Source organism: Colias philodice, chromosome 9 (assembly GCF_061535455.1).
Source record: "Colias philodice isolate Cphi_HAF_F1 chromosome 9, ilColPhil1 Martin Lab GWU primary, whole genome shotgun sequence".
Classification (NCBI taxonomy): domain Eukaryota; kingdom Metazoa; phylum Arthropoda; class Insecta; order Lepidoptera; family Pieridae; genus Colias; species Colias philodice.
The window spans coordinates 7,951,172-8,023,260 of NC_143094.1; the positions used below are offsets into that span (position 1 = coordinate 7,951,172).

Genomic DNA, 72,089 nt, shown 5'->3' on the forward strand with positions numbered 1-72,089 from the left:
AAAATACTTGGATTTTTTATTAATCTTATTAAGTAGATATACTTACCTACTTTTTATAATGTCCATAAAATATATTCAAAAATAATTTATATGGTTGAATAATCTTTGTATGCACTTAATTAATAGATTAAAGTAATAATAATGATTAATGCGTTTACGTAAATCGTTGAATAACTTTCTTGAGTTGAGTTCTTTACCAACTGATGAAACTTTCTTTTCAGTTAAAATGCATTTTAAATTGATACAGACAAATTGAGAGACAAATTGAGGATTTAGATAGTTTTCCTCTCCTTTATCCTATTCCTGAATTACCTAGGTATATTTTGCTGAGATATTGTACGAGTTTCGGCTGCTATTCCATTTTATAAATGAAGATAAAACAGAGTAGTAAAACTTCATAGCGTGTAGAAATAAGTTGATTACATTAGTAAGATATTAAAATGATATGCAAATTAATGAAGTAAATTTATCCAGTAGAGACGTAATATTACGTGTTGGTAATCATAATATTGAATACATACCTATGTGTTCGTGTCGGCGACCGAGGCACTAAATTATTTGTATACAAAATTATAATTGCAAAACGAATTGCTTCACGAAGTGTCTTATAAATTTTCAGTGCGCTACTTGCATATGGGGACGGGGCTTCAGGGGCTAGATTTCTCTTATTATTTTTCTTTCTTTATAAATCTGGAAGTTATTTCGAACATAGATTATTGCTTGATAGGTATAATATAATAATGTTCATACTTCATAGGTTCAAATTTTGATCGTTAATTTTGAATTCGACTAAGTTGAATATTCATACTAAGTAATAAATTCATTTTAATGTTGCTAATTATTCATGACAATAATTATTGTGTACGTTATTTTTTCGGTAATTCAACCATTATCCTTCAGATAATAAAGGATGTTGCATAATGAAATTGCTTAGCGAGAAATCGCACGAATGATGTTTGGTAATGATAGCATAATTTATCCCAATTTAAAATATGCATAAGTAGGCACTTTATAACTAAGCGTAACTAACATAAACTTCATAATAAGTATATATTTTGACAAAAAAATGCTAACTATACTTACTGAAATTTTGTTGTGACACTCAGTAATAAATTTTCCATCAGTTACCTTAACAAATATATTTTTATTTCTACCAACAGAAATTGGAAGATCTCGAAGAGAAACTCAAGCAAAGCCAATTCAAAAAATACTTGGCACAAAGTACATGTCCGTCTCAGTATGAAAGCGTAGTTGAACGACCGTATTCCGTTGAACGGGATGTTTATCCTAATACATCTTGTACTGTAGACTTTAACTCTGTCACGGATAGTCCAAAATCCTACATTCCTTCCCAGAAACCTTTAAAACAAAGCACTCTTCAAGTAATGTATTGCGATGGGAAAACGTCTAAAGCTAATGAAAAGAAAGGTCATTTTAACATCACGAAGAAGAGAAAACTGTACAACGAAAAGGACTTTTTGAATACTTAATGTAGTTACGATTGAAGTGGATATTTTCATAATTACATATTTATTATTTGTACAATAATCTTACTAGATGTAAGCAATTTGTTTTCAGTGGATAATTGGTTGTTCAATAAATTGCACGTTCAGAGTAATATCTTAGCGGTTGTTTCCTTTACTTTCACTTCCGTTGTGCATGTTTATTGCTGCATTTATTTGTCTTTGTTCGGTAATTGTTAGACATGGCTGTCCTTACATAAAATCTTCTGTGCTCAACTCTCAACCGCACCCAATTTAAAGCAAGAATGTTGCATACCTACCCATTCCTACCTTCATTTTATTTGAAATATTGAAATTTTTAATGAAAGTTAATGTTGTTTACTATACCTATTCTTTATCGAAAAAAAGTTCATTCTTTCATTTTTCCCCTAAAAATATCTAAACAGTTAACGTGATGAATATGTCATTGGAAAAACTAAATAAATAAATTTTAAAATAAATAACTACTTAAGTGGTTATGCAAGATACATTTTCATTTTTATCTTCAGATATAAATTATTGTTAATGTTGTGGGCAATTGAAATACATTATCTGTGGTTTTTATCTTATGGTTGACTGTTTCTCAAATTAAAATGCAATCCATAATAGGAATTAGATAACTCTAGTATTTTATTAAAAACATTACCAACATCTATGATATCTCTATTTTTTAGCTGATTAAAGTCATCGATTAGAGCATTATATTCTGCTTCTTTTCAGATTTTTCAATCAATTCACCGAGAATTTTACTTATAAAATCTACATATAAAAATAAATAAAATTGGAGCGTCTGTCTGTAATTTTGTAATAACAGTTTTTTTACTAAATGCATGTATTATCTACAAGTACCTACATATATAAATTTTATAGCTAATGTAATAAGGAGTAACTTAGGCTACTTTTATAAATCCGCGTGGACGAAGTCGCAGGCACAGGTTGCTAATCATAAAACTAATTACATAGTAGTAACTAGTAAGGAAGTAGAAAAGCTAACTGGAGAGCTGTTAAATAATTTAAGAATTATTACGATATTGCAGTCAAGAGAGAGTTTGACTATAAAATTATAATGCAACTACCTACCGTACAATCCGCAAGGAACATTTTCATAGCTGTATTCAAATATCCCACGATAAATAATTTTAGGAACGTTCATGCTTGAGAAATACTATTTTCTATACGTAGATATTTGTAAATCGAATTCCAAAATGATATGCAGCCATTGAGATAATATTACTGCGTATGGAGGAGACACCACGAACAAAATCTGTGCGCCATTTTTTTGCTCTAACTAAGTTTTAAAAATTATTATCTAGTTAGGTACTTACCGATGAAAGTTATTCCTTTGCACTTTTCCGTATTATTTGTATTATTTGTGCAATATCGTAACACACACGAAGGCATATTTGATGCGTTTCACTTTAAAACCATTAAAAAAAACCGCTCAACATACGTCACATGACGTATGTTGAGTGGAACATAAGTGATGTAGGCGGTGTCGACTCCATATGTATATCTCAATGTATGCAGCGTTTTATTTAAAATGTTAACGATATTCTAGATTTAGATATTTATTTTTCAAAAGTGATATATTTTATAGTAGTTAACTAATGAAACACAGACGCTTAATACAATAACAATTTATTTATATTATGGTAATGGTTTTCTTCATTATACCTTTTGAATTTAAAGTAGGTAAACATTTAAAAAAGTTATAAGTATTTATTTATACAGCGGGTTCATCTTTGGCAGTTGCCTTAATCTAATTAAATAAATTTGTATGTAAATGTAATATTAAAATTATTCATATAAAATATTACATATACATATTATAGCGTATTACTTACAAGATAATATTATACACTTACAGAAAACCTTATAACAAAGGGTAAAAAGAATTAACATAGCGCAATTACCACGTAATTACATTAAAATATATTAAACACCTATGTCCTATACCTAGTGCATGTTTTAAACTGTTTAGGAATATATAGAACAAGACCAGTAGCGGTAACAATAAATATCCAATAACTCATAACTGGTCTTGAAAACATCTTCTTATCTAAATAAGTAAATAATAAAGTACTTATTTTATCGTTTGATCCCAGATGTGAACTTCTTTAGTGATTTCGTATAAGTCTGTCGAGAGAATTCCAGCTGCATGAATAGTCGATTTGTAAGTGTCCATACCTCGATAGATGGAAATTGGTCGGTGCTGCTTTGGGCATTGGATGCGCCCAATCTTCATAATCTTGTGGAAGGCTCTCGTACATATAGTGTTCATATGCATCTGCCATTCTGTTTAAAAAATAAATATAAATGTTAAGATATTTGTTTTTTAAATTACTTACTGCTTATGATATAGGTAGGTAGTAAAATATTAATTACAGAACTCTTTTTTATTTCTGAAATAAAATACGATCTTAAATTATTTACGTATCTACTTACTTACATAATAAATTAATAATTTACATAATTAACATGTAATTATATTCTATCTTCATCTGCATAGAAATAAATCTTATAATAAAAAGTTATTCCTTGTTAACTTTAAGAATTATTACAAGAATGTAAACAATTTACATATCAGAAAATAGATCATCCAATTGTGTAATGTAGGTGAAATATACAACATAGCTCGCAAGTTTCAAGCTTTATTTCTTGTTTCACCTACATACCTCATTGTAATTATAGCAGATACTTGTAATTGTTATGATCTCTCGACCATGTCAATGCATGATAGTACGAATTAGATAACCATCGAGCAACTTCCTTGCGACTTTGCTGTAAATCGCGAGCATTATGATCGTGTTATGAATGTAAGTACATGGCCATGTGACTTTCTAAACCTCCTCGAAAATTCTTACGTATTCGACATCTATGTGTAAATAGGTTTAGAGATACGTAGGTTCCAAAAATATTTTTTTTTAAATTAACGCTTTACTCCAAACACAACTCCAACACTTTTGTTTTTAATGATCTATGATTTCAATGAATTTGAATTTTACAAAATAATTTGGTACATAGGTAGGTTTCATTAGCGTTATTAGAATAATATATGAAATACATAATAGTTACACAGTAGCTATAGGTTTATTTATCAACCGGGGAACCTATAGTAATTAGTAGGAAGGTATAAGGTAGAGTTTCCTGACTCCCATTATTTTCACACACTACCAAGTACCAACACGCGAAAAAAGTTATTCTCTTGCTTATTTTTTAAATTAAGAAAGCAGCAGAAGGACTTACTATTTTTGTTCAAGTTCAAATCCGGCGTTATCGATGATATTGATTAAGGAAAAGATTAAAGACAATCAATAAGGTATGCGTGAGGTGTTATTGGTCATTCGAAATTCGGACCTAGCCTGAATATAATAATTTTATGAATATACAATTCAAAAACGAATATTTTTTAGAGTAGAGACATTACTTGTTCTATCATAAGTACCTACTTACGTCATTATTGATATGTATCATGTTCATCCAAGTAAATAATCTCACGACCTCAAAGTGAACCTTTATTACAAGAACTGATGCAATAGCCATTGCCTAGGTCAATGCTAGGAACAAGTTTCTCTGCATTAACAAGAAACTAGCTGAATTCTCACAGATGCAACTTTCATTTGTAGTAAACAAAAACTCACGTACGTTCACACGATGGATACAAGGCGTCATTAAATAGCAAATTCAACTGCATATAGTATAAGACCTATAACACAGCACGTTTTTGCCTTATAATGTTTTCCGCGGAACTTAAGTACCTAAGTACAGTTTTGTTGTGGGAATGGATTTGCTTATAATTTTGTTGAAATTAATTTGTAGAAATGCGTTTACAGATTAGTCTACATTTCATTCAAGGTATTAGTATAAATCATAGAACTACGAAAGGTAGTTAGGTAGGTACAATGTAAAAATGCTTGCGTGATTTGTTGCAACTGCATTATCTTTGCAAGCATTTTGTGACGCGTATCCAATTATGACTTATTTCATTAACAATAGAACTGTAAGGAAAATTCGCTTTCTGTTTGTAAAGTCGACGCCAATTACGAAGGCGTAAATTAATTATGATTTGCTCAGGTCTAGGTACTCATAAAAATGTTTCTGTTAATCTTCAAGACCATAATATGAGCTAAGCTATCTAGTTAATTAATGAACCAAAAACAAAATTAAAATGAAGTAGGTAGTTAGGTACCTACTTACTTACAATTTATTTGATGCGAAAAATGATTTATATAACGTCTATTTTCAAGGTCAATGTAAATATTTATAATGATATTATATTCGAATATACCTACTTATTTTAGAAGAATAAATATGAATTTTCTACAATCCATTTGTGAAATGCTACAGCCGACAGCGAGCATGATTATCTACCTACTTGGATCGCCCGGTGGACGATCTTCTCATCCTAACGACTATCATTTGTATTTCAATGCACATATCGCATTGAAACCTACACTCGACAAAATATTTGTATTATATTGTGATAACAACAAAAATTGTGGTGGGAACATAGGTGAGACTCTACTCAGTATGGTAAGTGTTTTTGTTCATGACCCTCAAGAAAATTAATAACTTATAGGACCCAATTAAGTAATTATAAACTACAGGAATATATTCCTTCAAAATTTTATAACTTTTTGATTTTTATATTTAAATATCTGCTACATACTTACGTAAATCAGTCGTGAATTGGATTTCAGGTGCATGGCTGCTAAACAGTGGTTCTTTATTAATTGTTTCTCAAGCGACGACAAAAAAATTAGAAAACTGAGTTACTTTTACTGGCTAATTATTTAGCTGTCCCGGCAAACTTTGTTCTGCCTCAGGGTACGTTCAGATGACAAGCGTTCAACGCGCGTTGAACGCTTATCATCTGAACGTACCCTAAACACTTAGGTTATGAAAAATATGTTAGCCGATTTTCAGAACTACCCGATTCTCAGAATTTTATAGGAATATACTTAACAAAGAAGAAGATAATATTTACTGATGTAGTTATACATATTATATTTTAGGATATTGAAGTGATCATAAATGGGTTTTCATGTAGACTTTCCATTGATAGGTACGCATAATAATTATGCGTACCTATATGCGTAAAACTAAATATTATGTAGTGCAATTATTATAATTATTATAATAATTGCACTACATATTTAGTTTCATAATAGCATCATAATAAAATTTAAGACCACTTTCTAATGCCTTAAGATGATGAAATATATCGATTTCATTTTTAACGTGATCAATTATTATTGTAGGTACACATTATTTAAATATAGTAGTAACATGCAACCATGTGTAGCAGCATAGTGCATACTCTATAAGATCTTACGAATGGGTACTTTAAATATGTATGTCGTAAATATACGCCTTGCTTACCTGGATTGTCTTCTATTCTTGTTATAGCTATTTACTGGTACATAATCTGGATGATGCGTAATGGAAACTCGAGGTCTCTGGAGAGGCACGTATCCGGGCGGAGGTATTGGCATGGGACCATAAATACTCTCATATATCATGGGATGAGGGGCGTACATAGGTTCACCCATGTACATAGACCGCCTTCTCTCACCTGCAACGTTATTTCTTTTTACAGTTTAAACTTATAGGTACGCACCTGTGAAAGCACTGAACACGCGTATTGTTTATGTACCATAGTTGGTACATAAACAATGCTGAACGTCCTGTCACCACCCGTCCTGACTTAACATTTTGATTAAAAATAGCAGATTTTATTAAAAAATGATAAATTTGAAAAAATTTAGGTGGAATCTGCAACATAGACAGCTCTGCTATTATAGCTAATATTATAGCAACGTAGGTATGTTTTAAGTAGGTACTTATTAGCTAATCAAATAAAAAATATTTTTTTAAAGACAGCTATTCAAATTATTTAAGCAAACATTACTGAACGAATATTTTATTTGGGGTACCTACATACGATATTTACATTGTCTTATAATAGATAAGAATAATTGTTTTTTGAACATTCTAGGACGCAGTTATTATTAATGTATGAGGTAATTACATTTTATTTAGGCTTGCTTTCAATATAGGTACTTATCTATATAAAAACATACATATAATTAAATTATGCATAGCTACAAAGAGATTTTTTTTTCATAAACTTACCCACGGGTCTATGAGCATAAATCGGTAAGTCATGATGGTCGGGAATCATAGATCTGGATGTCTTTCGATTATAGATTGAATGGTCGGGAGTTATTACTTCTTCTGGTATAATCCTTTTAGGTGGTGGTAACTTTTCCTCTGACGAATCATAATTTTTTGTTGGTACATAGTAAAAACTAGCACTAACTGGCTCCCCAGCTATGGAATTGAATTGATCCTGACTAGAATCTATCGATTCTTCGTTCATTCTTGAAAAAGCATCGTTATCCCAGGGATCAAGATACATTCTGTTATTGGGCGCGGAACGCTCGTCTTCTTCACTGTCGAAATCCACTGCGGTCCAATATGGACTACTGGTGTGTCCAGGCATATTAATTAATCACTTACACAATCATATACTTGCTAAATTACCCTTGAGAACACAACTGAATGTTCTATCACCATTCACGACCTAACCACACATGGTCTTGAGAGTTTGTTTGTCTTCGCTCTTTATTATTCTGAACACGATGCGCACGGACCTCGACAGCTACGATCCGTTTGTAATAATGTACTCTATGGCTACGATACGATTCAATTTGCCTCGGATTTGTTATGTTACAATCGCGTGCACACACTACGGCACTTACTTTTAAAATAAGCAAGCAACGTGTGCTTGGTTCTCACTCCTCAAGTGCATGCTCATTGCACACTAATGCTATACAATCGTTTGAATTTGTAATAGTATAACTACTCATTATGTTGCATTACAATTTTCATTTTCACTTTAGGCGGTGGGTGGATAATCAAGAAATGCTTCCATTATATTATGTTTTTGGCACTATTTGTGATCGTGTTAATTATTACCCTTGATAGGTATTAAAATTAGTTCAATTTAGGTTCTCCTATCAAAGAGTACCTAATGAAACAGGTATTTGTTAAATATCTACTGATAAGGTGGTATCATGGGTGGCTTAGCAACATGAGTCGCCAGAATAAGAAGAAGGACGGGGGTTCGAATCTCTCCAGTCTCCAATTATTATTTGTGAGCTCAAATTTATTCGTGTATTTATAAATTTCATTTAATGCTATATAAAAACCCACAGTACTCAAATAAGAACATATTTTTAATATTAAGGTAAATTATCAAATTACATTATCCCAAGACCCAAACCCAATTATATCTAGAAGAACTCAGAAGGCACAATCTGTTTTTTTATCATCACAAAAAAAAATAATTTGGAAAATCCAAAAGTGCACGCCTCATAATTTTTTTTTAATAAATATTTATTAATTATTATTTTTGTTTATTTAATAACAATTAAACCACATCGAATCAGACCCTGAAATGAAAGGGTTCTATTCCTGAGCATACTCAAGCGTAAGAGAAAAAAAAAGACTCGATTAGTAAAGTATTTCGGTCGCTATCGTGTTAACAAGAAAAAGGATCCGCACATACAGACACACGGACGTCCAAGACAGAACTTTTTTTAAAACTGTTTTTTAACTAGTTTAAATAACAAAAATGACATCAAAAATATCATGAACGTTAAAAATAGTGTTTTTTCTTAATATGTGTGTGTATGTATTATCTTACAAGTGCAATGTATGATACATAAAGACATTTTAAGTTTGAAAAATCAGATGTTTTGCGCGAAGTGACAGTAGTACCCACCTCAACACTTCGCTTATGAGGCGTGCAAAAAACAATCGGGTAGGGTAGGTAGGTACCTACTAGGCTACTAGCAAAGTAGTAAGCACACATAGAATTTTCAAACAAATACTTACATTACACATCCTTTATACTAGACTAGATATGACTAAGTAATAAACAGTCTTTTGTGGGACACCTGCTTATGTATAAAAGCGTAAGGTCACATCATGAAGTCTTAAAGCCGCTGAACATAATAAAAGATGAAATTTGGTAGGTAGTTTGTTTGGTACCTAGTGGTAGACGCGCGCATCAGATCAGCAATTTTTTCAATAGAGCTGTATCAAAAATGTGTCTAGTCTGTTACTGTAACAGTTTGTATGAATGTCATTCATTTTTTTGTGTTACAATCACAGATTTGGTTACAATCTTGAAATTTAACACCGAGGTAAAAATAGTCAGTCCCAAGGACGGATTTCAATTATTTATTTTACAATTTTATCTACTTTTGGGGTTCCGAACCTCAAAAAGAAAGTAAGTCTGTCCTTTTTTTCAGGAACGCGTAGACTTGGCGTGGTTTCAAGCTGAAATTATTGTTGAATGAATGAATGTCCCTTGAAGTCTATGGGCGTTAAAGGGTTTCCGCAAGTACATACCTATAAGGAAATTATGAATATTAAAGGTTTTATACCTCAGTTTTCAGGTAAAAATTATGGTATTACTTTTTTTACATAATAAACACACAGTCTCATACACCTACATAGCTGTTTTTACTAAATATATAAATTAATGCATGCACATGAGAAAATTAAAACTTAGGGGCTGTCAAGAGACACCCGGATGCAATGGAACGAAGTTTTAAGTTAGAGAGAGACCGACAGAGAAGCACGTGCACGCCGCGCCGCACGGCTTAAAACCTTCATAAAACTATAGAAAAAAGTGTCGTTACAACTTTTCATCTTAATTTTTTCAGTTTAGCCCCCTTTCGCAACACGCACTATGGAACTTCCTTCCAAAAACACTATATGTGTAGACATTTTGTTATTTTAGTCTATGATGCTTTTAGAACCTATTATTAAAATGTGTTCGGTTTTTGTTTAATGTTTAATAATTAGATTAATTTTAAATTCTGGAAACGTTCTAAAATATTATGTGCCTAAAGCAAGGCCTTAAAGTGAGGCCTATGCCTATATAGTCTATTGTCTAATAATGACACATGTCAAATACATATGACAATTGACAAATTCGCGCCAGAAATATCTACAAAATCAACAAAATGTCACTTTTTGTTATTCTGATTTCTCAATGTTACACGTTATTTTAAAAGAATTTCGTCTTATTTAGTGACTCGAAAAGACAACGATAATCTTAAATGTTCTTTCAAATACAAACCGAATACATATTAAAGTGTTTGTGTTAGATTTAAATTGGTAAGATTGCTTTTCATACGGTTGGTATATATGCGATAGACGCCAATGTCGTGGTAGTTTCTTTTTTCAATCATGTATTTATACAATTTCTCTAAGTTATGTTGTATTCAATAATTGTCTTCTTTGAAATAAAAGTATATATTGAAAATTTGTATACTTACATAGTATTAATTATTGATTTCAGCCATGCCAGAAGAACAGTGTTCAGTCGATCTTGAGAGTATATTGGATAATTTAGATGATTTCACATTCAATACTACACATTACAATGAAATTCAAAAAGTTTTACAAACAGATAAGCCAATAAAATGTTCAGACGCCGAAAAATTGGTTTCAATATGTCTTCAAGATATAAATGAAGATAATAAAAAATATGGTATTAACAGTTTAAATATATTATCATTTCTTCTAAATAAAATTAAGGTAATGTTCCACTTATTCAATAAAATAGCTTATTCACAGTATTATGTAGCAGTTGAATGTAAACAATGATATTTCTTATTACAGAAAGAAAAATTATCAACTACTGTAAATTTTGTTCCATCAGCACAAGGAATTCTGAGCACCCTCAAAACAGTTTCATTTCTACAAAACATAGAGTCATTCAGATTACTATGCTTTGAAATTTTAATGATATATCCAGATGAAACATTGATATCATTAGCTGTCCAATATCCTAATGAAATTTATGAAATAGTTGAAATATACTGTAATTGTCGAGCACCAACTGAAGTTATTTTACAGGTAAGTTTATCTTTTACATATTATGTATAATATGAAGTTTTTTTATGATAATTCTGGACACCATTAAATTTATTACGTATATTAACTTGCATTGTTGCTTACATGCTTCAGTGTTGCAAACTGTAAGGTATATGAATCCTAGTAAAAAATTCTGTTATTTTGATGAGGCTTCGTTCGGGGCACATCCCGTCAAATAAGTTTAAATTTCTGTTAAAGCTAAGTACATCTCCTAATTGCCAAGAATGTGATGTCATTGATGATGTTACACATATTTTGACGGAATGTGTTCGGAATGAGGCCTTACGATCTCAATTAATGTACAATATTAATATAGATAGTGATTTAAATCTGGGATGGTGTAACAGCATCTTGGCTTTTCCTCTTTCTCGAGAAGCAAAGATGCTGATAAAACTATATTTGGGTGGTAGTAGTTAATTTTTATTATGTATGCTAATATCGTGTTATTTGCTTTTACGGGGGTGACATTGTCAACTGTTGACAAAACCCCTTTTAAATAAAGTAAGAATAAGAAAAAAAAAAATGAATCCTAGTATGAATGAAGTACTAATATTATGAATGCAAAAGTTTGTGAGGATGGATGTGTATGTTTGTTACTCTTTCACGCGAATACTACTGAACTGATTTCAGGCGGAAACCTAGTTATGTTTAATTTAAATACTTATTTCGCATGTTTGAAAAAACTAATTTGTTTGTTTACAGCCAACATTTTTTATTTTACGACTATTGCAAATTATGCCACACAGTGTAAAAGTGGAGTTTGTCAAAAATGGAATTACCACTTGGTTTTCAAGCCTTATTCCAACAATTTTTAATTCATCAACAATATACATTAATATTGTGCAAAATTCATTGCTATGTTTGGAGCTATTGACAGAGAATCTTCTCCATTTTGATTATGTTGATAATTCAAAATGGCTTGTCATACTGGAATGTATATATGATCCAAATAAGTAAGTTGTGATTTTGTAATTAATGTCACTTAAAACAAATATCAAAGAAAATACAGGTTTAAATCCCGCCTCGTGATCAAATTTTTTTTGTATTTAAAAATTATTGCAAAGAAAAAGTTTTATGCACTATTTAGTAAACTTGTTAATCAAACAGTTTTTAGAAACTAAAATGTAAACAATGCTGTGTCATATTTGTTAATGACCACTACAATATTTATCTCTGTTCCAAATTTCATTCAGTACCCAATGCTGGAATGCTAATTTACATTCTTTTACAAATTTCCACATTAATTAGAAATTATTTCATTTCTAACCTACAGAATAACACATGTTTGAATTGCAGATATCCGTTGGTAATGAAACGCCTGCTTGAAGATGGGTCTGATCACTGGCATAGACTATGGATGGTATGTGTAAAGCTGCTGAAAAGTCAAATCACAAAAAACATAAATTCAGTTGCTTGTCCCATCAACTCCATGTTACCAGTGGTTGAAATGGCATTTAAAATGGATGTTAAAAACAGATGTCGCGCTTTTAAGTGCTGGAATGTCTTAATTGACAATTTTTCCACAGAGACTAATGAAGTATACATGAATAAAAGAGTGAAATTGCTCTTAATACCACTCATGTCTAATAACGCTAAAGTCGAAGAAACTGCACTCGCAAAGTTTGACACATGGTGGCATTTCATAGTCAAGTTTCACACGAAAATGACAAAGTTTTCTGATACAGTTTTACTGCCGTTTATACAATTTTGTTTTGGAAAACCAGTTGTATCAAATAAACCTGCAATCATTCCTGGATTATTCACTGAAGAAACAAAGAAGTTGAGTCTTCAATGTTTTGCGAATATATTTGCACATTACAACTGCACAGGTTGTGTGGATACGCCAAAATTGGAAAGTAAATTAGTAACAACCACACACTTGGTAACAAATTGGAAGCATTGGATAAATGCTCTCAGTGTGGTGATTAAAATTGGATCTGATAGTGGTGATAAGATATTAATAAAGCAAGTAAAGTGTGCTTGGAAGTCATTTGTTGCTACAGTTGGTGAACTGCCCGAGAATAATATCAGGAGAGATCTTTTTATTGAGCTTCTCGCCATGATACAGAAATCTTTACAGGTAGAACAATTTCTTTGGAAGTGAATGAATATGAATTTATTTTTAATTTGCATTTTTAATATATTTATATATTTCTTTTAGGATTGCCAAGCAGAGACCTCGGAAATTGTAATAAATGTTTTATTACCAGCCTTATTTGAAGAAGATGAAAATATCAAACCACTTCTGAAAATAAAATCAGAGCATGAAGCTACAATTTTAAAAATCTTTTCAATATTAACTGATCAATCGAACAACAACTTTTATTCAAGGTATGAAATACTTATATTAGATAATAAATTTGGATATTTTCATTGAGGTATTACTATAGAGAGGCCACCACGATCAAAATCTGTGTAACAAGCGCGGCGGCGGCGCCGGCCGGCTAGTAAGTAGACACTTTGTAGATATTCTGCTTTTTATTACTTATAAATTAAAACCAATCAATGTAACAAATAAATATTGTTTATTTTATTTAAAAAAATTGAATAAAATTATCAATTAAAATCAATCAATGTAACAAAAAAAAATGGCTTGAGACGATTGACTCTAACTCGTGTTAGAAATAGTTTAGTAGAGATGCCCTCTCTAGTATGTAGTACATGGTAACTCAATGGATATTTTAATTATTACTATGTATAATCTTAGATGATATTGATATATAACTTGAGGAAATACATAATTACTTTGGCTAATAATATGACAAAATATTATTAATAAAAATTTCAATGTTCTTTTTCGGCTGTTTCATAGCATTCCAGAACAAGCAAGGTTATTAAATAGTAGGTTTAATGCAGTATATAATTTACTAGCTTTCCGCCCGCGGCTTCGCCCGCTTTGTCTAAAACCTAATAAATTATATACTAAAACCTTCCTCTTAAATCACTCTATCTATTAAAAAAACCGCATCAAAATCCGTTGCATAGTTTTATAAATTTAAGCATACATAGGGACAGAGAAAGCGACTTTGTTTTATACTATGTAGTGAAGTTGTATTGCTTTAATTTTCAGGTGTAATGTTGAAGAAACATTTACAAGCATAAGGTCATGTACAGATTATTTGATTCAAGCATCACATAAGACATCTACATTTATATTGGAAAGCATTATCAAAGATTTGCCAACTACAGAAAGTAGTCTTATTTTGTGGACAGCTATAGTGGAGTCCACACTGAAGTTTGAATTCACTAGTTGTCCTAGAGTTTTAATTAACATGGTTTTATGGCCTTTAAAGATGAATTTACATTCAAATGTAAGTTTTGGTTATTATTTTTATATACTTAAGTACATGATTTTCATTTTATCAAAATAATATATTATATTTGATATTTTTAGTAGTTAATTAACTTATTTATGTTTTAGGTAAATAAATATATCTTAACATGGCAAGCAATATATGACTTTGTTAGTACCAATGTAACATCTCCACATGTAAATGATGTTATTATACTATTTTATACTTCAAATAAAGGTACTTATACAATATTTAGCTTGACTGCTATTTTGACCATTGTAGGAGAAATCCTAGTAAAAGATAAAGGTTTGTATTTATCACTTCATAATGTTTAAATAAATCGTAAATTAATATATATTTAACTAATACATTCAATCTTTCAGATATGAAATTCGAGAAAAAGACTGAGATTATACTCAAGCATTTACATAAGCAAGTTGATAATTATAAACATATCCAGCCAGTTTATATGCAGTTGCTACAACATATTGCTGTGATATTAAATAGATTAACAGAGTCTACAAGTGTCGCTTGCGCTAAACATTTGTTATTAATTATCAACAAAATTCTAAAAGTAACACCAAATATAATAAATGAAGATGCAAATGAGGTAAAGAACTATTTTATGATTTTTTGAATTTATGAATAAATTGGTTGACAATTAAAGTAATGATAATAAATATCAAAGGATATAAAACAATTAGTAAAGCCCTGTGACCCTTGTGAAGTTGTGAGTGTACACGACACTCCTATTTCAAAAGATGTAAACAAGCATTCAGTTAACTGATATTATACACTGAATACAAATGGCTACCTATCATTCAAAATCAATATTTGGGAGTCATAAATCAAACTCAAAAGTAAAAATATGAAAACACACAGGCAGACTATTACTTGGTCTTTTTAACTTGAATTTATTCCTGCTTTCCTAGTAGAGTTATGGGAGCACTGACATTATTTATATACCATATTTTTCTATTTATTTTTCTTTTTGATGCGATTTTTTTTTCTTTAATTTAAATGAATATTAACACTTTTTTTAAGTATTCCTGATATTTTCAGAAAAAGGACATGTTTGCCTGTATAGAAAAGGTATTAACAAGTATTGGTTTAATTTTAAAAAAGGATGCCTATTCCAAACTTAATATGCTTATTCTTGAAGGGATTAAGGAAAGTGCTCCTATATTAGTTAAACATATAGACAATAATGTGGATATTATTTCTATTTTAAATATGTATGAAAATAAAGATGCTGATATTAAGCAACTTGTCGAAAAGTTAACTGTTAAAGAAAACAAATCAGAGGAAAATAAAATAGTCAATCATTCATTTACAACTCCTAGTAATAAACAAACTACAAAGAAAACAACGAAAAAAGAAGTTAGTATTGTAAATACAGTTGTAGAAAATGGTGAAGAATTTGTTGTCGTCAAATCCAACTGGAAGTTCAATCCGAAAAAGTTAACTGATAATCAAAAGGAGAAGTTTCAACGAAAACGAGAAGACATTCCTGCATTATACCAAGATTTGTCGCAGTCTCAAGATGAATTTAAACTAAGTGCTTGGAAAACTGAATCAAATGATGCCAATTCATCTAGCAAGTCTACCAGTGTGTCGGCTTGTGAGGATGTAACTACAGTCCTCAGGAATATTCCTAACCAAGAAATTATGCCTAAAATAATGGAAAATATTTCAAAATGTGATGGTAATAATCCTATCACTGACGAAAAAAATAACATTGAGAATATAATTAAAAACCCAAAAGATTCCACACCAAGTACTTTACAACCTGCAACAACCAAAGATACAAAATCACCTCGAATGGCTTTAAAAGATCGAGTATTTCGTAATGTTAGAAATTTAATTGAAAAGTCGAACTTAAATGATGAAAATGGAGTTACAGCCAGCATAAGTGAGAATGGATCGAAGACGCCTATGGGAGCCAAAATAATAGCCAATGCTAATATTATTAATTCTGCACCTTCCCAACTCAACGGTTCAAGACCAGCACGTACTAAGAGACCACCTAAGAAATTTGATGATTCTGAAATCTTTTCTATAAAGAGAAGGCGTCCCTCCCTGGTTCAAGATGGTGAGGAATCGGATCAAGTAATTTCTAGTGATGAAACAAATAAAGTCAATAATGATAAACCTATAATTAACGAAGCACTGCCAGTGGATGAGGTGGAAAAAAAAGACATAACATCGAAATCGGATTGTGAAGACATTGCTAAAGTACAAACAATTAAGGAACCATCGGTTATTGGACCGACAATAGAAAAAGCTGATGATCCCAAAATGCTAATAAATAATAATTTATTAAGTTCTAATGACCATAATGTAAAAGAGACAATAGACTCGGAAGCAAGCATGCCAAAACTTAATGAGATTAGCACGCCTTTAAAACCAAAAGCTACTGATACGAAAAATGAAGTGAGTACACCCAAATCGTCAACTAGAAAACCTTCGTCGAAAAAATCCCGAATTGAAAAAGAGTTAGCAATAGATATGGTAGAGGGACATCCGTTTTTAAATGCAAAGCCTGAGAAACGGTTAACTAGAAAAGTATTGTCTAACTCTCCATCAACTAGAAAGAAAATTAACAATAAAACTAAAACGAGTGAATTGAAGATTTTATCAAAAGAGGACAGTCAAAGTAAGGAAGATAGAACAGATATCTCAATTGATGAAACCCAATCTCAAAATATAGACATAACAGCATCTCAAGATATAATTGAAAGTTCTCAAGATTCTTCGGTTACAACTATTTCAGTTAGATCAACAAAAAATAGTTCAAGAAAAGTTCCTATAGTGGCACTGGAAAAAATTAATAATGTTGATAAAATTGTTGCTAAAAAGCAAGACGGTATAGATAATTCTTCCGAATCGGATAAACTCGACAAATTAGAGAAGGAAAATGACTTGGCAAATAGCATTGACAAAGATGACACTGTTTTACCTCAAAATAAAACTGCTGAGGAACAAAGTAATATTATTGATTTAACAGAAAATATGGACACTGAACCCATTGAAATTATTGATGATGAAATTCATGAAATATCTGACAAGCAAATAGTTGAAATTAAGAATGATGACTTAAGTATGGAAGTTGATTCACAGGGTATAGCTACTGCTGATACCCAACCACTTGACCCTAATTTTACCTTAGATAATGATGAAACAGCAGTAAAAGAAAAACCTATAGCATGTAACGACAAAGCTGATGATAGCAATGTATTGATAACAAATGACATTAAGAATGATATTTCAATTAACACAGTTACTAATGATGATGCTACAAATGCTTCAATAACGACGTCAAATGAGACTACTAAGACAATAACTGATTTAACTGTTTGTAAATCAACCCAAGAGGAGGCAGCTTCTTCGCCATTTAAAGATGAAGAACAGAGGAAGAAAGATTTTCTTAATAATACTTTAGAAATATCTCCAATAAAAATATTAAGCCCTGTCAGAGACGAGAGAACGCCATCTCCAGAAACCAGCAATGATTATGTCGTTATAAAGCTTGCTTCACCTGTACAATGTAATGGGGAACCAATAGAAAAGTGTAATTCACCAGAAATATTTACTGAAGATAAAGTGTCTCCCGACAAGAGAGATATGTCGCCTCCCAGAGAAGAAATAACAGCAACTAGTACAAGTCCCAGTTCTTTATCATTGAAGAAAAATAGACCTCAAGTACGTGCGGGCGGAAGGGGAGCTCAAATGTTAGGACTTTGTGTTCCAGATAGTTTACAAAAAATTAATGCTTCTGAGAAAATGGCAGAGAGTGATGAAGTAAAAAAGTCTACTCCTATTAATACTTCAGCTAGAAGAAATTTAAGAATATTATACAATACTACCGAAAATAACGAAGCCACAGATGACAATGAGGATGGTGATCTTTTTCTTAAATTTAAGCGAGATCTTCCTACTACTGACTGCAGCCCTTCTGGGCCTATATTAAAACGTAAATTAGCTGACATTGCCGATGAAGCTACTCCATCTCCTGCTAGTAAGGTAAATATTTGTAAGTTGTGATAATAATAATATCTAACAATTCCCTTATTATTTGATATTTATAAATAACACGTGAATAACATTGGCTGTTAAAGCTTAAAATCACATATTTATATTATTACTTCATTATTTTCAGCGAAAACGCGTAAGTTTTCATGATCCGCCTGTATCAACTACGGTTTGTGTTAAGAAATATATTGAACCATGCGGGAGTAGGTCACCTAGTTCAGCGGGTAAACGACAAGAAAAACAATTACGGTTCCAAAATCAAACTCCTAAATCACAGAGGAGACTTGACAAAGCCTTAACTAAAACTATAGAAAGTTTCGTTGGTGAGAATTGTAGTGAAGATACACAAATGAGCACATTAGAACCAACACCGGTAATTGAAATTGTTAAAACAAGTGATCTTAATGATACGGACCCAATATGTCCTGATTTAGTGAACTGCACAGACTCTATTAAAAACATTGCGACTGAATTATCATCACCTGCAATGAGAGCATTGCTAGTCAAACAACTTGCAGGTAAAATCGAAACTATTGGTGACCTCGCTAAGATGACGGAACTTGAAGTGAACAGACTGTCTATAAAGTCACCTAAAATACAAACTGTAAAGGAAGTACTAAGTACATACTTGCCAAGAAAAGAGGCTAATAGTATACCAAGTATTGAGATTACTGATGAAGAAGCTGTAGCTACCGATGCAAATACCGAAGACGACTTTAAAACTCCTAATTCAGAAAATATAGATTTAGCAGAAAAAATAAGTGATGATGTTGAAATACAAACAGATATTTTGGATGTGTCATCCAATAGTACACAAACTGATATAATGGAGCAATTCGACAGTTCTGTACAGACAGATATGGGAACCTTGATTTATGAACAAGACATCCCAATGCACATAAATGAAGTGAGTATTTTGACTTTCTAAGCCTAATATGACGATTATTGACAAGGGTTTATTTGCTTTGAATATTTTGTAAGTTTCATGTGTTTTTTTATTATGTTATTTAATAGGTACCACATTTACTTTTCCAGAAACCTGATATTTTGGAAAAATTGGACGATAAAGTGTTCGAAACACTCACTGACACTCTTGTAGAAAGATTACCACTAAGTAAATCCAGCCAGATCATCGATAAAATAGTTGAAAGACAATGTGAAACAGATACTAACTTATCTGAAGACAAACGGTTTTCCTTTTTGCAACAATATTTATGTGATAAATTTGAAAGTAGAGATTTGATGCTGTTTTGTAGCGGTCTGTTAAAGAAAGTGTATGATAAATCTTGACATAGTTGTGTTCAGTATAATTTACAAAATGTAAAATTATTTTATGATGTTGATTAATCTCAAGAAGGCCAAGGGAATCCACTATTATTTTTAAGGTAAACTTTCATTCAAAATAATTTCTGTTTTGTATTACTGTGTTATGAATTACATTATGTAATCTGTCTGAAACTAAATTATTGAGTTAATTTTCTTTGAAATAAAACAAATTTATAAAACTAAGATTATTTAATACAAAACAAATCAAATATTTACAGTATTCAGTCATGAGCTGTGGTAATACCACTAAATATCATACATGCAAATGTATATAAATCAAAAATATTTTGTAACCAACAAAATGCAAGGCAAAGTATTGCCCGTAAATAATTAAGCCCATTCTTTTTTTATTTTAAATAATATAAAGATACATACAATAAAATGGGTACCTTAGAAATCGAAATTTGAAGAAAGGTACATGGCATCCTAATGTATCACACTATTTACAGCAGTATAAGATACAGTTAAAGCTTTATAAAATATTAGACTTAATTATTTTAAATAATCATATGTACACATTACTAGGTAACAACACACCCACCCAGTTTTAATTGTAAATATCACACTATTCATCATTAATTGCTTAGATCTTAACCATGTCAAAACTTTATGCATGTTCATAATTTTCTTTATGTTAAGTTCGACTGATTTATGTTTTGTATTCTTTTAGGTTATGTAGATAAGATAGATTGTAGGAACTCATTACTTAAATAAATTAATACAGAAAATACAAATTGTTTCATTGAGAGCATTGCAGCTTATTATTTAAAAATTGAGCAATACCATGTTTAAATTCAAGTATTTTTTTAATTGCGCTTCCTACATATTACGTATTATACCAATATTTTCCATCACCTCACAAGTGAAATATTTGATAATATTTCCGCACTAATTTTTTTAACTAACACTTAATCACTCTTCTATAGCTAGATTTAATAATTAATGACACCACTTCAAAGTCTTTTATATAGTTGAAAATTAACTAATTGTTTATATTCTCATACAAAAATAATACTTTGGTCCACAAGTTGAGCACATGAAATAAATGTTCTTGAACTTTTATATTTCATGGAGAGGTCGTAGGGTTAATGTCAAGGAAAGCGCATTTCTGCGACGTAATCCATATGTTCAAGGTTTTGGTGCGAGTTGGAACGTTTTGGAGCTCTGGGCCTGTGTAAATTATGATGAGAATGAGTCCGAGTCACTCTGTACGGTTCGTCCCGCCTTGGACTCGTATCACTTGATTTACGCGGTTTTCCGAAATCATCCTCTTTATATGGGATTCTTCTGTGATTATCAAAGGCCCTGCGGTTGGCTTCATATCGTTGCCTTTGCCAAGTGCGGTCGTTATCCTGTCCGTAGATGTCTAGTTCTCCAGATGGCTGAAATTGACTTGTGCTTTGTCCATAATTGAATCGTTTCCAGCCATCTTCATATCTCTTCCTTTTGCTTTCCTCATCTCCGATTTGACGCCGTTGGGATTGATTGGAACTACTTTCGCTTGTGTCTTCACCCGATGTTCCAATGCCGAGGTCTTTATCTTCACCGTAGATTTTGTAAATACCGTTTGGACTTCCGTTTTTTCCATTGTAGATTTTATCATTAAGCATAAGTTGTGGATGAGGTAAGCAATATGGATTTGGGTAACATTTTTCAATCTTAGTCAACTTTATATCGTCATCATGTTTCGTGCAAGATCCAGGTCCAAAAAGTGACAATAGCACCGGTAAAAGGAATAGACCATGCATTGCACCGAAAAATATTACCATGAAAACCATTTTAAAGAACACGGAGAATATGTAACTGTCAGCCAATAATAACGCAACCACTCCCAAGATCGTACTGAAGGAACCTTGAACAATGGGCAAACCCAAAGAGTATAAACATTCACTGACTCTGTCTTTAGGGCGTTTGGCTTTGGATGACATGTAAGCATAGCAAATATGAGCGGTGAAATCGACTGAAAATCCTATACACATGATAAGGTTGATCATTGATATCGAGTCGAGATTGATATCCCAGAGTGCCATGTACCCGACTACTCCAATTTCAATGGAGATTATACTGAAGGCGACCCATAAGGAGCACAATATATTGGGTATAAAAATAAAAGATGTTATCATCATCATTAGGGCACCGTAGCAAAGGTTTTGGATTGAGGTCGGTCGTACAAGCTCGAACTGAAACAAAAAACATTCTCAGTAAAAAAATCTGATATTGATATGATCCAATATTTGAATTAAAAATAAAATACCATCACACTATACCTGATCAAAAAATACGAAGTATGGATGGAAAACAGAAACGTTAAGTGGTGATTGTGCAACAACTTCTCTGAGTGCCTTTACCATTTCTTTTTCATGATTAGTTCCACTTATGTTGATAGCTTGAACTAAAAATCGGGAAGCAATTATATTTTCTCCGGTTTCATCAAACTTCACATCCAAAGAAAATGGATTAGCTGGGAAAAGCCAAAGCTGAAAAAAGAAAAAGATTTGTTAACGTTTACGCCAAAGAATATCTACTAACTAATTATTGTGAATAAATTCAAATCGGAACTTACCTCTTTAAGGTTCTTAATGAAATCTGTTTCTGAATCTATAGAAATGTTTAGATAGTCATTATTTCTCTCAACGTAGTCGACGAAGGTTCGTAACCAAGATTCAGTGTATAGAGAGTTCGATATATACGACGTATTTTCTAGATTTTTCGTTAGAGTTTCTACTTCATCCTGAACTTTTGGGTCCGAGTAATTGTGTCTGCCGCTAATAATAACCTGATGACAAAAAGTAATCAGTCAAGATTATAATATGAATTACAGAGATGTTTTTATTAAAGACTAGCGGTCCGCCCCGGCTTCGCCCGTGGTACATATATTTACGTTTTCTCTACATAAGAACCATCCTCGTACTTCAAGGAATATAATAAAGAAAGAATTATCGAAATCGGTTCAGCCGTTCTCGAGTTATGCGCTTACCAACACATTTTGCGGTTCATTTTTATATATAAGATTATTTTATACACAATTTTACCTGAATTCGATAGGGAAATTCTCTATAGTAAAGGTCTTCACGATCAAAGAATTCCACAGAGTAAGAATCAATTTTCGACAGTTTTCTTCGTTCCAAACCTTCCTTGAGATTTGTTACTCCATAACCAGCTCCAGCAAGGTATGCAAGAAATACTACGATAACTACTGCTTTTATAAAGTTGTTATTGAGCAAATCGGCCATGGTAGTTTTGAAGAAAGACATGATGCAGTGTTCCTTGTTGTCAATAGGGTTATCTGGATCTGCTTGATCAATACCACCGCTGCAGAATATTCGATAAAGCCAGGATCTTTCTTCTGAAAACAAAGTAGATTTCATTGATTGGTATTTAATCGACTGTGAATTGTAAGTATAATATATTTCTTTATATTTTTTCTTACCTTTTCGCGCTCTAGACTCTGGTAGCACTTTAAGCCAAGTGATTGTGTGTCGGTTCTGTTTTTCTCTATATCCAGACACAGCGACGCAACCAGCAAAGAATGTTAAATGCCACACAAATGTAAAACATACCGCCAATCCTGCAAAAAAATGTTTTGACTATATTTTCACCTTTTGAATTTAATTCAGGGGTATAACGCATGGCGAAAACTAAAATGTTGTTGCCCGATGTCGACGTTGCCGATGTTTACATTTAAAAATTAACTTTCCAGGATCATTCTTAATCAAGTAGGTAGCTCAATGAATTTTTACCACTACTACCACACATACTCAACATACCTGAATACATGCAGAAGATTTGCACAGACGGGAAGGGCGAGAATATACCAATGAAGAATGATAACATATCCGTCACCGAAGTGATGGTTATAGAGACAGCGGCTTCCGACAGCATGATTGCCATGCGTTCCGGTACGGGGAGCCGCGGCGACGTCCTCCGCCACGCCGCTAGCATTACGAAAGTGTCGTCGATGCCGATGCCTGCAATCAGAGTTAAATTACTATGGTATTTTACTAATTTTTTATGTTCATATGCTATGAAATATCAGGCAAATAAAGGTTTGGGTTTTTACGTGTATTTCCTCTGAGATCTTTTCCATTATTTAAAATATACAGTAGGTAAGCAAGCTCCTTTGTAGAGGAACAAATATCACTTAATTTATTACAATTATTAACATATTAACATAAAGTATTAACTTTATCACATAGGTTTTACGTCTTTCATTACTTATATCTATTATATCTTACTAAATGTCTATTTTGACTAGATATTAACATTGAAAGCATTTGCTACAACCGAATTGGACAAAACTTTACATTCATCCATTCAAAACAACATTTAAAGATAAAAAAAATCATAAAACTTACCAATCATAAGAAAAGGTGCGGCCAAATTGATTCCTATAAACGATATCCCTAAATAAATAGCACAGCCGAACGCAGCTGCGGTTGCCATCACCGCCGAGATGTTACCCAGCAAACCGAGCCAGGGCTTTGATCTGACCCAGTCACCCATCATACAAGTAACAATAGAAAATATCCCCATCAGTATGAAGGTGGAGCTAAAAAACGGTATAACGGTCCTCGTATTCTTTTCGAGTTCGTGATCGAGTGTTCGTGACGCGAATCTCGCGACTGAAATGTGTTTAAATCGCCCCGTGTCCTCTGCCACACCTACAGCATCTAAAAACGCGTCTTCCCAGGCTGCACCTCTGGAAATGTAAGGAAAAATAATGAGAAATACGGTTTAAGGTAATGGAATGTCTACACTTAATTATTTCATATGATTGTATTATGTAGCGCGCTCATCTCTGTTACTACTGCAACGATTTCAATAATTCTTTCACCGTTGGATATATGTGTGATCCATGAGCTCTATGCTATGGGCTATTTATCATAGGCTATGTAAATACCACGGCCAAAGCTAGACTAATACATGATAATAAATCTATACATATCTATAACAATATTCACTTCAGCTATTTGTAGTTTGTCATAATATATATTAATTATCGTAATTAAGTAATCGTTATGTAAAAAAAAATTAAAATCTTTTTAAATAAATTTGTATTAAGTATTTTCATTGCATTAAGAAACTTATATCCATCTTACAGCAAACAACAAAACCAAACTACAAAAAGTATTGCAAGTTTTATCAGAAAATCTGAACCTTTCTATTCGTATTCTCGAAACATTACATAGTGTTTAGTATTCGAAACGACTTTTCAAACCGTGTCAAGATCGAAACTTATTATTTAACTTCAGTTGTTTCTTGTTTACTAAATCTAACTCTATTGAAATTGAAAACAAGTCATAAAAATGAATGTGTACGCTACACCGAACACAATACCCAACAAAGGTGACTTTAGAAATGCTGAAATATGTTTCCTACAATTGTGCACATAATGATTTCCTTATTTTGTAAACTAAGTCTATTTTGTGTTTTTTTTCTTCAGTATAAGCCACAGTATATAAGCTTATTTTTGATGCATACAAAAACATACTAATGAGAAAAGCCATCGAAGTTTATATACGTTATAATTAATCAGCCTTGAAAATTCAATTTTTTTTATACGCGTAGCTGTTAATTTGTAAATTGGCATTGAAATATTATAATATCATTCACTTTAGAATACAGGTGCGGCTTGTGGTCTGTCATTCCTTCTACAATGTGAAGGTATTATATCACTTAGACCGACCTCATTAATTATTAATTAGTTAAGTATGTCCTTCTATAAGACAAGATCCGTACCATTTTCATAGATAATATTTTTGACGAACCGTAATACTTGCCAAAAGTTAATAGAGATAGGGAACTCAACGAAAACATAGCTATTGCTGATTTATTATTATTCACTTTTAAGAAGAAGTAACGTAGGATAATGAACAAGTACCTTTTTTTTTTTTTTTTTATTATCAGAAACAATAAGGTTTACAAACATAAGTGTACAGTTGTGACTTAAAAAACCACTGAGGTTTATAGTGATGTTCGTATTTATATAATGACAATTTCGGTTTAACTGTTTAACAATTTTTATAAGTGAAGACTATATAATGTTTACATAGTATGAAGACACATTTTATAACTTTAATATACATAACTATAATTGGGCTATATAATATTGCTTGAGTTTACGTTTGATATTTATTTCATTAATACTATTTCTTAGTTTAATATCCATCCCACCTACAGACCGATAGTAATTACAATTGGGCTAATTTGCATTGGAGAAAGGAACAGTAAAAAAACTTGCAGAATTTATGTACGTAGGGGCCTTGTAGCCTACACCAAAAAGCATTTATGGTGTAGGCTACAAGGCCTACACCATAAATGCTTAATTATATTATATTATATACCTAATTATATTTATATGTGAGTACATAAGGATATCCTTACCGTTGTTCCTGCAGTTTGGTGTCAGTCCTCACGAACCAGACGAGCTGCACGGCGGGGACGGACACGATGGTGTCGTCCACTATCTTCGAACCGCCGAAGTATACGGGAAAAGCGTGAGCCTCCCACGTCACGGGGTTGAACATTATGGGAAACGTGAGGTTCAATTCGCCTCGCTCCACCTGTAATATAGAAAGTACATACATGTTACTATAATTCTACAAAGCTTTCAAAACGACTAACTATGTACCTATGCGTTTGTTTTTGCTACAATCCTGAATAGATTTTTTCTGGTGGTTATTTATACTATAATAATATTATAAAGCTGAAGAATTTGTTTGTTTGTTTGAACACGCTTAGGTATCTCGGGAACTACTGGTCCGATTTGAAAAATTGTAATTCAGTGTTAGATAGCCCATTTATCGACGAAGGCTTATAGGCTATATTATATCATCTCGCTAAGACCAACAGGAGCGGAGCACTGCGGATAAAACCACGGCTAGTAACTTATAAATGACTACACAACTATATTGTTCTTATACCTAATTATCCGGATGAGATAAGTAGGGATATCGTGTTTGAATACCATAGAATTTGAGGGTATAATTTTTTAATTAAAACGTTTTCGAGGGTAGTTTGATACACGTACCTCTCCTATAATTTTGTCCAAGTTCAGTATATCGTTGACGAAGCACTGTCCCTCCCAGCGCGCGCACTCCTCCCTGTAGGTGAACGTCTCTCCGGTCGGCATGGTGACGGTCACATTTTGCACCAAGTCGTCTAATTCTCTTAGCTCTTTCCATACTTCTGTTCGTAGCATGTTAGTATCGTTGTCCTTTGATACGATGATCACGCGACCGAATCTACCTGAAAGTAAGGAATTAAAATATTAATGAAAATATGAATGAAAACTGAAACTTTTATGTAAGTTTATTAGGTATACCTACTTGATTAGGTAACTATAATCAATAACGTAACGTTCATTGTTTTATTCTTAGGGTTTATAAAAATAGGTGATTCTTGATTAAAATAGTAGTTATCATCATAACGTAACTAGTGAGTAATATTTACCTGGTCGTGTTATCCTGCCAACATTGAACCTATGCGAATAGTTAACTTTGAAATATTCCTCAACTATACGTCTTTCTAACTTTCCTTGCCCACTGACTGGCGAGAAAAGGTATTCTGGGTCCATTTCATAGTAAACGCGCTGGTATCCAGTGATCATCAATAGGGTAAGAAGCACCGGGATGATGATGAAGTAGCCCGGCTGTTTGCCGACCACCAGGCCGAGTTTGTAGAACGATCGATTTAGTACATCGTCGACGAATGTTAATTTGCAGCCCATCTGAAACAAAACATTTAAGTTTAATTTTCATTGATGAATGAATAATACCTAGATAACTTTTCCGTTCACTCAGATATGGACAAATTGCTTTTTGTTTTTTGTTCTGAGTATTTATAGCAATTATAACAAATTAGATAGGTAAATAGTCGGAAAACTATTAGATCAACACTTAAAAGAATAATTATCACGAGATGCACGAGAAATTCTTCAGTATTAACGGATTTTTCTTATAACGTACCTACTCATAACACTTTTTGCTAAAAATGTAAAAAAGATGTATGATATCGGTTTCATGCTACGCGACCAACCATAGCCGTGCTCTTATAAAAAATCAGGAAATTGGTGCAAGGAATACCTAAACATTTTTCGTACATTCGTCGATGAATATAACAGACCCCTTAATATTATAAATTGAAGGAGTTATTTTGGTTAGATATTATATCCTTAGCAAAACTGTACTTAAGTAATCTAGAATATTATAAAAATAAGTTAAAATAGTGTCTTATAATTAGGGGATTCCCGGCAGGTGTGTTCTCCCTATTTGATAGTTAAATATAAACAAATATTAGTTATAAAGAGGTAAGCTTTGATTTTTTATCAAAGAATTGTGTGTATTTTTAATGTTTCGATTTATTACAGCAGCTGCTCTACCGATCTTTAAAATTATTTAACCTCTACGAAAGCTCCGCATCTTTTTCGAGTAATATTTGGTTACTTATATATATTTTTTTTGAAGTAACGGAATAATTCGATTAAAGCCCGGATAAGCCATTAGTATTTAGTACCTACCTAATAATATATCAGGTTTATTTGTTTACTTGAAGATATTAGAAGCAAGTGTCCGTGGTAAGCGTGTCCTCGTTTCGTAATGAAAAACTGGTTGTCAATGTTTCACGTGTTCCACAGTCCACTACTCGTTTTGTTTTGCGTATTTGGTTCTTGTAACAACTAACAAGACAATTAGATACAATATAATTATTTTTTTAGTTTGAAAACGAACGTAAGGTTTCGTAACACAATAATTATTTAATTAGGTAACGTAACGGCACCAGTCTTGTACAGATTAAGGAAAAAATTGAAGTTTTTTGCATATTTCTCGTAGGTTTTTTAACTTTATTGGATATTGTTAAGTTATACCTTTAGTTCAATGTTAGTTTAACGTAACCAATGTTAGAAAAAAGATTACAATGCATAAATAATGAAGTTATTTATAAATAAAAAAACCACTTTTTTGCACCAGTGATGGACAGTGAAAATCTAATGATGGACACCCAGTTTTGGACAACATCCAGTTATGAACACCCATTTATGGACTGTACCTAATATTTTTTCTCCAGTTATTTACACTTGGACACTTATAGTTCATCAATAGAATCTTGAAAATGATGATTGGAATATAATAAATCGGGGATGTATTTATAAAAAATAGTACTTATTAATTATTTTGCATAGTTATAATATTTAAAACAGTCTTAATTTCCATTTTCTAGGCAAAAATTGGACAAATGCATCGTTAAATACGAGTTATGTCCGTTAAGAAACACCAATATGGGTTTTTTTTTCTCAATAAGTCAGGGATGAAAAATATAACTAAAAAAAGTACTGCCATTCCATCCATTTTGGGACTTCTTCTTCTTCTTCATATCACTCTCGTCAGAGCGAACGTGGTCAACATGAGGTTTGGGGGGGTAGATGTTACCCGCTTCACGATATTCCGCCATATCTCTCTGTTTCCTGGCATTCCGCTACACTCGTGAAGTGAATCGCCAATCTGAATCCGCCAACAGCCTTAATTTGATCGGTCCATCGATATGGATTCCAAATTGTAGCACGAGGCAAAAAGCTTTTTTTAAACTGTTGTCAAGATGGTGTGGATGAAATTTAAGCGTGTGTGCTATATGGTGGTGGAATTTAGCAGCAGACAGCGATCCAAACAGTTCATCAGAGAACTCTCTATGATAGATACGTTACAATACGCATAAGTATGCGACTTCTCTACGCAGTAATAGAGAATGAAGCCGAGAACGAGTCGCACAGCACATAATGACCCATTGTTCTAAAATATATTCTTCATGGGTAGATATATATTATGTTGTTGGACCCATTAGTGTAATTTTAACAAAAAATGTCAATGTCCATTATAGGAACCAAAGCAAATCCAGTCATGGACAATTGTTGTACAATATTGGAACCCTTTGTTTGAAATCGTCGTGATAGGTATATTATTAATCAGAATGAAAAGACAATACAGAAAAGGGCATGTAATTAATACCTTTAAAAAAAGTTTATTTTCGACATATGTCCATAAATGGATATATCCATAGAATTAAATCCAGTTATGGACACTGAAGAATTTTATTTAAGCAACATAACCTATCATGATACTAAATCGTGTAATATTTCATACAATTAACTACTATAAATAAAAGTAATATCAAATTTTGCTAACATTTATAAAAAAAATTTTATAACCAAAATTGTGTCCTCACTTCCTTAAGGATTTCCTTAGTAAAAACGGATTTCTTCGAAACGAGTCGCAGCATCTAAACATAACGTTCTGCCATCTTCAAACATTTTGGCCGAATAAGATGAAGTGTCGTATTTTGATAGCTTATGAACCAAACTTTTATTTTAAGTATTGCCAAATTATATAACGTTAATTTTGGTCTTAATATTTAAATTTAATATTTATTTTGTCCATTACTGGATGCTTGTCCACCACTGGTGCCGTTACCTTACCTACTTACCGCTAATCCTACCCCTATAGCATTGATGCGGAATAAAGCTTAAAATATAGGTTACTGTTTACTATGTCACCGAGCAATAATTTAGTAGACCGGGAGATACTGACACAAAATTTCGAGTCATTTGTAACAAGGATGGCGGTTCTACAGGGGTCTTAGTACGCAATGACAAAAAGAAAAATGATGGTGTGAACGCTGGTACCGGTGTCTTAGTCGCGTGGGCGTTTGTCGAACTCGTCGGAAAAATAGCGAAAGTCAAACGATTTGTAACACAAAAATTTTAGAATTTACCGATAGCCCATAAAAAAGTAGTAGGCGGTAGTGTCATGCCATACTTTTCCGGTGTGACTTACAGCCCGCCATACCGACGCGAATGTGTTGATTTAAATAAAACAATCATTCAACCATTTGTACCAGGCTAACTTTTGCACAGGTAACTATCGTCGTGCAGCCATTTACGAAAATCGCCATGCCATACTTTTCGGACGATTCCAAATGGTCGCCATACCGCCGAAAATCTGCAAAAAATTTTTATTTCGCCAAACTTTTTGTACCAGTATTGCATTTGGATTTTTGGAGAGTATTTGATAAAATGTGACCATTATTATATTTGCCATACTTCTAGTAGGGGGAAAAAGTGCTGTTATACTTGAAAACTTAATTTATTATTAATTTATATAAGTGAGGATTTCCAACACTTAGATCTTTGAAATTTTGTATTTATATTTGTTGATCCTCAAACTTACAGGAAAAATAAGTGCCATACTGTTACAAATCGTTTGACTTTCGCTATTTTCCGACGAGTTCGACTAACGCTCACGCGACTAAGCCGCCGGTACCAGCGTTCACGCCATCGTTTTTCTTTTTGTCATTGCGTACTAAGACCCCTGTAGAACCGCCATCCTGTTACAAATGACTCGAAATTTTGTGTCAGTATCTCCCGGTCTATAGTTATTAGTTCCGGAAATTGCTTTCTGTGAACAATCATAATCATAAAAACGAGTCTTTTTATTAATATTATAATAATGATGTTAAGTACCTATATTATATTTCTCTTAATCTGTACTTGTAAAATAATGTCAAGCTCGAAACTAACAAGTAATATTTTAATCAGATATTGATACTTTTTACTCATAGGTATAGTTAATAATATGATCTTCATCATATTGTTTTCATTGAGCAATATTATAGTCTTATAAACATTATAGTACTTATAAATGTAAATTCTCAATATTATAAATAAAGGTACTTAAGTGAAATAATTCAGAGCAAGTAGTTTTGACCTTAAGGCTGCAGTCTAGCAAAATTGCGTTTTCAACAAGTTATTTGACAATTTTTTCCCGGCTAATGAAATGATAAACTGAATTTTTTTTTCTTGTTTATCAATTAGTGTTATATACGCAATGCGCGTGAATTTTTTCACATTTATAAAGTTACTTTATGTTACCTTAATCAGGCCTTCAAGATAAGTCTCTTTCCCCCAAAGACATTTCGAGCTAAGTTTGTGCACTCACTACGTTGCAACCGATTACAATTTACACAATCTGATCAGCGCATTATTATCCTTATATAGTCGTTATTAAAAACTGCTGAATACATTTGCCGAAAAACTTATGATTTTCTTAATTAGAACGTTATAAATTCATTAAATTTCCCAATTTTTGCCTTACAAAATCTATTGATAAATACTGCTAAAAGTTATTTTTTCCATTAATTTATTCGAGTTGGTTGAAGACCAATGAGTATTAATCCTTTAAAAAAATTTTTTTTAGAATTTTGATAATTCTTTAAATATTAAAAAAATATTTAAAATAATTAGGAAAAATCCTAGCGAATTTCTAGTCGCGCTCCTTGTGCCGGAGCGTTCTGACGTGTGCTCTACGCTCGATTTTCCTTCATACCGAAGTGAAAGTTGCTCTACTTCATTAAATTAAATATTTTTGTTAATTGATTATTTTTATCTTAGTTTTGTGCAAATATTCGTATTTTTAAACATTTGATTTCGATATGGAAAATAAACGAAAAAAATACGCGTGTAACTACACTAGAAAAAAAATTATCTTCGAACATAAAGTTAATGAAACCAAATAGATTGCAAAGGTGATTGGCAACAATTTCTTTATTTTACGGGGTGTCAGTAAAGGGATGTATATTTCTTTAAAACTAAAGTAAGCTCATAAATTTTCTTATAATATAATTTTTTTGAAGTTCCAAAAATGTTTATTTTTCGTTTGAGAAATAAGAAATATAATATAAACTTGTATTGAGAACTTGAACTTGAGGTGTTTTAATTTTTTCTTCTAGTCATTTTCAACGTAGCGGCATGTTGTTTGATTATTAATTTTGTAACTTAAATACAGGATGTTGGTTTTATATTCTGATCTTACAGACGCGCTGACAAATTTAGTCCGCCATTTCTAGTTTAGTCTACCAACTCTAAGTACCAATATTAAAACGAATGGATTATCATCACATCATCAAAACTCAGATGTAATGGAAGATCACAATAACATAGAAAATTCAGTGGGTGTTGAGAACTAAACAAACAGAAGTAACAGAGACGCGAAGAATAAAAAAAGAGGACGAAAACGATAATTCGTTGATGCTTTCCCTTTTCGACGTATTGTTAGGGTACATCACCAATCTGCAAAAAACAAAACTGATGATTCCCAATTGCTGATTAAAAATGAAAAACAAATAATCGACAACAGTGGTGAAAATTTGCTGATCACAATGAAACATCCTTCAGTGGTAGCAGATTTACTCATTTAAAATGTATCGGTGAACAGCGTAAAGGAGAGGAGGACAGAAAAACATTATGAATGTGGATGGTGGATTGTATACAGGGTGTAATCGATAAGTATGTGCAGGTGATTATGACGTTATTATTGCAGGTATCAAAAAACTTAAAACTGATATCGAAATTACTTTACCTAATGAGCAAAATGACAATAATAACTTTTTAAAAGTATAACGAGAAATATCTAAAAAATTTACTTTATACACTCCCATATCAAAAAGGGAAAATGGGACTAGTAGAAGTTAAATGTCTAATTCCGGCAAAAGACATGAATGCGGAAGATGCGGTTAAAAAAATTTAATATTTGAAATACAATGCAAAAAATAACACTTTTGTCATAGATAAGAATCATGACTATTTTTTCCAAATTCAGGGACAACTAAACGTTGCAGAAGCAGAAGTCTGCTTATTTGCTGTTTGGACTGGAGTGAATCATTCGTTAAAAATAGAATATATAAAAAAGTATGTAACGTTTAGGCAAAATAAAATGATGGACCATTATCAAGATTTTACATAAATTGCCTACTGTCAGAATTGATTGATTCGAGACTTCAGCATTCGATGCCCATCAAGGACCCATCCTATATCATTCAAGCGATTGAAAAAAAAGAGATAAATCCAGTGCAACCGATAAAGCATCAGAATGCTAGCAAAAGATTTATTAGGTTTATCAATATAAATCTATATATTATACATAATATAATAAATCTGTAGAAGACGCGAAGACTGACATCCGCGCGGACGGAGTCGCGGGCGGAAGCTAGTCAGAAATAAATATCTTTTGTTTTCATTTGCGTATTTTTCTATTTTATAATTTTTTAACACAAACATTACATTTTTTTTATTATATACAAAATTTGTTTATCCGTTTTATTAGTTAAACTGAACAACTTTCACTAAGAAACTTAGGTCGAAAAAAATGTACAGAGTTATGCATTTTGTATGGAAAGCTTATTTTTTTTATATTTCGTCCAAATTTCTTTATAAAAGTTGATCAGTTATATAAACATGAAGTTGAAGATATCAATAGAAAGTATTCGCAAATTTTGTGTACTGATAAAAAAAATCACCCGGTGTAATTTTCACGAAAATTGTTTCAAATTGTCATTTTTGGTACTTATTACGAATATTAAATTATACGAATGATTTAATTTTTAAAAATTAAGTGGAGCAACTTTCCCTTAGTACATTTGTATTATTTACATATAGGATGACAGGATGCATTTGTTTGCACTACTAGACCAAGCCCTTAACGATTATTGTTTGCCTTGACTCAAAATTGTTAATTTAATTTTACCGTTTTATTTTATACAGATTTTAAAAATTATTGTGATGTCTACTGGAGTTGTTAAAATTCATAGTTTTTATAAAACAATCGATTGTCTAGATAGACTATAGAGTATAGACGACCATCCATATCCATAAATAATTGAGATTTAAATATGAATGGCTCCATAAAATGTTCACGTAATTTGAATTTTTCTCGGTAGATGTAAGAATACCTATATATTCTATGGTAGAAGCGATATTCCGAATCGGTGGTAGTTTAAAAAATAAACTATTCATAAATAAGAATATTCATATAAAAAAAAATAAACTATAAAAGTTTACATGGAAAAAAAAATTTAGTTTGAGTTTTAATTCCATCAAAGCAAACTAACAAACCGCATACATAGGATCCGATCCACTATAAATGCAAATGTATTACAATGAATAGAAACTTATTACAGTAAAATTACACATTGTGTTATGTCACGTACACTTTTATTGAGCTATTAAATTTAACAAAGCGTAGAGCAATGAGAAAACTCAATTTAAAATGCCTAGACTAATATTTATACCCTACTAAATAAGTTAAGCTTTTAATAATTAATAGTACCTATGTAATGTTAACTTACAAAAAAAAATTAACTTTAAAAATCCTAGACACAAAATATGAAACAAGTTGCGTATTAAAACGATTTTCCTACAAAACAATCTATACATATAATAAATCTGTAGAAGGGTCAATTCTGTACATTGAAAATATTGAAAAAATAAATAGCAGGGGGTGTTACTGGATCGATACAAAACCCAAATATGTGATTAAAAAAATTTTTGTCTGTCTGTCTGTCTGTCTGTCTGTCTGTATGTAAAGACATCACGTGAAAACTAACGGTTCGATTTCGATGAAACTTGGTATAATTATACCTTATTATCCTGGGCGTAAAATAGGATACTTTTTATCCTGGAAAAATACGTAGAAAAAAAATTAATTTTAATTTTTCAGTTTTATCCATAGACATTGTTCTGTAGAACCGCGAACACACGTTGCGTAGGTATTATTAGTAGGCCTAGCCGTATTTGGGTCCAATAGATATTTATAAGATGTCATTGTCAGAGTTACTCAAAATGGAGAAATAAACCACCCATGCCAAGACTGACATCCGCGCGGACGGAGTCGCGGGCGGAAGCTAGTCACATCATAATCTCATCAAAAGATCAACCACTCGAAGAAAGGAACAAGAAACATGTCCGGGATTTCATACAAATTTATAGACTGCAAAATTCTTCAACGATGTATAAAAAACAATGATTGCAAATAGATGTAGAGCACGTCGGTACGCAATTATGAAACTTGCGTGCCCGACATCTTAATGAAGACCTTGCTCATTATATCTTTAATCTTAATGATTAGACAGTAATTATGAACTTTTGGAGATTTCTAATAAAAAAATATAAGCATTTAATAGTTAGACTGATTTAGCAGATAAACCTATTTTGTTACCCGTTTAACTTGGATACTTTCTTTCTTTTTATTGTCTGTATATTATTTTGAATTATTTTCGTGTATTAAAAGTTTTAAGTGATTTATTTCGTTTGAATAGTCGTGGTCAGTGAATTATGAAGAATATTTTTTAAAGTATTAAATGATTGTTTTAAAGCAATATCCAGCCAACGTAGAACATATTATAACTACTCATCACTCAAATACTTTTTTAAATGCTGTAGTATCTTGAGTCGTTCGATTTAACTTTCAGGATTCACAGGGCTTAGTAACAAATGTTAATGTATTTGAAGTTGTCTGAATAAATCTTTTCTAATTAATATTCAGTCCTTCGTATTATAATGCTATCGCCATTATATTATGTAAAACATAGAAATGTTAAACTCTTGAATAGCACGTGCATAAGTTCAAGTTTAGATGACGAGGGTCGCAACAATAGATGGTAGATATGACGTGAGTAATATTGAAACAATAGTTGGTGTAAAACCGCGACAATATATTGTGTTTGGTGGTTTTTTAACGATAGCAATTCGCAGGATTGCTTATTGTGTGACTGACTAAAGGGGTGCGGTAAACGGTTCTTGTTAAATGATCTACGTTGAACCATTCATGACACTTATTATGAACGTAGGTGCATGATACTTATATATTGTAGTTTATGGGTATCATTTAAGCTATCACCAATTTAATTAGTTTTGTGTTTCTTAACATAATAGGGTAAAGGGTTTGTCCTCAAAATAGTAGATCTGTTTATTACTCTAAGTTATTAATATTTATAATAAAGATTTTAAATAAAATGGAAATAAGAACATTATAATGATTGCTTAAACTGTGTTTGCTAGGAAAATGAAAGCACACACCATTTTCCTTAGCCGAGCCACGTCCACACTGACCGCGTTGCTTCGCTCGCTCTATGATAACATGACTTTATAAATTCACTGTATTATTATCATTACAAAATGTAAATTTTAAATTAAGATCTTATCTTCTATAATAAAAAGTCAGATGTCAGTTTTAACTATTTAGAAACAGAGGCTATATAATATTAATTACTAAATTAAACGATGTTTCGAGGCGTTTCTATGATTGCTATGTTTTACTCGCGTGGAATTCCTTGACCGACAGAGGCCTTTCACTATAGTACGTATAAAATAAGTATCATATTGTAGTATTTTATTTATTTAACTCTAAATAACATTGGCCCTAATTTCATTTACATTGAACACGAATTCAATATATCGAACTAGTGGTCCGCCCCGGCTTCGCCCGTGGTACATATTTCGCAATAAAAAGTAGCCTATGTCCTTTCTCGGGTATCAAAATATCTCCATACCAAATTTCATGCAAATTGGTTCAGTAGTTTAGGCGTGATTGAGTAACAGACAGACAGACAGAGTTACTTTCGCATTTATAATATTAGTATGGATGAATAACATATGATTTAAATTTATTTATATATTTAAATATGGTGTAATTATATTTTTAGATATCATAAAGTCTATCTACGTCGATTTGGTCAAATTTTAAGTTTATAACAAGAAATTGTTTGAAAAAAATATTTAGAAAAGAAAATTAATACTTTGATTATAATAATATAGGAATTGTATCGATAGATTATAGATTATTCTAGATGAATCTTCCACACAGACGTAACGACAACCTATGTATGGGAACTGCCTTCCTATATAGAACCGTTAGATCATGATTGTGTCACACCTCATCTCAGTGCAATGTTATAAATGTTTTGTACAAAGTAACAATTATAATAATTATAATTTAAGATAAAATTTAATGACATAAACTCTTCCAAAACAATTAACCTCGGCTGCCTTCAACAATTACAGTTCCATGATTATCACGATTTAATGCAATTGTAATTTTTAGCTACTTAGTATGATAGTGTAGGTACAATTTTCCGAAGATTTTCCTGTCTACTAGAGAGCTTTTATGGTCGATCATTGTAATGCGTTTGATGCCATATTAAACGCGACCTCGTTATTTTATTACTAGGCGTTTCCATTTATAACTCGCCTGTACACTTATTAATTGTCCTTTAAAGTTTGTTCCAATATGATTTGTTTACAATTACGCTATCGTAAGTCTATGTTTGTGAAAGTAAACACAAGGGGTCAGTGACTCACGTGCGGAATGGGTGGTTTATTGAGTTGAAGACATAATGACAGCTCATTGATGATTATACGCAAGTATAATCTTGTGAACGGAATCAGCGGTTAATATTTTTTCTATAATACCATTTATGTGATCGTCTTGGAGCAAATAACTGTATTTTAACAAAGAGCTCTCTAGACGTTTTTCTCTTTTTACACGTTTCGCCGAGGCTAAGTCCTGTTAAAGGTTTTCAACAAACAATGGCTGTTAATAATTTTGTATGAATTATTATTAATATTATTTTATTATATGTGTGTATTATTAATTTATGTCGGCTATTCATTATCATCTTATTGTTAAGCCGTCAGTCAAATGAATCATTAAAACGTTTGCGTCTTTAATGCAATGCATGTTGATTTAAAATCGCGATGTTCATAGAGTTTCCTTAAATAAATCACGCCAATTATCTGGGCGGGATTTTATTAAAACAATGAATTAGAAACTTTCGCTTTTTACACGCAAAATGAGTGTGTTTTTAGAGAGCGCATCTTTACCTGCTTTACCCTGCTTGTCCCAGTTCACAACGATTGTTATTGACAAGAAAATCGAGATTCGCGGAACTAATAGAGCTCCTACTATTTATAATCAGCATAGAATAGGAAATTATGTGAAATTACATTACATACACATAATTCTCATGGGTTATATAAGGTATCTCATTACGATTGTATTTCATTTACGGCTTGATGTAAATATGTCGAACTCTGTGTAAGAAATTAAGTCTGTTAGTATGAAAAATCTTCACAGATGTTTCTTTCTGCTAAAGTTATTCATTGCATGATCCTCTAGGACTTATAGAATGTATAGTTTTAACCACATAAAAACATACAGCAAGATCGTGAAATGAAGTATGTAAAACTACACACATCTTTCTGACCCGAGTCGCATTTTGCTACGATAAGAGGAAAATCGTTAAATAAATTCTCAATGTTTGACTTTGTATTCGAAATCAATACCTGTAAATAAACAGCGAAAACTTATCTAATTAATCGTTGACCGAGAGTGACTCACTGATTTGCAAGACATCCTTGACATAGGTCGTTCTGTGTTTAAACTTGAACTAACGACAATTTCGTAATGATTATAAGGTACTGGGCAATAAATAGCATAAAATTGTTAAGGAGTTTCTAGATACGGTGCTAAGGTTACACGCATTTGCGTGATTGTAATCGCTGATGTGTGGCTAATTTAAATCTGCAGCTGATTTGGTATCTTGGCACGTAAAAATCCGCTAGTTGCGTGTCTTACGCAGTATTGGTCATGTTTTGATTTGTTGTTCATTACACGTGCGTATGAGTCCTTGGAAAGGGTTTCATGGACAACATTTTCCACTGAAGCATAATATGAGTCCTTGGAAAGTCTGTCATGGAGAACATTTTCTACTGAAGCAATCATTATTCTTTAAATAAAACAAATGTTTGTTTTCAAAGATCTTTCTATGGTTTCTTCTAAGCTCTATCGTTTCTGGTCCAAAATTAAACCTGAAATTTAAAGTATTCATTCATGTTGGTGAAAACTAAGACTTATTTACTATACAAAAGTAAATAAGTACAAAAAACTTAAAATCGCTGGAAAGGAACCGGCTGATTTGATTCATTGGAGCATAAGACGATTTCTAACTCTTCTCTATTTATTTATAAAAACTTGGTAAACCTATAGATAAATAACGCAAATGTTCGTTTTCTCCGCTATAACATGGCATTGACAAAGTTTTAGTACCTATCTTTACTTAAGGCACAAAATACATAATAGTAGCAAAACGCTACAGAACGGACACTCTCCGCCTTCCGCCAAAATTAAACTTACCTCACCCCGCGCGATCGTGATTAAAATAGGCCATATTTTTCTGCAAGGACGATACGTACGGATGTATTTCATCAGAAAAACGCGATTTTTTTTTACGCTAGTCACAAATGTGCCAACCATAAAACGTTAACACACACATTTGCAGTCTCTACAGTGTGACTGTCAAAACGATAATTTTGTATGGAGTGTCCGGGGTGTGCTTAAGGCCTATTTATTATTTGATATCAAACAAATTTACAGATAATTTATAATCACGGTTTTCTATCTAAGTCACAGGAAACTGAACCCACTATAGATAGGTATACCTTAGGTATATGATTAGTGTAAAACAAACATCCTTAAATGTATTTAACTAAAGGATACTTTGTACATTCATTACTAATTTACACAAAAGATAACGGTTAGGTCAAGTAAACTTGCTTTTGTAAATAAAAGGATATTGTATAAAGTATTATTAGTAATAAAGAGTAACCTCCGTTTATTTCTATAAAAATATTAATAGTAATCGTGTAATCGTATAAACCCAATATTCCTACGATTACTATCAATATCAGCTTATAAACTGATGTTTTGAAACATCACTAATATATGTGTGGCGTATCTATAGATGATTAGGTATGTATGACTCTATATTTTAGATGTAGGACTTCATAATATGTATAAGGACTAGGTATCTACATATCTATTAAAATATATAACAATTAGTGTTTATGTAGTTGTGTGAAAATCCATTCATGAAATCTATAGATAATATAGAAATTTCAATTTATAACATATCATTTTTCATAATAATTTTAATATTAAGGCATGCCGCTTTAAGATAAATATACCTTAATTAATTCTCAATTAAAAAAGTTGCAACACTAACATTCTATGAGACAGACGCGTTGATTTAGTTGCCACCTGCCAGCATGTATATAACATTGACATGTATTGTATAACTGCATTTTTAAAATACTTTACCCATATTCAAAAAGAAACGGTAAATCTATTTCAAACATTGAGTAATATTACCAAAAATGGGCAGGAAATTATCGCAATCTTGACTCATTACATTGTCGTAATTCGCCATTTACCATTCATCATCACCATTAATCCAATGCTAAGTAATACTTAACGAAATAATACTTTGTATATCTTATAACCTACTTATAGATTCACATTATCTTCTTTTGAATAACAAATATAATTTAATATTAAAATCAGCTTTGGATATGTTGCTAAATGTTTATCATCACACTAATATGCGAAATTTGAAAGTTTGTTTTTTTTTTATTTCAGTTACACAATCGCGCTCTACAATATTGTATTCTAATTGCTACTATAAAAGTTTCCATTTTACAAATTCACACATACCATTGATGTTTGTTGACTTAGTATTTTCCTTAATCATCACAAACTCCTAAATCCTTTCCAGTCAGGTTTCCGACCAGGTCACAGCACTACTACTGCACTGATTAAAATTACAGACGATATTCGCCGAGGTTTCGACAACAGGGAGCTTACAATACTCACACTGCTAGATCTGAGCAACGCTTTCAATAGTGTCGATCATGATGTATTGTTAGCTATACTACGCTCTCTTAATTTATCTGCCTCGGCCATAGACTGGGTACATAGTTACTTGGAGGGACGTCGACAGCGTGTGCTGATCGAGGAGCTTTCTTCGACATGGTGCAATGTCTCTGCTGGCGTTCCTCAGGGTGGCGTGTTATCTCCCCTCCTTTTTTCCATTTTCATCAACACAATCTCCACTAATATTGTATCATCCTACCACATGTATGCGGACGATTTCCAGTTATATAAACATGCCTCTCTTCTCGAACTACCTGAAGCGATTTTACAAGTTAATAGGGATCTTGCAACTATTGTCAAGTGGTGCAAGAACTATGGTTTAACAGTTAATCCAACAAAAACTAAAGCTATTATATTCGGAAGTAGGCAATTAGTCTCAAAAATTGACTGGACCAATTTACCTAATGTTATCGTTGATGATGTTCTTGTCCCTTATTCCACTCAGGTTAAAAATTTAGGCTTGACGCTTGATCAAACCTTTTCTTGGGACGAGCAAATCAAACAAGTGCAAAAAAGGGTATTTTCATCTGCATTTTCGTTACGGCGCTTACGGAACTTTCTTCCAATCTCTACCAAAATTACGTTGGCACAATCTCTTCTCCTTCCTCTCCTCGATTTTTCCGATTCCTGTTATCCTGATATTTATGAATATCAACTGGACACCCTTGAGAAGCTTCAAAATTTCTGCATAAGATTCATTTACGGTTTACGCAAGTTTGACCATGTTTCAGAGTTCAGGAAAAGGTTAAACTGGCTTCCTATTCGTTATCGCCGGGATACTCACGTGCTTCATCTCTTATACTGTATACTATTTAGCCCTAAGACTCCGCCGTACTTAAAAGATAAATTCAATTATTTAAGTTCTAACCATTCTATCTCGCTTCGATCTACTAATCTGTTATTATTAAGTACTCCTATCCGTAGTTCTAACTTTTTTAATAATTCCTACACAGTGCGCGCTATTCAGCTGTGGAATGCGTTACCTGAAAATATCAGACGTGCACAATCACTCTCCTCCTTTAAAAAGCTACTTAAAGACTATTACCTATCCCAACAGTAGCTTCTTCAATTTTCTGTTACTACATATTCTTTTTTTTTCCCTTGCTTTCCTGTTTGCCTTCTGAAGCCAATCATTGTTTTATTCATTATATTTATTTGAGTTTTATTTTTCTTTTATTTAGTATGTGTATGTATAGGTATATATGTGTATTTGTATATATATATATTATATTTAATATTATATGTATTTGTAGTATTGTATCTATGATATTGTATTTGTTTATTTTTATGTAGGTGTATGTTTATATAATTATATATTTATTTTTGTTGTTCTTGCATTAATACTTTGTTTGTATTTTTGCACTATCCCATAATCTTCTTGCATTTCCTCTCCCGCCAGGTTGCCTGGTAGAGATTGCTGTTTAGCAATAAGGCCGCCTTTTGGGCAAATTATGCTTTTGTATTTCTACTTCTTTTTGCATACTATTGTTTTCTCATATTTTGTTCAATAAAGAATTATAAATAAATAAATAAATAAATGTTTGTCACAATATATCTCCATTGTTTAGCGATGATGGATTTTCACACGATAACCTCTTTCACTGTTAACCTTCACTTAAACTTCATTCTTTCTTAAATATTTACTTAGCATTATACATACATGTACATTTGCGTCATATGGGAGAGTTGTTGATTTCTAAATTATTTTCTGCACTCGCCCCATATAATATGGAGTTTTGCCTTGACAACAACAATGTTGTGATATTATTTTGACGCAGTAATAACCCAATTAGATATTATACCGTCAAAGTTTGGGAGAAACGGAAGTATGGCAATAACGTGCCTCACCAATAGAAGGAAGAAGGCCGTCTCCAAGGCTGGTTGATGTTAAGGCAAATGTGAGGTTGAACCGAGGCTGCCAAGCTTTCCTCATACATGCTTCCTTCCATCTAATGATTATGTAGTTCAAATACTAATTGCTTCAATTATTTATATGTGACACAGGATAAAATAAACAATGCTTTCAAGGCATGTTGTAAGGATATAGGTATACTTATTGTCATATGAAAGTACCGCACGATAAAAGAGAATGCTTAGTTATGACAGCATAGTTTTTATAAATCCTTGCAATAAAGCCAAAATAACTTTTGTAATACTAATACATGTTGCATTAATTTATGGATGGTTTCGAAAACATGACTGAAATCGAAAGAGACTTTAAAGTTGGATGGACTATATAAAATATTATAATAAACAAGTTCTAGATATAAAACACAGAAACCGATTTAATTCGCGAAGAAAGTGAAGCATCTGACAGACTTTCTTTTATATAATTTATTTTTGTTTAATATAACGGTATAAATTTAATGGACTGGCTTTGTCCTTTTACAGAATATCTGCTTCAAGGCAGTGAAAGTAAATTTCCGTCTTGTTTGACCTGCGACCGATTACGTATTTAAGACAACTTTAAACCAATTACAGTATCTACTATACACCTACTAAAGTTGTTGTTCGCGATGTTATACATATACCTAATATATAACATACACTATCGAAAATGTCGTTAGTTAAAAACGTAAAGAATTAATGAATAGGTATATATAGGAATGGATATCTTCACCATCCCGGGGTATGTAGGATACACAAGTAAAAACCCTAAAACATATATAACAACAAATTTTGTTAAGCTATGAACAAAGCTATGTACATAAATGAAGTGAAACAGCTAAATTAAATACTGTTTCCGACTATATGTTTTTAAGTTTGTCACAAGACCGTAATTACATATAAGAAGGAAGAGTAATACCATAGTGAATGTAGTAATAAGTAAGCGATACGTGTATCTTGCATAAAGAGGAAGCTAACGGCATTGAAACAGGACTGGTAAAACCTATCATTTACAGACCAATAGAAGTCTTCCTTAATTTCTTCATCTGTTTCAAAAGGTTACAATGTTTATCAATCTTAGCGAAAACATTACACGCTCACTAATAAGGGTTAAACATTTTTGGATCTATACATTCTACTGTATCTGTATCACACATTAATTTATCTTCTAAGCGGAATATAAATCAAATACTTGAAGGATTAAGGGGATCTTTCAAACTGCTTTATTCTTAGTTCAATTAATGAAGAGCTTTACAAAATGTAAAAGCTAGCCTATCAGTATTTTTAAAGGCTAAATATAATGAAAGGTTAAATTTATTCAGCTTTCAATGTTATTGAAGTTGGCTGCAATCTGTTCTTGTAACTTGTAAGTTGACTTGTAATCGTCTTATCTCTAACATTAATTGAAGTAACTAACAAGTAATCGGCCTACTTTTGCCAATCATTCGTCATTATTCAATTGTGACATTTTATTAGGGATGTAATCATTTTTAAGTGACTGAGTTTTTTCAATGCCGCGCCTACGCTTTTGGTATGATTGTAATGAATGAAATTATCGAACATAAAGTACATTAATGTGCAGTATTAGTCAATATGGACAGGTGAACGTCTCTAGAATCATTTTCCTCGTTCATTTCAATGCAGAGAAGTATCTTGAAGAAAATGAAAACATTTTCACGCACGCATAGCTATGCGAGTGGCTGCGCTCGGTGCATTGAGTTTCTGTTCCGAATAAGTATCTATTTTGTGTCTCGATTTACATTATAAACAACAGTAAATGGTGTTATTTTATAACACAGGTTATAGGAAAGAACCTCGATTTTTTTTAATAATATATTTATAGGTATTCTTATGTTGTTGTAAAAAAATCAGCTCAAGAATTGTTACTTATGTAACGTAAAAATGTTTTTATGAACGCTAAAATAATATAAATTGTACATATAAATAAAAGGAAATCATTTATATTTTATAAATTTGAGCATTTATAGGTAATTTCGATAAATCGGAATCCGATCGGCCATTGCAATTTATATGTATACATTCCGTGCAATTATGGCATTAACAAAAACAATATGAATTACGCACTTAGCTCGTAAGGAGGAGTAGATATTAATAAGAGTCACTTTCTAAGTAATTTATTTTTTCCTTAGCTATTAAGCGCAAGGGGTAATGGCCAGTCGTGTCGCAAGGCGGTGCTGCAACGCGCTGACGTAACGTGGACTCGATTGGTTATTCCTCACTTATGTGGGGAAATAGATGAATTGTATAATTTTGACTCATAACTTGATATGTGCAAAAACAACGAAGTATTCGCATTTAAGAAGAAAAGGAGGCAATAGAAATTGGAGCAATTCAACTGCACATATTCAATGTGACAATTTCTACGCACGGTGCCATAATTGTAACTTATAACTTTTTAAAAGTATTCTACGCTAATATTGGTCCAAGTCCTAAAATAACTAGATTCCCTGAAAATTTTCAGACGTAAATAGATGAAGCTAGAGCTAAACGCAAGTCTAATTCAAGGACTTATAAAAGTAGGTAAAGTACCAACTGCATCTTCTGTTTTTCTCTATCTTCATTGCCTAATGCTATGCGTAAACATATTCGTGATAGCTGTACAATTTTCTTTCACAATCTTTTAAACCTTAATGGAGCCATAAACGTTGAGTATACAAAATTTTATGTCTAATTTTGTCCCACGGAGATATTTCACAATCCGGTGTTGTATTTCGCGCCATAATTGAGGAGATTAGGGAAATGTACGATCTAAATTCATAAAGATTTTATGTAAAGTGATATAAAAACGTATGGAGAAAAATATGATGGGAATTTTTGGTTTTTATCGAGTTTGTCCTATTATAATAATAATACTACTATTTAAATATATTATGTATAACCAAATGTTATAAATGTCGAATTTAATGGTAAATAAATACCTATCATAAAGTAATTTTTCATTGTTATTATTATGTATAAAAGTAATGAAATGGTTTTAAGAATGAAGAGATATCAACTGGCACTTATTGACAACGTTTTCCAATACCTAGATTACAAAGCAAGAAGGAAAAACAAATGAATGAACAAAGATGGGTACAGAGAAACTTACAATTATTGAGAACTAAACAATGCCTCTAAAATACATACTACATATAACAATACTCATATATATATCATATTATGAGTTATTATATATTGAGACTTCCAACAATACATAATTTTAACTTATTACTCAGTAACGGATACTGACATGCATTTTAACCCACAACTCAACCAAATCATTTAAATTTAAAAGTCGTTAAATTTATTAAAGTTTTTGGCTGAAAGTGTAATTTTCTCATATTTGATATTTTTTAAGTATGTCACTTTTATAATTAACTAGCTGAGCTTCGCGGTTTCACCCACGTGGGACCTGGTGGTCTAAGCGTCATGATATCAATAGACATCAATTAGCCTATAAGCCTTCCTCGATAAAATTGGGCTATCTAACACCGAAAGAATTTTTCAAATTGGACCAGTAGTTCCTAAGATTAGCGCGTTCAAACAAACAAAAAAACAAACTCTAATGCTACAACGTTTACCATTAAAAAGATTAGGAATACCATAGCCATTCCGATAAAACCTGTTTGAAATGCATCATATCATTTTTACAATGCACTCTTGAATTTTAATAAGCTTAAAATGTGAGTAAGATTTTAGTATGAATGTTTATTTATTGTATTTTAATTTACATTGCATTAAGGAACGATACGTGAAGCAATATTTTGATAACGATCTTATAAAATAATATGTAGGTACGCAGTGGAGCATGGTATCTAAATAGGATCTGTCATTGTGCAGGTCACAACGCCACGCAGCAATCAAATCGCAAATATCCAAAAGGTACGCGACCGTGTAATAAGCTCTTTATGATTTTTGATAATCAAATAAAAATTGAAATAAATAATGGAAGGAATATTATCGATTTGTAGGATAAAATCATCATCTGACATAAGATATCAATTAGTACTTCATTATGACTAATAAAGTTGTTATTATCGAAGCTTATTCGGTTAGGTTTCATTCGCAGACGAAATCGTAGACAAAAGCAAGTATTTCAATAGCTTTTAATATGTTGTTCTGATACATAAACTACATCACTGCCAAGTATGATCAAAATCTGTTCAATGGTTTTCCTGTGAAAGAGTTACAAAACTACAAACCTACATTAATTCATCGTCACAAGCTTTCGCGCATAGTCGTATAATATTATGTATTGGTAGGATTATGCTAGTCCACAGGTCACAGCTGTAGATATCTATAATTATTGTAATGCGTATCATCCATGATTCATACAGTCGTGAAGTTTATTATAGGCCTTTGCCTCAATTTTCTCTCATTCATCGCCCTCTACGAACTATACCAAATATCAACGTCATGACGGAAATTTGATTATAAATTCTAGTATTTATTTAATTTTTATTGTAATCCGAATTTCTAAAGGACTCTTAATAATAAATTACGTCATGATCGTCATTATTAAGGAAGTCGAATTGCTGAAAATCCATTTATAAATAAGTCGTGCGTAAAATTCTACGAACGAACATTTCTTGTTCAAAACGTTGAAAGCTTCCTCGAATACATTAAAGGTATTTAATACCCTTATAAAATGAATAATTGAACTTAATTGTCTTTCTACGTTTCAAATCTTTCTATGTAGCTAGAAAAGAATCTCATACTTCACATATTTTCTAATATTTGTTTTACTGAACAAGGTTTTGAAAAAAATGTGTATAGTTGCAAAGTTGGTGCAAATTTTATTTCAATTTTATAGCATGAAATCGCATAAAATAATTTATATTTCATAGAAACAGCGAAGCCAATTAGCTAGCCCTCGGGATGTGCATCGAGTATCGACCATTGGATTTTATTTAGTTTTATATGAGATTGTCTAGTAATAATAAAAGTGCATAGTAAAAACATTTTACAGTGTTGTAAAGCCATAAGATTTCCATGATTATTCGTAAGGTATAAAGCATTTTATTTAACCACTTATCACACTATAGTTAATTGTTTCCTTATGGCCCATTGGTAGGGTAGGAAGGAGAGGTAATGACAAAGACTTATAGATTTTTGACGAATACGTCAATTACTGAAAGGCGATATCCTTCAGAGTTCAAAAACCGCGGCAGAACTGCAGGCATGACTCGGAATACTTCCTCATATTGACTGGGCTTCCGCCATAAAATTATTTTTTGCGGTAGTATCCTTTGATTCCGTACTCCGTAGTCTCTCTAACTACGTCATAGGTAGCCCTGTTACTTATGAACGTAGGTACTCTTATGTGATGTAGGTAACATACGTATTACGAAATTCGACATTTTTTTAATTTCGGAAATTGTTAATATCAGAAATTTTATGCGACCATGAAAATGTTTCCGTCGACGAGGAAAGAAGGAAAGGAGTTTATAATAAATATATGTAAGAAATAATTTATCATGCTCGTCCATTAATAATTTTGTACCTATAAAGTGAATTAAAAATTGTCGTTTGTGATGATAATCAAAAGATTAAATGAGTTTATTAGTGATATGTTTATCATCTTTCAAAAAAAGAACATAGACAATTGAGATTGCCAGTTTAACATCATATTTCTTACTTTACCCTACCCATATCTCGAACTTGTATGTATTTAGTTTCGGTGTGCAATTAGCGTGGATTGAATTACTTAGAGAATTTAAAAATATAAATTGCCTCATATTAAAATTACAGATACAATTGTCCTTGACAATTAAATAAGCAAGGTTTAAACATTCACTTAATCTATTTTATAATAATCATTCATTTTGTACACGCACAGGAAAGCGTATTTTTTTTATTTGAATTTAGTAATGTCATTTTTGAATTCTATAGTAAAATATTTTGCAATTAGGTAGGTATACACTAAGTATTTTTACAGATACTTTGCATATTACACCGGCGTTTAAACTATAAATAATATTTATATTTTCTTACAAAATTATAGCGGAATAACGATGAAGTGTTTATCCATCGCTTATTATTTTTTTAAACGGACAAAGATAATGATAAAATACCAAATATTTATTAAATTATTTTCGTAAAACCACGATTTAGTATGGTATTCCAACTAAAGTTTGTGCTGAGATTTCCTAAGAAACAATTCATCTTAAATTGAGCTTCAACGAGTTTGTGCCAAAAACAGAAGCCGATCAGTTGAAAACAAAAATTTTCCCTATGAAAAAATTTTTCGTTCAAATCACTTGGATAATTCTTCTCGTGATTTACCATTGAGAAACAATTTGTTTTTATAACTTTTTTATTTTATCATTTAAAATAATATAACTTATTTTGAATATCTTTATACATATTTTGAATTACTAATTACAAAGTCTTTTTACCTATATGATTGCCAGGCAGGGAACATAAAAGCTAAAATAACAATGAACCATTCGCGTCACGAAGTTCGTAAATGTGACTGTCTCTGTAATGTTGTAAACGTAATTAAATATCTAACAGTCAGGCGTAAGTGCCCTATAAAATGTTTCTTAACTGATTACTCTATGTCTGCAATCACTCTCCAATAGAACCTTGATATACTGAGGTCGTTTTCGAAACTGATGGGCTGGTGTTTGTATGCGCCTTAATTCTTAATGATACAGCGTCACAATTATACAAAAAATTAACGTGACATGCCTGTAAATTAGGTGGTATTGTTTCGTGACTAAGCCACAGGTGAAATAAATCAATCCGAATTTGTATGGATCAAAAGGTTTATAGGTGCTTGATCTTTTGAAACATGTAATACATATATACGTTTGTACCTACTCTCTATCTTGTAATCAAACACCGCGTGGTATCTCTGGCTTTGTGGTTTCGAGTTATATTTCTCTCTTATGTACATATTTTCTAAAATTTTCTTTGTACATTGTTGCTTGCAAAACTGTGACAGAACTCAATTTCAATACTTTTTTCAATGGCAACTATTCAGATCACGACGGAGCGCTAATTTTTTGCAGCCATATCTCATTCGGGCTACGGCTAGTGGGCCGATAGATAAAAATTTCCAATACCCATTTATTGTTGTCGTGACCAATTCGGCTAAGAGGTTTCGCCAGCCACAAAAGGATAGTATCGGACACCTGACACGAAATAGCGTCCACCGACCCCATTGTCCATACACAATGAATCAATTTACTGTCTGTCTCGATAATGTATTTTTCAAACTTCTACCTGCGTCCCGAGCATTGTTTACTCCCGTGTACGACATTTTTTGTACTCCTCGCAACTTTTGACTTGGGACTAATGCACCTTCAAGGGCTGCGATTGCATGTTTGCGGAGCTGTCAGGGTTGTATGAATTTAAATATTTCTGGAGTTCAAATACAATAGATACGAACGTTAGTATGCATTGTATGTGTAAGCAATTTTAATAAATATGTGATTAGATTATGAATTAGAATTGTATTCATCAAATATAATATTAATCTCTGAATAAAATAAAATAATAATAGGAAGGCTAAATGAATAAACCTAATTTATTAATTACGGTATTTTTGTAAATAGAGCCGTGACCAATAGATCCTAATGATTTCTATTAGTAATCAAGCTATTAATCGAGTATTATGTGCATATGTACGGAATTATTAATTCAATAAATATAAAAATATTTGTATGAATTGAGGTCTTGTCGTATAATTTGTGTAAAACAAGTGTTACACACTTTCTCTGTAACTAATAATCACTGGAATAAATCGAGGCTTCACCGTATGTGTACAACGTATAAATGTATATGTATATGATGCACATGCCTATGCAGAAAATTAATAAGATAGAAACACGTAGATACGAACTTATTATTGTTTATTTATTAGGGCCGATTAAATAAAACCTCCACTAAATTATATCTCCACTTAAATGTATGATACCTATACCTCATTATATTATATAATGTAGAGTAATTGTTAGATGTAATTTTCATTTAGTAGAGTCTAGTCGGTATCAAATTGATAAATTATAAAACAATAAAAAAATGTGTTTAGAAAATTATTTATACTTAAGTATGTATTTCGAGAAGTCATAAATTATTTTTAAATAACATTATTAAAAAATTGTAACGAATTTAACTTGATGAAAATATATTTAAAATATGAATCTTTAACGATCACCATTCACCGTGAAAGTAAGTTTTGCCGGACGTGCAAGAAGTGTTGCAATTAAGTGTCCGCAAAATGAAACTGCACATCGCAATAGGACCCAAATAGTTGCGATAACATAATCAATAGTGAAAAATAATAATTTACCTTGATAGTGGGCACGATCGCGTTATACACAATAAAATAAATCCTGTTAAATTGAGCACTAGTTCGAACGCACTGTTTCACAATTTTCACCTCAGCACTGAAATCGAATACATATTTTTAAACTCGGTTCGGATCGTATGCGCGGGCGCAGAGCGGCAACTTGGAGTCGCGGTTCAGCGCAAAGTGGTCGAGAGCGCTGTCGGCTGCCCCTCTACTCGGCACGTAGATAAGGACCACCTCCACAACTTCCCGCTAGACCCTAATCCTTTAAAGTCCATGAACTTTTTTCATTGTCAAGCTTGGAATTTCGTCTATCTTTATAGTGACGATTTAGATTTAAGCGCTGTTGTTAGAACTGTTAAGTGCTGTCTCTGAACAAATAGTCATTACTTTCGTAATACACTTATGTTTCAAAACGCAGTTATCTCAGAATTCGTTTCTAACTTCTTGATTTTTATCTAATGTGTATTGTGTCAAATTTCGGCTTGCATTTAAACACTAAACAGGTCTATAAGCATTTTAAAACATTTACATAACTGCGTTATATGTACTTAAATCCTTGCAGCAATAAGCCCACTTTCATATACATAACACCATGTCTTTGATATGGTAACATCCCGTGGAATAAAAAACCAATTGAGCAATATTTAGTGGTGTACATAATGAAATTAATAAGTACTTACAAAATCGTGCAGAGATTAGAGAGACGCGTGATCAAGGGGATGGTCGATAGGAGCCTTTGTGCCAGCTTCCCTACTCGTGGGTGGCCGGAACAGTTGTTTTTTTAGTACCTAAGTAGTCGGGTTACAAAATATGGAACATTATTACCAGCTTTTGTATTTGCTCATTATCTAAGACTACGGGCATAGAGAATGAGAGAAATTTGGAATACAAGGTACCAATTTATAAAATTTTATTTTGAATTGGTTGATTGTTAGAAACATAAAATATGTGAAGGCAAAATATATTTAACAACGGTTCATTATACAAGGGATATTTATGAAGCACTTGTGTAGAGCAAACTATTAGGTATAAGAATTAAGAAGTATCCACATTTAGACTGTATATTATAGTATGTAGTAATATTTATTGAATAATAAATCAATAATCCAATAGATACAGAAAAGTCAAATCACATAAAATTAATTTCAATAGATTGGTCATTTTACCTTTAAGTACCTTCAAGTATGAGCTCAGTCATGTTTTTTTATTAAAAAACTATAAGTTGACGTCCTCGATATTCGTTTTTTGTACTTTAAAGTTAATGTACTAATATGCTCAATCAAAGTATAAATAGATAATATTAAGCAAATCGTTTTTTTTTTATTATGACCAGTATACTCTGTTATAGTTTCCGTGTAATAAAATCTTATAGATATATATTTCCTATTAAAATAATTTATAAATACTTGCCTAATCCATACTAATATTATAAATGCAAAAGTAACTCTGTCTGTCTGTCTGTCTGTTACTCAATCACGCCTTAACTACTGAACCAATTTGCATGAAATTTGGTATGGAGATATTTTGATACCCGAGAAAGGACATAGGCTACCTTTTATTGTGAAATATGTACCACGGGCGAAGCCGGGGTGGACCTCTAATATAATAATATTTGGGTATTATCTACAGACAGATTAAAAAGATAATGTCAATCATGTCATACGTTTAATATAAAATATGAAAGGTACATTAACATAATATATTTTAGCCGTTTTATAACTCTATATATTTTATATATATACAGTAGAACCTCGATAAGTTAAAGTCCAAGGGAAACACAAAATATTTTAAGTTATAGAGGTTTTAAGTTATCAAGGGTCTATCCATTTTCACTGGTTCTATAGCTTTTAATTTATAAGCGTATGTGAGGGATGTTAGTTTTCTTTTTGGACTCATTTTAAGCTAGTTTTATCACACAGTAAGTAAAGTGATGTTTCCAGGACAACAATCAAAAACTTATGATGCAAGTAAGTCGTTGTCATAAAGCTAACCGCTGCAAAGCTTTGAAGAATTTCGATAAAGCAAACAGTAGGTAATGTATTGTTTACGTTAGCAATACATAGTAAACACGTGCAAGCAATAAATACCGAAACCTTTTGTTTTGACACTCTTTTAAAATGACTCATTGACAAACAATTTTATGTTATAGAGGTTGTGGAAACATTTCTTGAAGTTACTGAGGGCCAATACAGAGATTATTTATTTAAGTTATAGAGGTTGCGTATTTTAAGTTAAAGAGGTTTTGGGTTCTGATGGGAAGGGAACACATTATTTTTTGAAGTTACAGAGGTGTTTAAGTTATCGAGGTTCAACTGTAGTATATATAGAGTACACAAAGTAGAGTATACAAAGTTTTAAAAAACTGTTTTTTAGAAAAAAAATTAGTGTGAATATTAATAATTTTTAACTACAGCTGATATTACGATACGATCCAGTCAGAAAGTAGGAAAGAGTACCTGAGTAGGTATAGTTAATATCAGAAAAGAGAATCATTAAATAGTATAAAATAAAGTCGTTTTCGCTGTCTACCTGTCCCTAATCCCTATATTGTATGCCTAAATCTATAAAACTATGCAACGGATTTTCATGCGGTTTTTTTAATAGATAGAGTGATTCTCGAGGAAGGTTTTAATCTCATCTAAGAAAGCCAGTAATGTATACGTGTAAATGAAGCCCTATTTCCCTTGGTTACGAAATCAAGCGTGAATAGGAGCGATCTCACTAATTCCTTGTTTGTTATTGTTAGGAGTGACCTATGAAAGGAAAACTTATAGAAACTAGCACCATACATAAGAAAATGAAGAAAACTAAACGGATATTCTTTCTTCACGTGTTGGACAGTTGCGAATTGTTTCCTGTTCCTGTTGTTCCTGTTGCTCATTATTTGATTTAAATCATAACTCCTCTTTCCCATTGAAAATCATAAAAATTAAATCATTTTCTTTATTTTCTTATAAAGAAAGGTGCTCTATATCTGACCTAGAGGTCTAATAAAAATAGTACCTACTTATACAGTAGCTCTATAGAGAGCTGATAAATTAAACATAATGTTGAAATTAGTTTTGAATACTGATATGATACTTAGAAATACCTAATGGCTAATAGATGAGTGTATTTACTCCATCCGTTTTGTTCAAGCATAACAACGAATTGTTATTTATCCTCTTCAACTTCTGTAGAATACTCTATAATGCATGACGAATATAACTAAAAATAACTATTATTAGAAAAAAATATTTACATATTATATTTAGTGCCGCGAGTAATAACATTTAGGTATCTGTGTAGTATATTTGATGCCACGAGTAATAACATTTATCTGTGTAGACCTGAGATCGTTTTTATGATCCTCCATTTTTATGCTTTTTCTTAGTATCCTTCAGTAGATTTACGAAACAATATTAAGTACAAACAAGACTTTTACCTAAATGTAACGGAAAATCTAGAAGGCTGCTACTGACAGCGTAAAAAATATTATATTATTTTTTCAGCAACATCATCTGAATTCAGCATAGAAACAATTATGTAAACGCTTTTAATTATTTCTGAGCCGCACAAAGCTATTAAATAAAACAATACTTATTCTGAGTCGGACATTTTGGACACCGTAAAATTGGTGTGAAAATCGTATTCTTACATATTTTCATTTAAACTATAGACGCCATGAATAACACGCTATTTATTCTTGTATTGCGTAATTGTAAAATCAGGTGCTAAAAGTCGATCCGTAGAGTATCGTGACCCATGTCGAACCGCGCTCAATGGACCATTTAAAAGTTAACTGCTGACAAGGTAAACGAGTACCAGAGCACATGCTAAAATCTTAAATGACACAGTTTCACTTAGTTATTAAATTCTTTCTGGATTTTACGAAGCAAGGACTCGTGTATAACTTAATATGTAGAGGCTATGCTGAGCTGTCGTATCAATTATGCAAAACAAAAGCCTTAATGTAATATATTGTAATGGTTAGGATTACACGCGTATTCTGACTACATAATAATACATTTGGAATGTCGATTGAACAGATTTGTTAGAATAAACTAACTTAAAACGCATTCATTATTATTGAAAGATTAGATGATTTTGTCTCTGTCAACAAATAAGGGGCTAATTTAAATTGCTTTTAGTATTATTTTAAGATTAGATATCAGTCTGTTTAATTTGATATCAAAGAACATATCTGGTCAATGAAAAATATTGCTTTACCTAAATTTTTAATGACTCTAAACATTTGTATGACATTAATAATATGCCAAGTTGTTAAACGATGATAATTAGCGGCTTTTGCAATTACATGTTACAACTCTGTATTCATATAATAAATGTTTAGTAACTTTTATGTTGCAATTAAACTTGTACCATAGTAATGTGCATGCTTGTATTTTCAATTACCTACTATTTCTACAGCTTCTTCGACAAGGCATGGCACCGGCACCGACGTTTGCACTCATTTATAAACATGCATTTTAAACTAGGATCGAATTCTTTATAACACATCAAGAAACAAAAAATATTATTTATTGAACACAAACTACAATTTTATTCTTATAAGTATATCATTGTAATTAGGGGAAAGGGGCCTAAAGTGGGCACAGAGCCTAAAGAGGGCACTCAGTATAGTATCGGAATTTTAAATAATGGCGCGCGCGCGACTCGTGAGCACGATCCCCACACCCCTCCCACCTCGCGGCAGTCGTTGGATTCGCTTGCGAGCACGCATTTACAAGCTGCAACAAATAAATGTTTTTCGACGATTTTTGAAAAATATTGCAAGGTATGTAATATGTGTTCTTTTTATTTTGGTGTTTACAATCCTTTAACTAAAATTTGTTAGTTATTAAGTGGCTATCTGGCCATATTTTGGTTCCATAAAAATCCACGTGTCTAAAAATTTTGAGGTAGAATTTCGTCTGAACCTTTCAAATGTCGAAAAAGGCAAAGCGGGCAGGGTAAAGCGGGCACGCGCCCGCTTTGCCCCGTCCGCTAAAATGTTACCTACATTCTTTTGTTAATTTGCTTTTTCCTTTCAGATGACCGCTTATAAACGGCGTAAATATAAGCGTAAAACTTCACAAGCCTCATGGCAACGCTCAACTATGCAGCAAGCAAAACGAGAAGTGCAAGAGTTAGGAAAACCTGTCAAAAAAGTAACAACTAAATATGGGATTCCAAGAACGACATTGCAGACATCTTAAATTGGGTTCGTGTAATGTAAAGCTTGGTAGGTTTACTACTTACTGTCTTTTCTACGGAACAAGAAATGGAGCTTTTGGAATACGTATTCCACATGGACTCTTTATTTTACGGGCTGTCTAAACAAGAATTTTTGGAACTTGTATACCTACCTATTACATTATTTTAGGATTTATAAAAAAATATATATATGAAATAATTGTATCGCTTATTAGAGACTAAATAATGATAGACTGTAAACAGGGCGTTATTTTTTTAAATATTATTTCAGATATATCTGGAAATATTGTACCTAAAAGTTTAAAGCTCCTAAGAAGTTCCTTTGTTTCATATATTCATTTAAAAATAATTGTATGACTGTTTGAAATACATAACTTATAAAATATTTTTGTGTCTTTTACTCTATTTATTATTGTATATATTATTTGTGGCTGTATATTTTGAAATCTACTGTTTAAATCCAGGCCTGCCCGCTTTACCCAACTACTGCCCGTTTTGCCCTAAACGAAAGCCCGCTTTAGGCCTCCCCTTCGGGCAAAGCGGGCAATCGTAGGCTTTTAGTAATCTGTTAATAATTATTATATACTTTAACTTTTGACAAATTTAACCACTTAGCATTCAAAAGTATTTATTAATGGAACTTTTGGCAAAAAAATAAATGGATTAACTTCTTTTCAAACTTCATTTTTTTTAATTTTCCCGTAAGGTGCCCCCTTTGGGCCCATCTCCCCTACCATTAATTTTGTCTTTTCGCGCCTATTTTTAACGGTAACCTACACTTATCAAAATTCTTTTCATTCCACTATTATATAGCTATCTCAGAATTGTAATAAAACTTGATCACAGTTATGCGAAATTGCTTGGAGACAAGGATCGTGGTCCTTGTGGTCGGTTGGGACTTGGGAACAATCGTAATGATTGAATTACATCTTACATTCGGCACGCGGGGCCATACACCCACATTCTTTAAGTATATATTAAGACGAATACACATATGCTTCAGTATTATATAAAAACATAAGATCTTAAAACATTTGATACAAATTTATTCTAAAAGTGTCTTCAGTTATACGAATAAATATTTCCAGCTTTCAGTGAATATGCTCTTGCGTATGTATGTGCTTTTAGCAGAACAACCACAGATTTTATAGTAAGCAAAAGTGCTGAAGTTCGCTCTTCGTATGAAGGATGGAGAACATTTCGTACATTGTTCTTTTTTGTTTAAAATAAAAGTAGGTATAACATGTAGTTTATTACATTATAGTTTTTACCCACGCAGCACAATTTTCACAGCAAATTTCATTGTGAATGTTTCCACTAAGTATTTTTTACTTTTTATTTTAAAACAAATTACGAAAATTATTACCGTCAATACCTGAAGTACTGCGCAATCGTTTTATTAAATTGTGAACAGCCAATATAGTTATAGGCAATCCGGTAATTTCCCCGTAATATAATTATTTGTAGGACTTTATTTATCTATACTATATAGGTACTATATAATAATAATAATAATAACCCCATCACCGTATCTCTACGTTGACGACGTGATGGGGCTTGTGTGTTTCAATGACTCTCGGGGCTAAGCCGGTAGAGCTACTCATGCCGGATAGGCCCAAGACGAGAAACCAGACCAAGCGAGATACAGCCCAATCCAAGGTGGAACAGCAAGCGCCGAAGGATGCATGGCTAAGGGGAGCTTAGTCGCTAGTTTGCGAACTCCGGAGACCAGGGGAAATCCGGTTTAAATTACCCTTGCCACGGTGAACGCGGGGCTCTGCCGTGGTGGACCGATCGTCCCTAGCTACTCGTGGGAACACAATGTAAAAAATGGAGGAGGTAGGAGGCAGACAAAGATATAACCTACGGTCGCTGCCCGGAGGGCGTCGGGGCGCGTCTGGAGCCGATGCTGGACGTGACAGCATGCGATCCATCGGCGACAGGGGGCTGAACAGGAGAAGCCCTCTCCGTAACAACACAACAAATGAAAATCCCTCATCATCTGCATCATCCCCAAAATCCTTATTTTCCTCCCTCCAATCATCCCCAATCTCTTATACCAATCATCTTTCACCCTCATCATGCTCATCTAACTATTCAAGTTCTATAACAACCGAGGATGTTGTGCAGGAGGCAACCTGTGCCGAAATACCTGCACCCACCAACGTTGAAAAACGTGCCCGCAAGAAATGGACAGATGAAATGAATATCTTTATCTTGCGCACATATTTTACTCTTACTTTATTAGAATCTGATACGAACACATATTTACCAGCATTACACACATCATTCATACAACAGTTCCCACAAATGCAAGTCAGCAGACAACGTATAGGCGACCAACGCCGAGCTATTATACGCAACAACTTACTTAATCAAAATAAAGTACAGGAAATCCGTAGAGAGGTTGAAGTATTTTTATCAAGTCAAAACAATTCTACTACTCCAGCTAATCCCGTTTCACTTAACAGAGAGAACTCAGGTCAAAGAATGAGATGGTCAAATGCAATAAACGAAAGTATAATGTATCATTACTATGCAATCACTAATTTAGAAACCAATAGAACGTCTTACATTCAACCTCTGCATCAAGCTGTAATATCTAAACATCCTAATATTTCGCATGTATCCGAACAGCGTATATCTGATCAACGTAGAGTCATAATTAATAACAAACTCATATCTGATACCCGATTGCAAGAAATAAGAAACGAAGTAGCTAGTACACTTTTGCATCTTGAGCAACAACACGAACAAGATGAAATCACTAATGAAACACCAGTTTCCTATCAATATATTAATACAGGTGCTAGTATTGAAGGAGTTTTAACAAATGATGAAACAATTCTTTCTCGCAATTTACTCGCAGAAAATGAAGCGGAGGCCCATAAAGAAACTTCAATGTTTGTTTCTTCAGATGTTGAAAATACTTTTATAAATACTTTAGATATATTTAAAAACACTGACCCTACACAAAGACCTTCAATCCCTAAGCAAAAAATAACCAAAAAACTAGCTCATTTAGTCAACTTCATTAATCACACCATACTACCTAAGTACTGTCGAGAGGATACAGACTTTCCCAACCTCCAAGAAATTATCTACTCCGCAGCATACACAGCCGCTACACACAATGGATCGAAAATTATTAATAACCCCATTCATACACCACATAAGCATAAAACTCCACTCTGGCAGGTTAGATTGGAAAAAAGAATTGAAGACTTCCGAGTTAAAATTGGCAGACTCACCGAATACATTAAAGGAAACAGCAGCCCAAGATTAAAAAGACATATTGAATCGATTAAACGCAGCTATAAAATTCACTCTCAGCATGAAAATGAAAATACAGATCTTTCACATTTCTTAGATACTCTGAAGCAGAAACTTAGCGCTCTGTCCAGTAGGCTACGTAGGTATAAGCAAACTACACTGAGGAAATCTCAAAATACCCATTTCACTATGAATGAAAAATCTTTCTATAGGAACTTTAATCAATCTTCTTCAGAGCCACGCGACGAGTTAGATGAACTACCGAATCCTGAAGATGTCCATGGTTTCTGGTCAAATATTTGGGCGAAACCAATTCAACACAACCCCGCAGAATGGATTAAAGATGAAAAAGACAGTCTTACCGACGTATTAGACATGAAATATGAAGATGTCTCTATTGAATTGTTTCGGTTTGTCATAGGAAAGACACACAATTGGAAAGCTACTGGATCTGATAAGTTACACAATTACTGGTATAAAAAATTTACTGCCGTCCACCATTTGTTATTAACTCATATAAACACTTTTATTAAATCACCCGAATCAATGCCTAAATATATTACTCAAGGAATAACCGTCATGATACCTAAAGACAAATCAGACCCAAAAAATCCCGCAAAGTACAGACCAATCACATGCCTACAAAATATATACAAAATTATCACTTCATGTATAAGTCAAATAATGTATCAGCACCTAGAAAAATATAGCATAATAGCAGAAGAGCAGAAAGGATGTCGTAAAAGGACTCAGGGATGTAAAGAACAGCTTGTTATTGATTCAGTGGTTTCAAAGCAGGCATACAACAAGAAAAGAAATATATATACAATGTACATAGATTACCAAAAGGCATTTGACTCGGTCCCCCACAGTTGGCTTATATATATACTCGAACACTACAAAATAGATCCTACACTTATAAATTTTTTACGAACCATTATGAATAATTGGCAGACAGTTTTAAGACTCCACACACAAACTAAATTTACAGAAACAGCGCCCATAAGTATTCGCCGTGGTATATTTCAAGGGGATGCTCTTAGCCCTCTTTGGTTTTGTTTAGCATTAAATCCGCTTTCTAATTTATTAAACAAGGCTAATGTAGGTTTCCGTTTAAAATATAACAATAATCAATTCATACTTACACATTTAATGTACATGGATGACATAAAATTATACGCTTCAAATTTAGCTGAAATCAACAAATTAGCAGATATAACGCAAGTTTTCTCTTCCGACATACAGATGAATTTCGGTATTGATAAATGTAAGATACAGAGTGTTAAACGAGGTAAATTAGAATCGAATTCATACACTTTACATAATGACGAAGTTATCCAGCCAGTAGACAACCAAATAGGATATAAATATCTAGGCTTCTACCAAAATCAAAATATTCTCCATAAACAGGTTAAAATCGAAATTGAAAAATGCTTTAGAGCTAGATTACATAAAATATTGAACACACATCTTAACGCTAAAAATATTGTCAAAGCCATTAACTCCTTTGCTATACCTATATTAACTTACTCTTTTGGAACAATTAACTGGTCTCAAACACAACTAATAAAGCTTCAACGAATTATAAATACTTTAAGCACTAAATACCGTAAACACCATCCAAGATCTGCAATAGAACGTCTGACGCTACCTAGAGCCGAAGGAGGACGGGGTATTATCGATATACAAAACCTACATAATAAAATTATTACTAATTTACGTTCATACTTTCACAATAAAACCTTAGATTCCATACTGCACAAGGCTATCTCTCACACCGACAAAAAACTCACACCTCTAAACCTATCAGACAGAAGTACCCAAAAAAATGAAAAAATTAGAAAACCACAAGAGAAAATAGATGCATGGCTACAGAAATCTCTACATGGCAGACACCGACGCGATTTGATGAATACTGACATCGACAAGCTGGCATCGAACACATGGCTCAAACGCGGCGAGTTGTTTCCAGAGACAGAAGGTTTTATGATTGCCATACAAGACCAAATAATTGATACGAGAAACTATAGGAAGTTCATACGGAAAGACCCAAATTTAGTTACAGACCAATGTAGACAATGTCACAGCGCATCCGAAACAATCCAGCACATTACAGGTGCTTGCAGGTCGCTTGCTCAGACAGACTACAAGCATAGGCACGACCAAGTCGCGTCTATAATACATCAATATCTGGCCATCAAATATAATCTCATCACCGAAAAAGTATCTTACTATAAATACACCCCTAAAATAATTCTAGATTCCACAAACTACAAACTCTACTGGGACAGAACCATTATCACGGATAAAACAATACAAAGCAATAGACCTGATATTACCCTCCTAGATAAACGAAACAAAGTTGTATATTTAATAGATATCGCTATCCCTAATACACACAACCTAACATCCACATTCTCCAACAAAATTGCTAAGTATACTGATCTCTCCATTGAAATAAAAACTCAATGGCGAGTCAGTACAGTCAAAACGGTCCCAATAGTTATCTCCACTACAGGAATCATACCAAAATCACTTCACTTAAGCCTCAAAACATTAAGCATTCATAGTAACACACATATTCTTTTACAAAAGGCCGTTATTTTAAACACGTGCCGTATAGTTCGCAAATTTTTATCTTTAGATTAATTAAGTTTGTCTGTTTGTCCCACCCATTAAATATAAGCTTGTATAGGCATCTTTGTTTGGCCAAAAGCCCGCAAAAATGTTCGAGTCCTCGATTATGAGAGAACTTATAAAATACAAAAAAACATAAATAATAATAATAATATATACTATATACTATATATACTATATAATATTATAAAGAGGAAAAGTTTGTAAGTATGTATGTATGTATGGTTTTCACGCATAAACTACTGAACTGATTTTGATGAAATTTGGCACAGACAATCTTTAGACCCTGAGAAAGAACATAGGCTACCTTTTATTGCGAAATATGTACGATAATGACCGCTAGTTTTTAAATAAAACACAGATTGCAATTACTTTTGTCGCTTTTTAATTACAAAGTTCATAAAATAACAAGAACCAGTTTCAGTTAATATTATTAACTTAAGTCAACGACACATTGCGATTTTATATGTACCTAAATGCGAAATGGTTAATACTTAAACATTTTATAGATTCAAGTGAGTACTGTCCTTTAGTTTAGTTTAGAACTTGTTACATATTAATTTTGAGTACTTGGTGTTGGCCATAAACTTATGTCAAACGTGAATAGATGTAAGAAGAATTACAGCTCCCTCCTGAATAAATAAAATAAACTTTATTGATTATGTCTATAGGAATAGAAATTTTTCATCAAACGCTAAGTTTCCAATAAACAAAATCGAATAAGTTGGCATATCACATAGCCCAATGAATACAAAAGAAAGTCAAGTCAGGAAGTATCGGGAATCTGACATTTCATTATTTTAATCAGTTACAAATAACATAACCCTGAATCAAATATTTAAATCGAAAAGTAAAAACATTGAAAACCTTGGGAAAATATCACTTCCTCTCGCGTTGTTTTGATAACAATTATGTTCTACAGGGCGTTATAGATTGTCCATTATAAAACAGCTTACGCTTTTGCATGTAGTGTAGATAATATTACCAATGTCGAAAATGATTCATGTATAATTAATGGAAGGGAATTAGGGCATGAAGTATTAAACATACGTCGGTGAATTAATTACTCAACCTGAACACTAGCCTTCTAGGTTGCAATGTATTCTAATTTACAAATCATTATTATTGTTTATGGCTGTTTCTATTTGATTAACCTAGAGATTATTTTGGGTAGGTATCTATATTTATCATATAGATTTGACTCCTCAGTTTGAACATGTAGTCATAATATATACTTTCTGAAAACTAAGCATACCTGTGCGTTGTACTTTCCTGTAGCGTACATATAAAAGCAATTTATTATTTTTATCTGATATACTTAAAACATCCCATTTATCCTTATTTTAATTTTAGACAAATGTGAAAGCAAAATTTTATTTGAAGACGCGCGACTGCTCTAAGATATTCTTAGATCTACATCCTTAGTCCCAATTGTTTAGTTATCCTGCTTACGACCTCCTTCCGGCCGCATGAGTAGACATTACATCATATAATCATGTAATATTTGGTGCGTTTGTACTTAGAATATTTTTATTTTTAATATTTTATATAAAAAATAATAGAAAATAGTCTATTATGTATATAACTGTTAACTATTTTTTATAATATGAAATTATAAAAAGCTCGCCCATAACATAATTTCAGTACCATGTTTCTGCAAAATATTTTAAATGTAATATGTAGAGATTATAAATAAAATAGCATAGCCAATAGTTTTTCTAGTGTTCTAGGCCAAACGTCAAGGAATTTTTAAAAAGCACAATGGCTCTACCATGAAATTACTTTTATTTTACTTTTTTTTAATTGTTATCAATCATTATTACCTAAATATTACTGATCTGCATCTGGTTATACCATCAATCTCTTTAAAGCATAAGAAACTATACATTTGTTTAGAAAATATACACTGTGTATAAGAATGATAATTATTATGCTCTACTATTTCGCCACTCTCTAAATTCAATGGGACTAGGACCTTCATCTAACAATCAGTCAAACATGCTAACCACAACACAAACGAGGCAAGCAATTACCATAGCTTGCTAAATGTGACCAAATGATAAGATCTGGAACAAAATAAGAAGCTTAATAATACATATTGCATCAATCTGTACCACATCAAGGAAAGATGTGGTTTCACGGACCGCAGACATAAAGAATACATAATTGTCTAGTGTGATTTAAGCCGTTTTCAAAATATCACATTTACAACCCAGTCACATAACGTTACCAAATACAAACAATCAAAAATTATAGCGACGAACAACCTTCGGGTTAGGATTTTCCTTGATACTTTTCTGTCATTTAGACAAATGTTTATAATATGTTGGTATTTTCACTTATAATACCACAAGAGCTTCAAAATTATCGGGTATTTTCCGATAGGTTCGTTGCAAACAAATGAAGGAGTCAAGTTTTTAGTCAAGGTTAAAAAATGACGAGCGCGAAGCGCGAATGATTTTTCCTGAAAAACTTGAAGACTTTATTTGTTTGCAGGGAACCTTGAGGAAAATGCCAGATAATTTTGAAGCTCATGTGGTATTCGGGAGATTATTTTTCCGTCCCAAATGTCGGCCAATAATTTCACAATTGAATTGAACCTGTCAGTTTGACGTCAACGACCAGAGAAAATTTTCAAAAAATTATCAGTATAATACCATGTAGGTTGTACCACGTGACGTCGAATGGTGCAATTCTATTGGTCGATATTTGGGTCGGAAAAATAATCATTAGTAAATTCCGAAAGTAATACATACCTACTAAACTGTTTGAAGTAATGCATAGTAGGCATTTTAAGATTCATACGTTAATTTGTAACTATGTTGTTGGTAGTATAAAAAAAATATGTCTTAACCCTACTAGTTACGACTTTAATAAAACTTGTAAAAATTTACATAAATTAAATATGAGAGCCTAGTTTCAAAGATGTTTCAAAATAGATTAATAGAGATCATTGGCACTTTGATCTTTATAAAGTTATTTTGAAAATAGACCTTTATACCTATTTATTATTTAACAACTTGTAGAGTGAACGTGTGATGTATACGTATGGTTACAACATTTTAGAATGTAATATTTTCAGTTAGATATTTATATTTTAAACATCTATTCTAAAAGCGAAAGCAATTAACAAAAAATATATTTAAAAATAACTCGTAAAAGAGAAAGCCACGAGGAAAAAATCGATAAATATTGAACGTGTTTAATTCTCTACGAGTGGGAAAACCTTTGATTAACATTTTTGTTGCAACTTGCAGACCTCTTTAGCTAATGTGAAACTAGATTACGGACAATTATTTCTAATTAGAAGTTTAATGTACTATTAGTACAAACAAACTAAGATCTAGTATTATTATTAATCACACTTCAAGAGTCACTCTACCTAAGCACTCTACAATATACACTCTCTCTATCTATTAATACATACATATTATAATAAAATCGTAGGAAATTCAAAACTGTTCATTGAATATTTTTAAAATAATACTTGGGGCGTGATCTATAATAGATACCGAAGCCATAAATATAGTTTTCAGAATTTTTCCTGTTTATCTGTTTGTTTGTATGTATGTTCGGGCTAAACGCTAAAAGTACTGCATGGATTTACTTACAAATTTGGCATAGAGATAGCTTGAAACCTGAGGAAGGACATAGGATAGGTTTTATTGCGAAATCTCACGAGAACGGGAACTATGCGGGTTTTTCTTTGTCTAAGCGGGCGAAGTCGCTAGCGTAAAGCTAGTAATATTATAATAATAAATACGAATAAAGAATGATTATAAGAACAAATAAAGAAGTATTATATTGCATCTAGTTCACTTTTTAAATATGTATCTAGAATTATAGGCACACGCTACGCTTATAATTGCGTTGATGAGATCAACTGAATTCCTGCACGATGTTGGCTGCAAGCTATTCTGCACTGCACTGTTAAATCTGAGAAAGATGAACGATAATGGAAAAGAACTGTTACTTCATAGGTAATCTATACGGTTAATGTGAACTATGATAGCTTATTTATTATACTTACTTGCGTTTTGGATATTTCGTACAGTTATAAGTATTGGACAATTGTAGTGGTGGAAACAATACCATAATCACAGATAACGGAATACTGTTCTAGTACCATCATTTTAATGTTTATATGTACTATTTGACATAAAATCTCAGTAAAAAATTGATGAATCATGGTCACTGACCTCTTGCTACATGTTAAACTCAAACTCAAACATTTATTTATTCAATTAGACTTCTTCTAGAAGCACTTTGAAACGTCATTACATATTTTTAACATTTACCACCGATTCGGAAAGCAGTATCTACGGAGAAAAACCGGCAAGAAACTCCATAGTTGCTCTTTTTTTATTTAAGAGTAAAACCTTATAGGTATTGGATGCGTTATCATTTATTGAATGATCAATTCCCTTAAACCGTTCAGCTAATCAATGCAAAAAACTATTTTTAGCAAAACTATTGTTTCGGGTAATAAAAAGTGAAAATTATGCGTGTCACATTCAAGCCGAGGTCTCAGCTAGTACGCTATGCTCCGTCCCCAATTCGCATCCGAGCGTGAACACAATTGCATCATTTCGGACATAATTTTCTTGAATCTTGGGTCACTTAAACGCCGCTTAGAATTCACCTCTACGTAAACAGCTGGGTAAAACGATGTCTTCATCAGTTAATGCGTGCACGTAACGTTGTAAATAATGCTATTCGACGTGATTAAAAATATTTAATTATTTTTACTATGGATAGTGGATACACAATTAAATGACTGGGCATTATGAAAACCATTCTGTAATGTTTAGCGTAGTAGTAACCTTGTAATATTTACTGAAATTAAAATAGAGTTAGGACTGCAACTGTGGGAACTGCGCGGACCTTTCATAGGTGTTTTACTGTTATGATCTCAACTGTTATCAAATATAATAACCAACCTCATTTCCATTTCCTTATGAGAGTTTAGTTGACTGTTTCGTTGCTTCTAGAAACGTGGTTGTTATTTTTTCTTTCTCTCTTCAATATAAACGTACAATACTCTTCGTACATCCTCTTCCACATTGCGTGTACAAGTAGATCTATTAATAAGATCGTAGGCCTCTACACCGTTCACAAGTAAATGCCTGATATGATTAGTGAGAACGGACATGGCCAATTTGCTGGACCCCTCGTAACACGTGTGGCGGCGTGTAAACATCAATATATGGATGAGATTTAGGAGGCCCTTCATATCATATGTATTGCCCTTACATGCATAACGTATAAAATGTTGTTTGTTTAGTATGTATTAGGTAATGATTATTACGAACTAATTCTAGAAAATTCTATTAGTTGCTCCATAAATATGTCGACGGATTACTTAACATTTATCTGGAAAGCATTTACGAAACGGTTAAAGTTTACGATGCAGTTTATATAATTCTGAGATAAAAATAGGCAGCCACATATCTATAGAATATCAGTCATGTCAATTCCCACACAATATAAAAAAGTCTATGTTATACATGCGATTGTATCGTACATTCCTATGAAATAATATCAGGAAGAGATGATCATGTAAGCTCAATCGAAAGCGAATACCGCGAATTGTATTTTTAACGGCATACAGTCTTATTTACAAACAATTGTAACTGCAATAAGTACTGACTGTATTATAAATGTTTGAATGTTATAACGGTATATTATTAAATTGTGTGGTCATATGAATATTTCTGTATACAAAGTATGTCGGTCAACGTCCTCCGAAGCAACCGAAATCGCAAGCAAGATTTGAATGTAAGCCAATTATCTCGTTTATTACTGACATCGATAATATTTGGGATCCACCATTCGAAAATAATGTAAAATGTGTGTGTATGGTATTCAGGTCTGTGCGTATGTGTGTATGGTATCAACGATGCCTGAGCAGACTTAGTCTGAGAATTATTGAAATTTCCATGCTCTTACAAACAATTTAAGAAAATTTCATAAACCTGTTAACTTTTAAAAATTAGTCTGATAGTCCGTTTTAATTCCGTATATCTACATAAAATTTAATAGCACTAATTTAACAGTCACACAATTATTCGAAATCTCGACTCTACTTAGCTTCTTAAATGCGTACGTATCTATTGTCAATTTGTGCATTGTTGTGAAGAGACGCATAATGGTTTTCGTAGAAGTTTATCCTAATAACGAGTTATTTAATTTAGATAAATCCCGCTGGTACTCATAATTCTAACTTAAGTACTGATTACTCAACGCTAGGCTAAGGTGACATCCGGTCATTGTCACACAATTGCCTCATAATCACTAAATATTTACAGAAAGAAGATGTAAATGTTTTCCGTGATTAATGAAAATAGCGTGGAACGAAACAAGTAAATTAAAAATATTATTTCCAAACAATCTTCAGTTAAAACAAACAATATAGTAATGAAGTATCTTCTAACTTCTTGTGTTTTAGTTAACGCATGTATTATTTTTATTTTGTGCTCGAAGCTTGAATTTCTTAATTCTTTAATATTATTCCTAGATCTATGCAACTAAGAAATTACTTACTTGTTATTTGCTGATCAGAAAAATGTTATTTTCTGGGTCGTAATAAAACCCAATTAAATTGATTGGAATAACAATATCCTATGATATTGTTTTATTAGCGCGTGTTGTAATGTGAGGGACAAAGGGCGATGATAAGCGAATAATCATCAACTGCTGTCCTGTAATAGAAACCCATTTATGCAATTGACATTATGCTGTGAACTCTAAGCCACTATTTAATATTTGATAGTACGCAATCACAACAATAATAAATTAGTTGTTATTTAATGTAAGCTCTTTTGGAAAGTGTGGATAATTTTGTTTATAAATTTTTTTCAGTACATAATCATAATACGGGTTCATTTTCGTGTTCATTCTTACAGTTTGCTTTTCTAAATTGAAATTGAAAATAAACTTAAAGCAATTAATTTTGTTTTTAATTTTCTGCACAGCATCTCGTAATGTATTCACCGTAACTATTGACCTGACCTAGGCTCTACCTGTATTACAAAGGTCACAAATATTATCTAACGTATTACAAACACACTGACACAGTGTTCGCATTTTTTTGCATCTCTTTCATTCCACGAGCTAAAAAGTGAGATATTCAATATTTACATACGAGTCCTCCCCTCTTCGATGCGTGTGCGACGTTTGTGCAGAACCTACTGACATACTTTTGATTCCGTCAATAAAACTGTGACTGACCCAGCCCTTTCTCTTACACAAAATATTACGCTAATCGCATCTTATTCGGTGTTTGATGACGTCATACAAAACTATCGCAGAGTGTCAACAAGGTGACATAAGGATGAGATTATATACGTGGGCATGTAAACAGAAATCCTACGAAATCCTTTTACAACATTTTGATTATCGAATATTTTAGAATGGTAGGTATCTTCCGTTTGTATCTACATTCTACAATCTACATATTACTTGTATACGTAGTATATTATTATTAGTCTGTGATATTACGTTCTAACATAAAACTTTAGGTGCAGGTAGAGTCAAAGAAATTTTAAAATAATGATGAATATGTAATCTTTAAATGTAATATGATCATGTTAGACGTACAAAAAATGGTCTTTATAAACTTTCAGATTTCAAAAACTTATTTCTATTTTACTTTCAAATCGTTGATTTCTAACTATTGCATTCCACAGTTTTTATTTGTTTTTGTAAGATAAAAGATACTATCTTTTATATGAATATCATAAGATCTGTGATAAAAATAAAAATAATATATGAAATAAGTATATATTATTCGCTCGCGATGTGATCTAGTAACTTCTACATAACTTCTTATATAAGACTTACATGGAAAGAAAGTCCGTTATTTTTTTACTGGCGCTTATCCAAGGTCGTGCAATCAAAATTAAACCAGTCGAAACGGATTTGTAACCTTCTATGATATTTAAATGTACTTACAATATTATAATTAAATATACAATATTAGCCAATTCTCAAAAGGGTAATACTAATTAATAATTACTCTAAATTAATCAAGTTATTTAACGAGTTTAGAGTTACGTCACATATATTACATGTAGGTATAAGTTACAAAATTATTCCTAAATAAACAACCCATTACTAATTCAGCTAACTCAATTTCATTAGATGCTAGCTATGTATCACGATATCTTTAATCTTAACTAGTTTAGATGCTATAGATAAAGCTTATTTAGCTAATAAACAAGCGATTCCGATCGTTGTATAAAATATAGTTAACATTAACGTGTAATTGGTGGACAGCGTGTAGATACAGAGGGATAAGAGAAAGTGAAAGTCGATAAAGATCGTATTGCAGATTGTAAGGATTGAAGCCATAACTCAAAGGGAGCTCGGAGAATTCTTAACAATAAGGAAATCGCTGAAAGTGTCGAGACGGTCGCGGATATGACGAATATTTTGAAAACACGTATTTATTTATTACAGTCATTCTTCTTTTATATATTTACAATAAAACACACTTAATTTAAAATTTAAAACTCTGTCAGGGTACCAAGTAGGTTTTTTTAAGAAAAATAAGATGTAGTGTAGTTGCATATTAACTGCCAACTTGATTGTGTCTCGGATGCGACTTTCTTAAGTTAAAAAAAATTCGATAATATATAATATGTACACAAGGCCTTCGGGGATTCCAATGAATGCTCACACGCGTATGTCGAACTCACCGAGGGCATAGAATATATCCCGAGGGCCAGAATCCCATTTAAAATACATAGTAGATTATACGCTTTCAGTGACGAGGTAGAAGGTCTTGTGTAAAATTCATCTGCATCTCGATGGATGCGTAGTTTGTATTCCATTTTAATATTTTGGTTATTTACCAAGAGCCTGTTGACGTCCAACTATTAATGTATACATGTAATATAAGTCCAGAGAGCCTCGGCAAAACGGTTCCTATGGAGAGAAAACAAGAAAAAGGGGCAATAGGACAGAACAACGTCTGCTAGGGGAGCTATTTTCTTGAAAAAAGTTAAGCAACGGTACACCGTACAGTTATGGTGGAAATTGGAATAGAGTAGCTCATATAAACCCTGAAAATATAACACCCCGTTTAGTCAGT

The 72,089-nt window shown here is 32.3% G+C and overlaps 5 protein-coding genes across 6 annotated transcripts in view; 3 read left to right on the forward strand and 2 right to left on the reverse strand.

Moving 5' to 3' along the window:
* The window catches only part of LOC149485961 (uncharacterized), a 3,805-nt gene extending 2,293 nt beyond the window's left edge, over positions 1 to 1,512 (forward strand). Inside the window, exon 6 of the mRNA XM_089698658.1 lies at positions 1,161 to 1,512. Coding sequence (XP_089554784.1) covers positions 1,161 to 1,490 — 330 coding nt within the window. The 3' untranslated portion in view covers positions 1,491 to 1,512. The remainder of the gene's footprint in view (positions 1 to 1,160) is intronic.
* Positions 1,513 to 3,123: 1,611 nt separating this feature from the next.
* LOC149485962 (uncharacterized) lies at positions 3,124 to 8,167 on the reverse strand. Its single transcript, XM_089698669.1, has 3 exons — positions 7,638 to 8,167; positions 6,885 to 7,077; positions 3,124 to 3,797 (listed from the first exon to the last, which is right to left on the reverse strand). Exons 1-3 carry the CDS (start codon positions 8,005 to 8,007, stop codon positions 3,620 to 3,622), a joined length of 741 nt encoding a protein of 246 aa, XP_089554795.1. The 5' UTR covers positions 8,008 to 8,167; the 3' UTR covers positions 3,124 to 3,619.
* Positions 8,168 to 9,852: 1,685 nt separating this feature from the next.
* On the forward strand, positions 9,853 to 20,322 carry LOC149485963 (uncharacterized). 2 transcript variants are annotated; one of them, XM_089698569.1, is made up of 12 exons: positions 9,853 to 9,970; positions 10,882 to 11,120; positions 11,205 to 11,441; positions 12,162 to 12,412; positions 12,756 to 13,539; positions 13,621 to 13,790; positions 14,530 to 14,770; positions 14,881 to 15,058; positions 15,136 to 15,362; positions 15,815 to 18,775; positions 18,912 to 19,691; positions 19,820 to 20,322. In XM_089698569.1, the coding sequence occupies exons 1-12, from the start codon at positions 9,868 to 9,870 to the stop codon at positions 20,072 to 20,074; spliced, it is 6,426 nt and encodes a 2,141-aa protein (XP_089554695.1). In that variant the 5' UTR covers positions 9,853 to 9,867; the 3' UTR covers positions 20,075 to 20,322. The 2 variants fall into 2 exon arrangements, with proteins under 2 accessions (XP_089554695.1, XP_089554696.1); XM_089698570.1 differs by lacking the exon at positions 9,853 to 9,970 and adding an exon at positions 10,541 to 10,697.
* Positions 20,323 to 20,468: 146 nt separating this feature from the next.
* On the reverse strand, positions 20,469 to 52,089 carry Ptr (patched domain-containing protein). Its single transcript, XM_089698593.1, has 11 exons — positions 51,887 to 52,089; positions 27,563 to 27,839; positions 27,141 to 27,358; positions 26,495 to 26,673; positions 24,466 to 24,809; positions 23,878 to 24,078; positions 23,541 to 23,678; positions 23,143 to 23,456; positions 22,674 to 22,886; positions 22,378 to 22,587; positions 20,469 to 22,290 (listed from the first exon to the last, which is right to left on the reverse strand). The coding sequence occupies exons 2-11, from the start codon at positions 27,837 to 27,839 to the stop codon at positions 21,202 to 21,204; spliced, it is 3,183 nt and encodes a 1,060-aa protein (XP_089554719.1). The 5' UTR covers positions 51,887 to 52,089; the 3' UTR covers positions 20,469 to 21,201.
* A 4,169-nt stretch (positions 52,090 to 56,258) lies between these two features.
* LOC149485965 (uncharacterized) lies at positions 56,259 to 57,472 on the forward strand. The gene is made up of 3 exons (XM_089698550.1): positions 56,259 to 56,270; positions 56,445 to 56,666; positions 56,923 to 57,472. The coding sequence occupies exons 1-3, from the start codon at positions 56,259 to 56,261 to the stop codon at positions 57,085 to 57,087; spliced, it is 399 nt and encodes a 132-aa protein (XP_089554676.1). The 3' UTR covers positions 57,088 to 57,472.
* Positions 57,473 to 72,089: the final 14,617 nt, after the last annotated feature.

Excerpts from the sequence above, each read along its gene's own strand:
- LOC149485963 (XM_089698569.1), top strand. The coding sequence starts at position 9,868 with ATGAATGAATGTCCCTTGAAGTCTATGGGCGTTAAAGGGTTTCCGCAA. Across the intron at positions 12,413-12,755 it reads TGTATATATGATCCAAATAA|ATATCCGTTGGTAATGAAAC; the intron begins GTAAGTTGTGAT and ends TTTGAATTGCAG. Across the intron at positions 13,791-14,529 it reads AACAACAACTTTTATTCAAG|GTGTAATGTTGAAGAAACAT; the intron begins GTATGAAATACT and ends TTTAATTTTCAG.
- Ptr (XM_089698593.1), bottom strand. The coding sequence starts at position 27,839 with ATGGGCTGCAAATTAACATTCGTCGACGATGTACTAAATCGATCGTTC. Across the intron at positions 24,810-26,494 it reads ACCAAACTGCAGGAACAACG|AGGTGCAGCCTGGGAAGACG; the intron begins GTAAGGATATCC and ends TTACATTTCCAG. Across the intron at positions 22,588-22,673 it reads TCATTAAGAACCTTAAAGAG|CTTTGGCTTTTCCCAGCTAA; the intron begins GTAAGTTCCGAT and ends TTCTTTTTTCAG.
- LOC149485965 (XM_089698550.1), top strand. Across the intron at positions 56,667-56,922 it reads TTTTTGAAAAATATTGCAAG|ATGACCGCTTATAAACGGCG; the intron begins GTATGTAATATG and ends TTTTCCTTTCAG.
- LOC149485962 (XM_089698669.1), bottom strand. The coding sequence starts at position 8,007 with ATGCCTGGACACACCAGTAGTCCATATTGGACCGCAGTGGATTTCGAC. Across the intron at positions 7,078-7,637 it reads TTATGCTCATAGACCCGTGG|GTGAGAGAAGGCGGTCTATG; the intron begins GTAAGTTTATGA and ends ATAACGTTGCAG. Across the intron at positions 3,798-6,884 it reads AAGAATAGAAGACAATCCAG|AATGGCAGATGCATATGAAC; the intron begins GTAAGCAAGGCG and ends TTTTTTAAACAG.